A 72,089-nucleotide genomic window follows, 5' to 3' on the forward strand; every position below is an offset into this window, starting at 1 on the left:
ACTTCCCGAGGACATTGCCCATGAGGACAGATCTACTCAAACAGCCCCACTTCGAGGGATACCATGGAAACCTCCCCCGCTCTGAGTCTGACTGCATTCAGACTATCAAAAAGTTGGTCAGATCGAGGGGTTTTTCTAGACCGGTTGCAAAAGCAATCGCCAATGCGAGAAGAGCTTCCACGCTTGAGTCTATCAATCGAAGTGGGCTTCGTAGGAGCTGGTGCAGAATGAACACGCATTTCCTCTACCACGACCTCTGTGAGCCAAATAGCGGACTTTTTGCTCTACTTGAGAAACGACCTAAAGCTTGCAGTCTCAACAATCAAAGGCTACAGAAGTAGTTTATCTGTAGTCTTTAGAACATAGAGGAATTGATTTGGCAAATAATAAGGATATCCACGATCTTTTAAGGTCTTTCGAGACTATAAAGATTCCTCACCTAGTACCATCATGGAATTGGATGTAGTACTTAAATTCCTAATGTCAAATCGGTTTTGAACCCCTTCAGAACGCCTCTTTTAAGGGATCTTACTAAGAAAACTATTTTCCTAACGACTCTGGCGACGGCGAAGAGAGTTAGTGAAATTCAAAGCCTTTAGCAAGCATATTGGTTTTAGGGGACATAATGCTGTTTGCTCATTAAGTCCTACGTTTCTAGCGAAAAAATGAAAATCCGTCTAACCCTTGGCCCAAAAGTTTTGAGATTAAGGGTATGGCAGAAATCATTGGACACGAACCAGAGAGAGTCCTGTGCCCTGTCAGGGCTCTCAAGATTTATTTACAAGAACGAAGGAATGTCGAGGTCCTTCTAGCAACTTATGGTGTTCGGTCAGAAGACCAGATTTGCCGATGTCGAAGAATGCTCTGGCATTCTTCTTGAGAGACACCATTAGACAGGCGCATTCATCTTGCGAAGACAGTGATGTTAAGCTGTTGAAAGTGAATGCCCATGAAGTGAGAGTATACTACCTCGGTAGCTTTCCAAAAGAACATGGCACTCAATGACATTCTGAGTGCCACCTTTTGCGCAGCAACTCGGTGTTCGCTTCACACTACCTGCAGGATGTGAAGACGACATACGAGAACTGCTATGCGCTTGGACCATACGTCGCAGCAGACACTTTGTTGGGGGCTGGAAGTAGCACTCATCCTACCCTGTAGGAAATGGGTAGGTGAGTTTTTATGGATTGTTTTTATGGTTGTAAGGTCGTCCGCCTGAGCCGGACTTCCTTTCCTTTAGGCCTAAGTTGATGTGGGAATGAAAATTGTTAGCTGGTCAGGTGGTGATTTTTACTTCGTTTCTTGCCCTCATAGTATGGTCAAAATGGTCTAGTCACATTGTGGTCAGCTCGTCCGTTGACAGATCATCTAGAACTCACCAGCTATATAGGTCACTACCTTGCTGGAGACTCTAGTAAAGCAGTATACAGACTTGGTGACAGTAATCACGAAGTCAGCTATGCTACAGGTAAGGAACCAAGATGTTATTCATCTGCATGTAATATGTTTCCAAAATCCTTTTCTGTCTCTCCCCTACCTCCAAAGGTGGGATTCAGCTATATATATATCTGACAGGTAAGTTTCATGAACAAAATGATATTGTTAAGATACAATAAAGTTTTTTCATACTTACCTGGCAGATATATATAATCAAGTACCCACCCACCTCCACCCCGCAGGAGACAGTGGAATAGAAAATCTGAATAGAAAATGGGAATGGTTCCTGACACCACCCCGCCTCCCAGCGGCGGGAATGGGTACTAACCACCTGGTCGACCACTGCGTGAGCCGGGAGTTTTGAAATTCTGTCGGACTTCGCTCGAGAAATACAGCTATATATATCTGCCAGGTAAGTATGAACAAACTTTATTGTATCTTACAATATCTATTTCCAAGCTAATACCTGATGCGGAGCAACCCCACAATTCTACCAACCGTTCCAGGTCATGCTTAGGAATATGTATTCCTAATAAAAGACTTTGGTTTGTATAACTAGGAAAAAATGCTTCCAAGGGGGCTACTGCCCACTCCTAACAATTGTTTAATAGTTATATTTCAGTTACAATTCCATGGAAAAATATAAATTATAAGTTTGGTGTTTCAATACTTTAATCTACATGCTTCATGGTACAGTACAGCACTATACCAAATTAGGCTTCATTGTTTTGGGCTATTTTATGTGCTTGTGTGATGTTCAGCTTTGTTTTTATTTTTAAAGAATATATTAAATTCATATTTCTTTCAGGTGTCGCCAGAGGACACCAAAGAAAAAGAACTACCCGATGAGTGTAGCATATGCTTTCTGGAACACACAGATACTGGCGGTCAGAGGCCCATATATTCTACCTTGTGTTCACAGATTTTGTATTCAGTGTGTTTCAAATATGATAGTAAAGGGACTCAATTACTTTGTCCGACATGTCGGGGGCCAAACACAAATTTTCTCCAGAAACTTGAAGTGGACTGTAGCTGAACTAAATCGTCTAATGGAAAGAAAAGAACGTTCGTCAAGATTTTGGATCACGGCTGCATTTGCTCGTGAAAGATTGAAGGAGATCTTGAAGAAAGTGAAAGGAGCTTGAAAAATTGAATGAGCTCATGATGTAATAGCCGCAGAGATACAGAAACAAAATTTGATGCATTGAAAGAAAGAAAATCAAGTATTTGTGTGTTCTAGTGGTTGAAGAGAGAAATTGTTTTATTATTGGCGTACAGACAAAAATATGGATTTGCATAAGAGACAGATTGATGGATGTTCTGACAGGACTAAAGTGTGCTGAATGTGATGGAGAAGTGCATATTCTAACAATAGAAGCAGAGATGTATAAAAATGGTCTTAAAAGAAATGAAGCTCTCATTAAGGAGAGACAAGCAAGATTGATGGAAATATGTGAAAGAGCCAATTATGTAAGTAAACCTATATTATTGTCTTGTAAGAGAGATTACTAATGTTTTATTGTACTCATGTCATGGGATACTTTTATCATGTAGTAGCCATTTTACTCACTTGTATGGAAAATTTAAAAATACATATGCTTTTAATTTGCTAGGAGTAAATTTTGAAAAGACCCATCATTAATGAGCTCATGCAGAAGTACTACAAACACCATTGCTCTACAAATGCCTTGTATCCATACCAGAGACAATATTTCACTGTTAATTAGACCAGTAAAGGTTATGTATGAGGAGGCATTTGAGAATTGAACCCACAAAGGTTTATGTATGAGGAGTAATTAGGGATTCTTGTCAATTTTCTGTATTATAAATCCAGAAAAGACCTAAACTACCCATCTTTCTTTTTCAAAGATGGTACCAATATGGGTAAACCTTCAGTTGTGCCATATCTGAACTTCCTGCTGATTTGTTTGATCGTTTTCCTAATAAAAGGGGAAAGAAAGGTGAAGAAGACTTATCCGTAAAGGGAGTTTGAGCACAAAAGGGCACTGGTTAAAGAAAAATGGAGAAAATTTGTTGCACATCTAATTCTTAAAGGAAGTGGGTGACATTCAATAATATTAATGATGAAAATGTTATTTTATTATTGCCATTTCATCTTTAGAACAAAAGAATATTCATATTTGTCATGTAAGAGTCATCAGGGCAAAACTTTTTGGAAAGGTGAACAGATTGTTTGTACTATCCACCAGTTTGATTATGACAGGACTGTAAAAAAAACTATTGTTTCAAAGGGAATACAAACCTTTGCTTTCATTATTGGAGTATTCAAGAGCATTTGTGCCTCTGCTCTGTGAAAACAAAGTCTATCCAGTAGGCAGGGGCATTGCCCTGACCTCTGCTGTCCTAGCTCAGCTATTGTGTTTCCTACCATGCTGGCATAAGGGTATTTTTGTGTGTATGAAAAGCATTGTGCTAATATTCTTTGTATACATAGTCACCTTATATGTTAACTGAATTATGTATTTTGTTCATGAAACTTACCTGTCAGATATATATATAGCTGTATTTTCCGAAGTCCGACAGAATTTTAAAAACTTACGACACACGTAGTGGGAGTCAGGTGGTTAGTACCCATTCCCGCCGCTGGGAGGCGGGTATCAGGAACCATTCCCATTTTCTATTCATATTTTTTCTGTCGCCGGTGTTGTAAACATCTGCTACTTTAGCTACTTGAGTATCCCTTTTTGGTTTTTTTGGTTATCTGACTTTGGATCGGTGGCTAGGCACACGTTATTTCTGGATTTAATTGATTTTGGCTTTGATCTCTCTTTGAATTAAGATGTCTGGGACTAGTTCCGTTAGCGCCAGGTTTTGCTCCAGGAGTGAGTGTAGAGGTAGGCTACTGAAAGCTTCAGTAGACCCACATACATTGTGTAAAAGTTGCAGGGAGCATGATTGTGTGTATGAGGACCGCTGCAAGGAGTGTGCATGTCTTTCAGATTCTGAGTGGAAGGCGTATGAGACCTATCTTAGAAAGCTTGAACGTGATAGGTTAAGGAGGTCTTCCTCGAGGAGTGTTTCAGGTAAACAGGAAGTTAATGTTTCTCCTATTAACCCTCCTTCTGTAGTTGCTACTCCTAACCCTGTAGTGTTGCCTTCGGGCCCTGAAACAGTGTCTGTAGAGGGTAATGCCCTTTCTCTGATATTGGAATCGATTTGTAACTTAGAATTGAAAGTGCTTGCTTTAGAGAGCAAAAGTGAAGTGGAGAAGTGCATTGACAGTGCCCCTTGTGTAGTGAAGGGTGCGTCAGATCGGCCTCATTTCGCCTCTAGGCCGGGACCTCTGCTGGACTCCCAGGTTACAGGGAGAGAGCATGTCGAAAGCCGAAGGAGGGTTACGAGGAACCCCCACCGATCTGACATGCCTTCAGCAGTATCTGATGACACTAACCAGACTGCCAAGGAGCGTGCGCGTGCACGCCTCCTCAAGGAGTGCTTTTCTTCGTCGGAGGCTTCCTCCCCGCGTAAGGGGTGGAGCTCTCATTCAGTGTCACGCCTGTTGAAAAGGACCGTTTGTGATTGGGACGCTTCACGTCCTAGGTTTTGCCAGAACGTCGATCTTCGCCTGACAGCGTCTTCGCAGCTTTCCCGCCACAGAAGAGGAGTAGAGAGTTATCGGACGTTGACTCTTTCGAGCGCCCCAGTCGCTCCAGAGTGTGTGAAGAGGCGGTTCCTGTGAGAAGGAAGAAGGCGTCCCCTCGCCCATCGCCTTCTTGCAGGATCAGCCCCTCCCCTGAAAAGGAGTCTTCACCGACCCAGAAGATCCTTCGATCATTGCAGCAGCAACTTGCTGATGTTCTTGCTACGAGAGAGACGCATCCACGTCGTCGCAGGAGGGATGACAGGCTGCCAGTGAAGAGGTCGAGACAGTCTCCCTCTCCTTCTCCTCGCTCGTCTCCCTCTAGAGTTCGTACGGCTCCCCAAGCGAGCGCCAGAGACAACCAGGAGTGCACCTGTGGACACCAAGCGCGCTTCGGTGGAAGTCAAACGCGCGCCAGTGGACGCCAAGCGCGCGCCAGCGGACGCCAAGCGCGCGCCAGAGGACGCCAAGCGCGCGCCAGTGGACGCCAAACGCGCGCCAGTGGACGCCAGACTCGCACCAGCTGACGCTCAGGTGGACGTGGACGCAGTACCTCATCGCCGCCCACTCTTTTTAGAGGATTCTCTTCTAGTTTCTTCGCGTCTTAAGGAGACTCACAGAGTTCCCGTCTCTTCTTCTCCGGCTCAAGAGTCAGCGGTGCCTTCAACTTCTCAACGTTCCACTTACGTATCATCTTTACTTCCTCCTACTTCTCCTGTAACGGAAGAGGAAGTTAGTGACGCTTCGGTCGGGGCTGACGATGAACATCCGATGGCTCCTGTTTCTACAGACTACCAAGTCTTGACTCGTCTGCTTCAGTCTGAGTTCGGGGACACCTTTTATCCTGAAGCTCCGTGCTCTCCCCCCTCTCAACTTTCTTCCTCCAAGGCTAGCAAGGTCTCGGGCTTTGTAAAGATGAAGAAGTCACTTTCCACTAAGAGGGCGTTACGCAAGGTCCATGACTGGATGGAGAGAAGGAAGGCTTCAGGAAAGACCTCGTTCGCTCTTCCGCCTTCAAGACTTAGCGGGAAAGCGGGCATGTTGTACGAGACGGGAGAAGACTTCGGTATTAGACTTCCCGCTTCTGCACAGGGGGACTTCGGGAGCATCGTAGATGCCTCGAGGAGGGCCCTCCTGTCCTCGTCGAAAGTCACCTGGTCTCCGAACGAAATGGACTATCACCTTAAAGGCCTCTTCAGGATGTTAGAGGTCTTCAACTTTCTTGATTGGTGTCTCGGAGTGCTAGACGCCAGGTCTAGGAGTACCAATTCCATTAGCCTGGGGGGAGCTGTCCAGTGTATTGTCTTGCATGGACAAGGCCGTCAGGGATGGTTCAGAGGAGTTGACAGCTCATGTCTGCATGGGGCTCTTAAAGAAGAGATCCCTGTTCTGTAATTTCGCAGCAAAATCTGTCTCGCCATCGCAAAAGGCAGATTTGCTCTTCGCTCCTTTTTCGGACCATCTCTTCCCTCAGACTATGGTTAAGGACATCGCTGCCAGCCTTCAAGAGAAAGCCACTCAAGATCTACTAGCCCAATCTTCTAGGAGACCTGCGGGCCCTTCGTCTTCAGGGGTCTCGAGTTCTAAGAAGTCGAAGCCCTTTCGGGGTGGATCTTCCTCGAGATCAGCTACTCAAGGAAGAGGCACTTCCAGAGGTAAAGCCCCCGCTCTTTCGAAAAGCAAAAAGTGATTTGGAAGTCCTTCAGTCGCCGGTAGGAGCCAGGCTTAAACTTTTCGCGCAAGCCTGGGAAGAGAGAGGTGCCGACGCTTGGTCGTTGGACATCGTAAGGAAGGGTTACCGAATCCCGTTCCTAAAGTCACCCCCGCTGTCTTCGACACCCAGGGATTTGTTTCACTCTTATTCCTTTAAAGTCCATCCTGGGTTTTATGGGAAACATTAAAAAATCCTTTTAGTATGTTATAGTATGAGTAAATACAAGACCTTTTTACTCTTGTGCACTTTTACAAAATTTCCAAAGTAAGCGAAATAATTGCATGCAATGAAGTATCCCGTATGGGAGCCTCGGGCGACCTTAGGCAGACCACGCTCATCCCGTATGGGATCTATTGGGCCGTGCGGACAACTTTTTCAAGTTTATAAATAATGTTGATTCGCCCACACATCTGATTATTATTGATGAAATCACTTTTTTGTTTTTTTTTTTTTTTTGTTCCACAATGTATAATAGAAAACACATACATATATGCGTTTACAATTTAATTATTAATATATAAGTACATTAAATACAAAAATAGTATAAAAAATACAGAAAACACTATACTCTAATACAAAAATAGTATATAAATACACAAAACACTGTAAAAAAAAAAAAAAAAAATAATACAAAAATAGTATATAAAATAGACAAAACACTATAAACAACTCTCATAACAAACAACTTATTTCGAAATCTTATGGACAAAGCAAAACATTCCTTTCTTCAGGAAGGCAAAAGGGCCACCTTGCAATCCTCACACATCCAGCGGGATCTGTGGATGTGGCCTGCACCAGAACAGAACTTGCAAGTCTGCTCATGGTGACATGCTTTGGCATGTGTAGGGCAGTGGCATTCTGGCGTGTCTCAATACTTTGGCACAAGTGCCCGTTGGCCCCTTCTTGGCAAAGCAAAATCTCTGGTGCCAAGAGAATTCCTGGTTATTCTGAAGGTTGACGACTTGAAGCTTCTGAGCCAATTGGAGACATCCAGACGGAAGTCCTTGAGGGGCTTTGGGTTTTCCTGCAAAGCCAGGCGAATCCCTCCCTTGGTACAAAATCCGGCGTTGCAGATGATCAAGTCAAGGAGGTAAGCAAAGAGCCTCATCTAGTACCTCTTTGCTTTGAAGGGGGTTCTGTACAGGTGGGTCAACATGTCACTCTTGTCAATGCCCCCCATGCAGTTGTTGTACACTGGATGACAGATGGGCAAGGAATGGGAACTTTCTTCTTGGCTGCCCTGTAGTACCGCTCCACTGTTCCCACCTGGGCTCCACACACCAACATCAGAGGACAAGATTGTCACAACGCTGTTGTCCTTCCATCTTGCAACAAGGATGCCATCAGAAGAGACATAGTCCAGTGTCCCCCTTTGTGTCGCTTTCTTGTTCATCTCCTTCACAGACGTCAGGGGAGGATGACCAACTCGGTTTTCCCTGGCAGTGCCCACATACCGGCATCCATACTGTGATCTTCAGGTACTTGGAACCAACCTATACTTGTGAAGTAGTTGTCTGCAATACACTGCTGAGTTACTGGGGTGGGCCTTGATGGTATTCACTAATGGCGAACAACAAACTTTGAAGTTTACAAACATTGCTTTCTCCTCTTCAGATAGCATAGTATGGTGGCTCACAAAGGTTGTCTCCCCTTGGTACATGAGAATATCATGCACAAACCCATCCACACTGGAGCGGCAGAACAACTTGAAGCCCCACTTGTCAGGCTTCTTTGCGACATACTGGCGAAGGTTACCAGCCCTTGTGCCCTTATAGGCGACCATCACTTCATCAATGGAGTGGATAGGAGTCTCAGGAACTTTCAGGAACTCTCTGGTGACCTTGGTGAAGGGGACTCTCACCTTGAAGAACCGATCTTGGGATGCAGCTGCCTGGTCATTGTCGCTGAAGTGAAGGACATGAAGTCTGCAACTTGAGGAATCCTGGTCTTCACGGCCCAGAAGTCAACTATGCTAGGGAGAGGAACCAGGCCCATGTACACGATGAGGCCAAGGAAAACCATGAGATCCTCTTCTGACATGTGGAAGTTGCTGCCTACATCCTTCTGTCTTGAGTACAGGTTGGATTGATACACAATGTGTTCCCTCAATTCAGCTGTGAAGAACTGGGAGAAATATTCATAAGGTTCCCTCAAATAGTCAGGCTTCCGATGAATGAAGTTGGGCAGGGCACGGATATCAATGTCTTCTTCTTCTTCCATCATCAGAGACCTCTTAGGGTTAGGCTCACCTTCCTCTTCCATAGGCATCGCTTGAGGGACTACAACATTGACCTTGCGAGCTGAAAACAAGAATTAAAGTAACATTAGTAAAACGTAATGTGTGTGTGCATGCATTTGTATGTCAAGTGAGTATGCATGTGTGTGTGCATGTGTGTGCACGTGTATGTCAGTGAGTATGCAAGTAAACAAATAAGTTTTTATACATGCAACTTCCCTGTCAGATATATACTTAGCTATAGACTCCGTCGTCCCCGACAGAAATTCGAATTTCGCGGCACACGCTACAGGTAGGTCAGGATTTATGGCTTGTAACTACCGAAATTTTCGGTAGACACTCACTTGGTTTGCAAGAAAGGGAAATATTAATATTTATTCATTAATATGTGTAATAAGTGTTAGAATTTGATTGAGGAACTATAAAACTCTAACTTCCCACTTTAGGAAGTCAGAAAAGCATAGAACTACTTTCGCTTCCTTTAGAAGTTTTAATAGCTCTCGTACTAACAAGCAGTTAGAGTATTAACAGTACTAGTAGTGTTGCATCCTCATCACCTTCTTACTTCACAGAAACTACAATCCATAGTTGCAATTTGAAGATAAAGGGATGTAGCTCAAAATGCGAGCTACTAAAAGGTAAGAAGTGATTATAGTGTTCCCAGTGCAATGGAGGGGGCGTCTGACCGGTTCCGCATTGCTCCTAGGCCTAGACCTCTTTCAAACTCCCAGGACCAGGGGAGGAGGAATGTTGACAGCCGCAGGGAGGATGTGGAACATCCCCAACAGTCAGGCGTCCCTTCGGCAGATCCTGATGTAGCGTCCCAGGCTGCCTTGGAAAGGCATCCTCAAAAAGTGGAGGGTGCGTCTGATCGGCTCTGTCTCGCTCCCAGGCCTAGACCTCTTCCAAGCTCACAGGCCCAGAGGAGAAGGAATGTCGAAAGCCGTAAGGAGGTTTCAGAGAATCCCCACTGGTCAGGCGTCCCTTCGGCAGGCTCTGTAGAACGTCCCAGACTGCCAAGGAGAGCCATTGGAAAGGTATCCTAAAACAGTGTTTCTCCGTTATTATCTAAACCTCCTTCCCTCGGCGGATAAGGAGGAGGAATATTCAGCGACGAAGATTCTTATGAAGATACAAGAACAAATCTCGCCATTGGTATGAGTATTGAGAAAGGACGTTTTCCTTCAAATCAAGAGATCCCGATCAGTGGACATGCAGAGGATGAAATAGAACCGATAACGGGCGCCAGAGTTCCTGTCTGTCTGATCCGCATCTTCCAAGAAGCGTGAAAGGAGCCATTCTAAGCAAATAGAGCCTAGCAGGCATAATGATCTTTCCAGGGAGGCGCCTTCCAGACGCGCGGAACGTTCCAGGAGTGTGGCGCCAGCCAGGAGTGAGGAGTCAGCCAGGAGGCAGGAGCCAGGAGCCTGGTGCCAGGAGCCATCCAGGCGTGAGGCTCCAGCCAGGAGTGAGGAGCCAGCCAAGCGTAAGGCTCCAGCCAGGTGCCAGGAGCCAGGCACGAGGCGCCAAGATATCCCGAATTACCTTATGGAGAGAAGTCAGTCACGAGACTTCTCGTTTTAGTTTTTAGCAGAATTAGCCTTCTTCTGGCAAAGGCGCAAGATGTCGCACAGGCGGCCGTCGCCTTTGTCAGGATGATTCTGTTACTGAGAGAAGCCCTTCTCCAATATTCAGAAGACTGCTGTATCAGATAGTTCCTCTCAGCGTGGACTCTCTCCTTCATTCATACTCTTCCCTCATTATGACGAGGCAAGAGCTACAGGAGTTTTTTCTTAATAAGAATCTCATCTATTCGGCGTTCGGGAATGAATGCGGAAAGGGAACATCAATCTTCCTTCTGTAAACTCAAGATCTGAACAGGAATCCTGTCCCTTCCGCGATTTCTGTGGAAATCACGAAGACTTAACTAGTTCCTGGATTATCTTCCTTCCTTAGGAAAATATTTACCGTATTGTCAAGTACAGGCGGTCCCCGGGTTACGACGGGTCCGGCTTACGACGTTCCGAGGTTACGATGCTTTTTCTTAAATATTCATTGAAAAATCCGCCCTGGGTTATGCCGCTTGTTCCGAGGTTACGACGCTGATGCCTCCGACGCTCTGAGTTTACAACGCTTTTAAAAAACACATACTATGATAAGATAAGAATCCTTTATAGTTTAGCACAGTTTCTCTCTCTCTCTCTCTCTTTGTATTTTCCAACAAAAATAATCACTATAATTCTCTCTCTCTCCTCTCTCTCTCCTCTCTCTCTACTCTCTCGTCTCTCTCTCTCTCTCTCTATGCTACAAAGATGTATGTTTTTTAGTATGATAAATAAATGATTTACTATTTTCAAATATTAATATTAATTTATACAGCAATAATATCAATTCATTAAAGAAAATACCATAGTGAATTAGTAAGATTTTAGCTTATATTTAAAAAATTATGGAAGAATGAAGGAAATCCCAGTCTTCTTGAAGTAACTTCCAGTAACCCTTTTCAGACCCAGGTACTAAAACTGTCAGCTATATATCAAGTTCTGTGACAGCCACGAGGGGGAAGAGCTGGGGGAGAGCTGCAGTGTTGCAATCACGTGGTCCTGACATTTTCCCCTCTCTCTCTCTCTCTCTCTCTCTCTCTCTCTCTCTCTCTCTCTCTCTCTCTTCACTCTCTCTCTCCTCTCTCTCTCTCTCTCTCTCTCTCTCATATTTACTGAGACTCGAGATTTTTTATGTACTTGTACTATTGTTTTAATACTCAAATAATATAATAATAATAATAATAATAATAATAACTGTAATTACAAAATTCATATGTGATAGTATTTTAAGGAAATACAATACGTACTAATCTATCCATGTCACTTTTAATTAAGGTTAACTCTCTCTCTCTCTCTCTCTCTCTCTCTCTCTCTCTCTCTCTCTCTCTCTCTCTCTCTCTTTTACCGAGATGAAAGAATTTTTATGGTACTAGTATGTAAAATGTTTATTGATAATTTCAGTTATTTAATAATAATAATAATAATAATAATAATAATAATAATAATAATAAATAAAACTTTAATTACAAAATTCATAATGGTCGTATTTTAAAGAGATGAAAATGAACCTTATTTCCATTTCACTTGTACGGTATTCCTCTTCTTTCTTACTGAGATGAGAGAATTTTGATGGTAGATGCACGTGTTTATTATATTTTCAAATATATTAATAATAATAATAATAGAAGTAGTAATAATACGATAACTAATTTCAAAAGAAAATTCTTCCCTTTGTCTTTTTCTGTATCAATTTCCCCACCTCAACTCGAGTGACACTCAAGCTTAACAATGCCATACAATGGTCAACGAATTTAATGGTTTTATGTAATCTCTCTCTCTCTCTCTTACTGAGATGAGACATTTTCATGGACGTGTATGTAATAAGTTTATCATTACTATTTTCCAATAATAATATTTTTCCAATAATAATATTATAAGTACAAAATTCACGATCTGAGTATTTTAAATACAATAATCATTCCATTTCTCTCTTTTAAATACTGTAAGGACAACTCTCTCTCTCTCTCTCTCTCTCTCTCTCCTTCACTCTCTCTCTCTCGCTCTCTCTCTGCTCCATCTCCTCGTCTCCTCTCTCTCTCTCTTCTCTTCGTTCCACAAGATACTTGTCATACATTTGGTGTTTCTATTTCTTCCTTGTATCTCTCTCGCTCTCAGCAAAAGAATTGATAGACAGACAAACATAATTGCACAGGCTCTCTTTCTCTCTTCTCTGGAGAAATATATGTATTTATGGGAGGGGGAAAAGTTGCCTACAGACGTTCATTTCAATCTTTTGAAACCTAAGGAGTTATTTCTCATCTTTCTCTCTCTCTCCTCTTCGTCTCTCTCCTCTCTCTCTCGCCTACTCCTCTCATCTTCTCTCTCTCCCTCTTCCTTCTCTCTCTCTCTCTTGTATTTTAATGAAAATATACAGTAATTTGTGAATACACAGTGTTGCACATGAAAACAAAAAAAGTAAATTAGTGATAATTTTAGAGATACGGCCCTAAGAAAAATTGCAAATTGCAAATTAGTAGTGAAATTTTCCCTGTGGACATGTTTTCAAGAACGTCGTTCCGGCTTACGACGATTTTCGGGTTATGAACGCGTCTTAAGAACGGAACCCCCGTCGTAACCTGGGGACCGCCTGTAAGTGCATAACACACAATTGACAAAAAATGTATACTCTTTGTATCTTGATGGATTAGTTCTCATTGACGAAGATCTCAATACATCTTATTGTGTAAGCATATAAGCTCTCTTGGACAAGATTCTTAGGAGCTCTCATTCATTGATTAGAGACTTCCAGGTAATAGACGCGTAGAATATGTCCTTATGTCCAAGAGAATAGGAAGCTTGAGAGATTCTCTTCGATCCTCGGTTATCACTTGGGATCGCCTTCAGCTAATACTAATTCGTTCTATTGACGAAAAGAACGAAGATAGTAAATTTCCATTCTCTCTCTGCTCGGTGAGGAAAGAATGTAGTAGAGAATTTGGTGTGTAGGACTACTGTATGGTCAAGTCATATGCGCATAACGTAGTTTCCCCTATGGTTGGCAACTGAATTCTCTGTATCCTTCCAGGAATTTCCTAGGTAAGGACTACGCTTAAAGGGTTTGTTACGACAACACCGACTCTGCTCCTGTTTTTAACGAAGGTTGTTTCGCTTAAATATGCTTTTTTGAGAACTTCCTTAGGCTCGATAATAATTTTATAATATTCCTTCATTGAATGGAGTAACTGGCAACTCAGGAAGTACGGCGAGACAGCGATCGAAGGCTGCTGTCACTGTAGGCCAACACAGTACCATCTGGGTCTCGGTCATGAGCGGTTTGTTACCTCTCTCTCTCTCCTACGGGATTGACTGGCCAATCGTATCTCCCCTACAATCACGGACTTAGCCTTGAATGGAAAGGATTTGTAGGCAAACATGAATAACATTGTCTGCGTTTTTGCTAAGAAGTTTTCAATAGAAAGATTTCTCGCAACCTTTCATGCTGTTTACCGCAATGTAACAGAATTATAGAGGATTATAACGCGGCAGAGCACTATATTATATAATGCTCTCATGCTTACGAAAGCATAGCCGTATTAGAGAACGGAGCACGCGCAGTGAGATGGATGAGTCTGATGGGAACCGTTTTCTTCGGGGCAGAAGTTTGTTTCCCTGAATGGACTATATTACGCCTATAAGTTTTTTCCTACCAAGAACGGAAATAACATATCAGAGGATACCGGGTACCATGACAGAGGTACAGAAGTTCTGGCACATATTCTAAAGGAATTACAAGCAATTAAGGTGACTTGATAATTTCTCGATATAGCAAGTTGTTAACCGAAGGGTTCAGTAGCCTCTCTAACAGCAGGCTTGGTAACTTCACGATTCGTTCCTGATTTCGTTCCCCGTCTCTTGGAGGAAGTTTCAATCCCAAGAAGGGACGAAATTAATTTTTAAATCAATTAGGCCAATTCCACAGCTCTCTCATATCTCAGGAGCATTGAGAATCTCTTTTTTCGCCCCTGTTCGCGTTTACAAGAGAAAACCTGTTTGGAACACAGACATGGAACGCAACGATCCTTAAGAGGTTCGCTGCAGGATATTGCACGTCCGTGAGAACCCTCTTGATCGACGATAATAACTATTAATGTCTGTCTAATATTAGTTAGGAAGAGAGTTGTGGAAAACTGTGAGACATCTTCTTCATAGATCTCTTCGCAATGTTGAAGACAAAGAGGCTTCCTCTAGACTGCTTCCTTATTCTCGATCCATGAGCGGTAGCAAGATACGCCATCCTTTAGTTTGAAAGGGGAATAAACATTAGTCTTTTTTCCCCTATTATATATATATATATATATATATATATATATATATTGATATATATATATATATAGATATATATATATGATATATATATATATATATATATATATATATATATATATATGATATATATCATTATATATATATATATACGTATATATATATATATATATATATATATATATATATATATATATATATATATATATATATATGATATATATATATATATTTTATATATATACACATATACGTATATATATATATATATATATAAAATAATTATTTATGATATGTACAGTGGACCCCCTGTATTCGCGTTCTCGAGATTCGCGGACTCACATTCGCGGATTTCTCTCGGGAACGTTTCCCTGCATTATTCGCGGAAAATTCTCGCATTCGCGGTATTTTTCTATAATAAATATCCACAAATTCCTGGTTATTTTGGTGAATTTCATCTTAAAATGCACTTTTTGTGATAAAACTATTAAAAAAAAACCATGTAGGAAAATTTTTTAGTGGGTTTTTCTTGAGTTTTAACTAACAAAATAGGCTGTTTTTAGCATTTTTATAGGGGTTCCAAACATTCGCGGATCCTAACTATTCACGGGGGAGGGGGGGTCTGGTAAAAACGCACCTCCCCCGCGAATACGGGGGGACCACTGTGTATATATATATATTATATATATATATATATATATATAGATATATATAATATACTATATATATATATATATATATATATATATATAATATATAATTCTTAACAGATATATTAAGATATTACTGGCATCAGAGGAAGAGAGGATGATGCTTTTTTCGCCCCTTTTTAGCCTTCGAGAGGCTGGATTCACAGAAGTCACGTCTTATTACAGCACTTTTCTAAGGCTTTCCCAAGAGAGTCAGTCTACTCTATCAGCCTCACTTAGAAAGGGACCTTAAGAACCCCTCCACTCTAAGTCTGTCTGCGTGCAGACTGACGAGAAGTTGACGTGAATGAGAGGTTTTTCAAGGTGAATGACAAGTGTCATGGCCAAGACAAGAAGTGCTGTAGATCGTGCTGGGTTGAAGGAGGAAACTGTCCTCTTCCGATACCTCTGTGATCCACATGACGGTTTTCTTCCCTTTCTGAGAGAAGAATCACCTTTGTATATATCTGCTATGAAAGAATACAGTAGCAGGCTATACTCTGTCTCTGCAAAGGGACTTAGAGATAGCAGAGGACTAAGATCTTCGGGATCTTATACGATACCTCGATACGACCAAGAGTAGGATATCATGTACTTCGAGTTGGGATCTTTTCGTGGCCCGCAGTCCTTGTTCTGACAAGTTGGAACCTCTCTTCATCAAGCTTCTTTTAGAAATTTTATGAATGAATTCAGGGAGGCGATGAGGGCTCGAAACGCTTCCCAGAAGGTACTCAGAGGGACACGATAAGAGCTAAGAAAGCCTGGGTTCGCCCACTTTTGGCTCGAAGTCTCCTTCGACTTCCAGGCTCCTTCCCCTCCTTAGGGCAAGGAGAGGGAGGTTTCTGCAACAAGAAACCTCCTCAACAGGTAGGAATAGATCTTGTTTGCAACGGAAGTACTCACGAAGGATCCTCCTCGGAGGAAGACTCTTCTCTCTTGTCCTGTTTAGATATCCTATCGTCTACTGGATGTAACTGGCTACAAACGCCTCCCTTCGTCTGAGGCCAGAGGTTCAAGGTGGAAGAGTTCCTTCCACCCTTCTCCAGTCTCCTGATAAACTATTGTGGTTTGTTCAGGATCCTCAGGCAACGTAGCGACAGCCAGCCGCCAAATGCCAAACAGGCGAGAAACGCTTTTTATTGTCTGAGGCGGAGAAGGAGCGGGCCTCGCGCCAGAGGCGAACAGATCGGACAGATGAGAGTGTCCGGTGTGGACATCGCCCCAGCCAGGCGACGAAAGGCGCTAGGCGCCAATCAGGCACAAGGCGCCAGCCAGGCGCCTTCCATGTGCCAGCCTCCTTCCAGGCGCTAGGCTCCAATCAGGATTGAGGATCCATCCAGGCGCGAGGCTCCTTCCAGTAAAGAGAAACCTAAAGCTCTGTCATGTAAGAGGGTTAGTCCCCATTGATATGATACAGGTAAAGGCTCTGCCATGTAAGTGGGTCAGCCCCCAGTGGCACGATCCGAGAAGGCTCTGTCGCGTAAGTGGGCTAGCCCCCATTGACATGATCCAGAAGGGTTTTTCAGTCTTAGGTCCCTACCTCGCTGAAACTCTTGAGGCATGCAGACTCATAGACAGTAATCATGAAGTCTTCTGCCAAGCTCCAGGCGCAAGGCGCCAGCCAGGCGCTAGGCTCCAGCCAGGCGCAAGGAGCCAATCAGGCGCCAGCCAGGCTCTAGGCGCCATTCAGGCGCGAGGCGCTAGACAGGCGCTAGGCACCTGCCAGGCGTGAAGCACTAACCAGAAGAGATCTATATCAAAGAACGCCCTGGCCTTCTTAGAGACAATGTGATCTCCAAAGCACTTGATAAGTGTATTGATGATTCCTTCAAACAGCTGAGAATTAAAAGCGCATGAAGTGCGAGCTTTTCCGAATTCTTGTTCTTTCCTTAACAATATGTCATAAGGACATATTAGCTGTCACATACGGGAGATGCAACTCTGTGTTGACTTCCCATTACCCGAAGGATGTCAAGATAACCTACGAGAGATCCTTCTCTATTGGTTGATACGTGTCTGCGGATACGTTGCTGGGATAGGGAGCCGATACTGATCCTTAACTAGTGAGTTAAATTTTATTTAATGTCGTGTTTTTTCTTTGGGTTGTTTGAAAGGAGTTTGGGGATAACTCTTTTCAATTTATGCACTAACCCTCGTGTTAGGATCAGGTGATCGGGATCGGTGTTGTGCTCTTTAATTATGCCACTAGGCATAGGCGCATTGTCATATAAGTGGATAAGATCCCATTGACAAAGGCCATCAGGCTCTGTCGAGTAAGTGGATAAGACCCCATCGACAGACCCACAAGAACTCTTAGCCATAGGTCACATCCTCGCTGAGGCTCTTGAGGCGAAGCAAATTCCTAGGCTTTAGCCATGGAATCTTCCGCCTAATCAAGTAGGAACCAAGGTTCTATTTATTTATTACCTACAACGTATGTTGTTTACCTGTTTATTCAGTTATTAGCTGTCTCTTACCCTCCACCAAGGGTGCCAATCAGCTAAGTACTATCTGACAGGGAAGTTGCATGTATAAAAATGATATTGTTAAGATACAATAAAGTTTTATACATACTTACCTGGCAGATATATACGATTAAATGGCCCACCCAGCCTCCCCTCTGGAGACAGGTGGAAGAGAAAATCTGATAGAAAACGGTAATGGTTCCTATTCCTGCCACCCAGCGGTAGGGCGATAGATCACCTGACCTACCTGTAGCGTGTGCCGGGAAATTCGAATTTCTGTCGGGGACGACGGAGTGTATAGCTAAGTATATATCTGCCAGGTAAGTATGTATAAAACTTTATTGTATCTTAACAATATCATTTGTAAAATACCCAATGTTTACAAACCATTTAAAGGGCAACAAATTTAAATACCATTATAACAACAAGACTTTTAAATACAATGGTCTCATATTAACTTCTAGAGTTAGGAGGGTCAAAGGCATCGTCCTGAGTAAGGCCTTCGTCAGGAACGTAGGTAGGGTCGTCATCATCACTGTCAATGTCCAAAGGGCTCACGTCGACATCACTTCCTTCAGCGTCGTCAGGGGCTACCCATGGTACATGTTCCTGAGTCTCCAATGCAGCATTGCGTTGCCCATAAAACATACTGCTTTGAAACTGCAAAAATAAAAAAAACTTTTAAAATCATGTTAATGAAAGAAAAATGTAACTTTCCTAACAAAAACCTATCATTCAATCCCTTGTAAGGTAATAATTTATATGCACATCTATAAATCATCACTAATATATCTAGAAATATTGTTAAAATTATTCACAAATGTCTAAAACAAGCACAAAAAACTAAAAAAATTACTTGACGTCGTATTCTACTGGCTGTTGTGGACCGTTACGGTCCGATACATCCCTCATGGGATGAGCGTGGTCCGCCTAAGAACGACCGAAGTATCCCGCAAGGGATCTATACTTTTTTTTTTTTTTTTTTTTTTTCACTACGACACGTCGGTAACACTACAGCCCTTCAAACCAACATCAAAAGGTAAGTATATCACTAGGCTTCACTATCCCACAGTCACTGTGTACTTACCCTGATTACGAAGTTGGGGGGGGGGGGGTTACTGCGGCATGTCTTCACTGTTTTCCAACTTGCGCACGACTGCGGTGTCTTTCGAAGGCCCTCCAGCTTTTGTGCGAGGGCCTGGCGGCTTCTGATTGGTTGAGTCAAAGAGCAGAGGAGTGTAGCTATGAGTTGCCAAAGCGTCAATTTCATACAAGCTCAAACTTGTTCACCACGACTACCCGAAAGTAGCTGTTTTAAAGATCCCAAACGGGATCTCTGGTCATTAAAGGGTTATTGAGGGGAGAAGCAACAAGTGCTTTACGATCTGCTCGATCAGATGATCGTAAAACAAGCAGTGGAACAGGTCTTTGACCTGGATTCTCCGGGTTTTTACAACCGACTGTTCCTGGTGCCGAAACAGTCAGGAGGGTGGCGACTTGTTCTAGATGTCAGCAGCCTAAACCTCTTCGTCATCAAGCAGAGGTTCAAGATAGAGACGCCTCAGTCAGTGCTTGGAGCTTTAAGACCGGGAGATTGGATAGTGTCACTAGACCTCCAGGATGCGTATTTTCACGTCCCCATCTTCGGAACCCAGTCAAGGAAATACCTGCAGTTTGTCCTGAAGGGGAAGGTATTCCAATTCAGGGCACTCTGCTTCGGTCTAAGCACGGCTCCGATGGTGTTCACCATCCTTATGAAGAACGTTGCGAGGTGGCTCCATCTTGCGAAGATCAGGATCTCTCTCTACCTGGACGACTGGCTCATTGGAGCCTCATCGAAAGACCGGTGTCTGGAGGACCTTCACACGACCTTGTAGTTAACAAAGTCCCTGGGGCTTCTGGTGAACCTCGAAAAGTCACATCTGACTCCTTCTCAGTCCTTAGTCTATCTGGGGATTCAGATGGACTCAGTGGCTTTTCGGGCTTTTCCGTCCCAGGGGCGACAACTACAATGCCTAAACAAAGTGTCAACTTTTCTGGGGAAGGAAACATGCTCGGTGAGGGAATGGATGAGTCTTCTGGGGACCATTTCCTCACTGGAGAAGTTTGTTTCCCTAGGGAGGTTACACATAAGACCACTTCAGTTCTTCCTGTCGAACAACTGGAAGCGCGAGAACGACCTAGAAGTGATCTTGTTGTTGACAGAAGAGGTGAAAGAACACCTAAGATGGTGGTCAGATCCGCGGAAGCTTGCAGAAGGACTTTCGCTCAAGCTTCGGAACCCCGACCTAGTGTTGTTCTCAGACGCGTCTTCCACAGGGTGGGAAGCAACACTAGGGGGGAAGGAAGTGTCAGGCGGCACCTGGAGAGGGGAACAAAGTGTCCTGGCACATAAACCTCTCAAGGAACTTGCAGTAATTCACTTGCGCTCCAGTTCTTTCAAGAAGAAGTCTCCAACAAAGTGGTGCAGATCAACTCGGACAACACCACAGCCCTGGCATACCTCAGGAAACAGGGAGGAACCCACTCTTGGTCTTTGTTCATCCTTGTGAAGGAAATCCTGTTGTGGGCGAGGTCACACGACGTCACTATCCTGACAAGGTTCGTATCAGAAGTGGAAAATGTATGAGCAGACCTTCTCAGTCGGCAAGGTCAACTGCTGCCGACGGAATGGACCCTCCATCAGGACGTATGCCAGAGGCTGTGGAAGTTGTGGGGATGTCCCTCCTCGTGGACATATTCGCAAAACTTCCAGAACAAGGAGACTTCCACTGTACTGCTCACGCGGTTCTGGACCAGGAGCAGTGGCAGTAGACGCCCTTCTTTGGACTGGTCGGGACTAGACCTATACGCCTTTCCCGCCCCCATTCAGATCTAGGGGTGGAGGTAAGAGGAAATTCGCGGCATCAGAGGGAGCGGGGATGACCCTTATCGCCCCCATTCTGGCCGGCGACCGACTGGTTCACAGAGGTAATGTCCTTCTTGATAGACTTTCCAAAGACTTTGCCCCTAAGGAAAGATCTACTCAAACAGCCCCACTTCGAGAGGTACCACAAAAACCTCCCCGCTCTGAGTCTGACTGCGTTCAGACTATCCAGAAGTTGGCCAGAGCGAAGGGTTTTTCAAGATCTGTGGCAAAGGCGATCGCCACTGCAAGGAGACCTTCCTCTATTGCAGTGTACCAATCTAAGTGGGCTGTTTTCAGAAGTTGGTGCAGGAAGAAGGGCATTTCCTCCACCTCAACCTCTGTGAGCCAGAAAGCGGACTTCCTTCTTTACTTGAGGGAGGAAGTGAAATTAGTGATGCCTACGATAAAGGGCTACAGGAGCGTGCTTTCCGTAGTCTTCAGGCATAGAGGACTGGACTTGGCAAATAACAGAGACCTTCATGATCTCCTCAAATCTTTTGAGACTTCGAAGGTTCCTCAGCCTAAAGTACCATCGTGGAACTTAGACTTGGTTCTTAAGTTCCTTATGTCAAGCCAGTTTGAACCGCTCCACTCAGCTTCGCTTAGGAACCTGACGAGAAAGACCCTTTTCCTAACTGCTCTGGCGACGGCGAAGAGAGTTAGCGAGATCCAGGTTATAAGTAAACATATTGGGTTTAAGGATCACAGTGTTGTTTGTTCTTTGAGCCCTACGTTCTTGGCAAAGAACGAAAACCCTTCCAACCCTTGGCCGAAGACATTTGAAATCAAGGGTTTGACAGAGATCGTGGGACGTGAACCAGAGAGAGTCCTGTGCCCTGTCAGGGCTCTCAAATTCTATTTAGAAAGAACTAAGGACTGCAGAGGCCCTTCTGATAACTTGTGGTGCTCTGTGAAGAAACCAGATCTTCCCATGTCGAAGAACGCACTGGCGTTCTTCTTGAGGAACACTATTAAAGAAGCCCATGCCACATGCAGTGATAGTGACATGAAGCTTCTAAAAGTGAACGCCTACAAGGTGAGGGCTATCGCCACCTCGGTAGCCTTTCACAAAAATATGGCACTCAGTGACATTTTGAGTGCCACATTTTGGCGAAGCAATTCGGTGTTCGCTTCACACTACCTGCGGGAGGTGAAAGCAACATACGAACATTGCTACTCGCTAGGACCATACGTTGCTGCAAACACTGTTTTGGGGGCAGGAGGTAGCACTTATCCTATCCTTTAATGGTTAGGTGAGTGTTTAATATTGTGGGTTTTTTTGTTGTGGGGTCGACCGCCTGGGGCGAATCTCCCTTCCTTTAGTCTAGCCTAGTGGAATACCTTTGGTAGACTAGGCCAGGTGGTTGTTTATTACTTCGTTGCCGTCATTGTATGGTCAATGGTCTAGTCACATCGTGGTCACGCCCCCGTTGACAGATCATCTGGAGTGCACCAGCTATATAGGTCTCTACCTCGCTGGCAACTCTAGTAAAGCAGAAGCAGACTTGAGTGACAGTAATCACGAAGTCGGCTATGCTAACAGGTAAGGAACCAAGATATCAATTATCTGCATGTATACGTTTCCTAAAATCTTCTGTCTCGTCCCACCACCAAAGGTGGGATTCAGCTATATATATATCTGACAGGTAAGTTTCATGAACAAAATGATATTGTAATGATATAATAAAGTTTGTTCATACTTACCTGGCAGATATATATATATTCAAAGTACCCACCCATCTCCCCTCAGGAGACAGTGGAAATAAAAAATATGAATAGAAAATGGGAATGGTTCCTGATACCCGCCTCCCAGCGGCGGGAATGGGTACTAACCACCTGACTCCCACTACGTGTGTCGTAAGTTTTTAAAATTCTGTCGGACTTTGGAAAATACAGCTATATATGTACTGCCAGGTAAATATGAACAAACTTTATTGTATCATTACAATATCATTTTTGTTAAGCTTTTTTTTTCAGTTAGTAGTGGTGATACTGCACGTAGCCTGGTGTATAATTCCAGAGAGTTTTTAGTGGTGTTGGTGAGAGTGTACTGCAATTAACATGGTGTATAATTCTGGAGAGGTTTGAGTGGTATTGGTGTGAGTGTGCTGTGTTCATTGTTCTCATGTGTACCATGTCTTTACCCACTTTGTTCTTGTGAGGGCTACTATGGAAGGGAAGCCCCAATTCCATCGTTGTTCAGGACAGTAGAAGGCTTGTAATAGGTTCATGTCACCAGTGGCAGTAGATCTACATTCAGTGTGTGTTTCCTGTTGAGAAAAAGTGCTCAAGATTCTTCATGTGCAGAATGTGAAGGGTGGCTGAAATACTATACTTTATTCTTATGTCAAGTCATCTGGAAAACTTTTAACACTTCAAAGTTGCAGCATCCATCTCAGAAGTTAGGAGTCATTATTTATGAAAATTTTTACATCTTGTTTTCAAAAGCTCTTCCTCCCAGTCCTAGCCATTGACACTTAGCAAAGTACTATTCAGTTCTACTCTGCAGATAAAAAGTGCTTTTGTTTATTGTAGATTTAATGGCCCCTTGTAGTCCGTAGAGCCCCCGGACTCCAGACCCAGTCATTCAGTAGTTTGCAGCTCAAAGTTCAGCCAGCAGCAAGTCTTCTCCTTCTGAAATAGCTGCATAGGCATTCATAAAGACTTTTAGTGCCAAAATTGATATAACTTTTAAAAAATTTCATTTTCATTTTACAAGGTAACTTTACCCTTCTTCTTTTTTGAGCATGTTTGGAAAGGGAGCTGGCATACCAGAAGGAAGTTGTAAAGTGATTGGTTTCTACTAAAAAGTCATTGCTATTGTGGAAATCTTAATAGTTTAAAAAATATTATTTTTTTCCAGCTGGAAGGACAGGGCAAAGAACTTACTAAATTTGAGGGACAGAAGAAAGATGACAACTAAACAGTCAAGGTAAGAATTGTTAAGACAGTGTGGCAGGTATTGAGAAATAGAAGTGCCTCAGTTATTTTAGGTACATGTGCTGTTAGATTATCAAACACTTCTACAGTATAACAAAGTTGTTGTTACAAATTGCAATAAAGTACTTTTTATATATATAAGCAACTTACCAAGTAATTACATAGCTCTTAGTTTCACTCATTGGCATCTAGAATTTTGACATTTGCGGTAGCGCTACTTTTGTTTTGGCTAGGCACCTAACTCGGCCTACTTTCGCGGTAAGAGAGGAACCAGCTCAGCAATGAGCTTCAATTTGTTTCCGCCAGCTGATGGCTGTACAACAGTTGTTAGCCATAGTGATTTTTGGGATTCTTTTACCTCTCAGTTGGTTGTGTTTGCATACAATTGGTGAAGTATTCTCTTTCTGGCAGCCTTTTTGGCAGAATTAGATTTTGTCAGGTGGCCCAAGGAAAGTCAGTGGGGTCTGCTCACTGGTAGTCGGCCCCCTCAGTTGGACCTGTAGTTGCTTCCCAGGTTACAGCAGAGCGCCGCTGGAAAGGCATCTCAATGGAAGAGAGTCGTCTTTCATCTAGTTTGTCTAGTTCAACAAGACTGTGACTGTCCATTTTGACAATACCATGATGTGATCTTATGTCAAGAAGCATGGGGGACACATTTGTTCACCCTCTACCAAGCAGTGAAAGCCCTTCTCATATGGGCAGTCAAAACATAACGAAACTCATAACCAGATTTATCCAGGGAAAATTAAATTCTCCACAAAATTTTTTAAATCATTCCACTTTGCAAACATGTCCTTATTCTCTGAGGTAGGCACATTATGTATGCCCGTTCACTTTTTTATTTTTTCAAATGAGCCTTTGCTGGCCTTAAATTCACTAACAGCAGCACTTGTTATAGGCATTTTCTTACTGAGATCAGCATGCAACATCCTTGCCTTTAGACAAATGATGACTTCCAACACTTTTGCTACGAGTTCTTTCTTGAATTCTGTTGTGTTTCTCGCCTTCTTTATAGAAGGGCTGGTATGAACTTTCTTTGGCCCCATAATGACTATATTAAGCAGTTGCACTTGAGTAAAAAAAAAATAAATAAATAAAAAAGCGCAAAGCACCAAAAACAACAACGAGCAGAATGAGTCATGACAGAACGTGGGATGCTTTGTTTGGGCACTCTGTACTGGCCTAGTCATCAGGTGGGCCCTGGAAGGAGGAGAGTCAAAATTTAGTTGGAAAAAGTTGACAAAAACCAGATCATATGAAAACCAGGTCATACGAAATCCAAGGTTTGACTGTACATATTACCTTACAATAGCCCAGTTGTGTCTCCAGCTCTGTTTCAGAAGATGATTACCCTCCTGGCTGCCTTTACATACAGGCTTCAAATTGCCTGGAGTTACCATAAAAAGTCGTTCGTTGTGTTTCTGACTTCACTGCATGATAGGATGGTTTCACATTATTTTAGAGAGTCAGTTTTTTTTAAATGAAGTTCTATTTGCTTCGTTACAAACACATAGTTTCCAGATAGCTAAGGATAAAAAGTTCTACAATTTCTTAGATTTTGCCTTGAACTTTTTTCTGGTTTCAAATGAAATATATCTAAATTATAATGATGTACTATATGGAAAGAGGAAGCCTTCAGCTTCCATTTACTGTCTCCAGAATTGATTTCAGTGATTCTGAGCTATGTTATTAAACCGGGCATTTTTCGGTAAATTAACAAAAATCCCGAAAACCTAATTCCCGGACGCTCTAACCTATTTCCGTCCAGGTCCTATTTTGGGGTCTTGTAAGGGCAGCAGATGGCTCAAATTTACAGAGGTTGTGTGTGTGCTTTTATTCCATTTACTCATAGAAAAAGTTTAATTATCATTTTTGTTTTCATTATGAAATGGTATTCAGAAAAGGGGAAAAATTTATAATAAACAAAAATGCTCTTTTTATTTGTACAGATGGAATCTAATTTACTAATAACATAATAACTCAACATTATGCATCATCCTGAAGAATATAAAAATACAATTACCACAGAAAAAAATAAGTTTTTGCCATTAAATTCACTCTTACAGCCAGAATATTTTTGTGATGCTTATAAACAAAATACAGTGTTCCCCCCGTATTCGCGTTCTCCGGATTCGCGGACTCACACATTCGCGGATTTTTCTTTGGAATCTGTCTTGAAATTATTCGCGGACGGACTCGCCCATTCGCGGATTTTTCCGACTAAAATAATCACTAATTAGTGTATTTTGATGTTTATTTTCATGACTAAATACATTTTTATGATACAAAAATGATTTACTAATTTTCAAATATTAATTTTGATTAATACTGTATTAGTAAGTTTAATAAGTTTAAATATCACAAAATAAAAATAATTTATTCTCTCTCTCTCTCTCTCTCTACTACAAAGATGTAAGTTTTTTTGTATGATAAATAAATGATTTACTATTTTCAAAATATTAATATTAATTTATATAGCAATAATATCATTCATTAAAGAAATACCATAGTGAATTAGTAAGATTTTAGCTTATAAATTAAAAAAATTATGGAAGAATGAAGGAAATCCCAGTCAGATTCTTTCTCTAACTCCAGGTACTAAAACTCAGATATACGTACTCAAGTTAGTGACCGGAGGGGGAAGGAGCTGATTTGTTTTGCTGTCATCAAGTGCTCATGAAAATAATTTCCCTTAAATCCACCCTCTCTCTCTCTCTCTCTCTCTCTCTCTCTCTCTCTCTCTCTCTCTCTCTCTCTCTCTCTCTCTCTCTCTCTCTCTCTCTCTCTCTTACTGAGATGAGCGATTTTATGGTACATATATGCAATATGTTTGATTAATATTTTCAAATAATAATAATAATAATAATAACTGTAATTACAAAAATCATATGTGAAAGTATTTTACAAATACGTACTACGATAATCTCTCTCTCTCTCTCTCTCTCTCTCTCTCTCTCTCTCTCTCTCTCTCTCTCTCTCTCTCTCTCTCTCTCTCTCTCTCTCTCTTAAAGCGATGTATGTTTTTTGGATGATGATTTACTAATTTTTCAAATATCAATATTAATGTAAACAGCAATAATATAAATTCATTAAAGAAAATACTAAAGTGAATTAGCAAGATTTTAGTTTATAAAAGAATTATGTAAGAATAAAAGAAAATGCATTTAACCCCGTGTCTTGTTACGTAGCCAGCTTGGTTGGCTGGGTTCCAACTGTCAAATCCAGTGTTGCCATCTACGGATCATTGAAATTCTCTCTCTTTTTCTCTTTTGCTGATATGAGATAATTTCTATGGTACATGTGTATGTTTATTAATATTTTCGCATAATAATAATAATAATAATAATATAATAATAATAATAATATTATAACTAATCTCAAAATTCACATGTGATAGTATTTTAAAGAAGTACAATAATCTATCCATTTCACTCTTTTAAATAAGGACAACCCTCTCTCTCTCTCTCTCTCTCTCTCTCTCTCTCTCTCTCTCTCTCTCTCTCTCTCTCTCTCTCTCTCTCTCTCCACACGAGATACTAGCATGCGCTAGTGGTAACTCTCGCCCTCTGTTTGGGCTGGAAGTGTATGTATAAGTATATTCTTTTAAGGACATTACTACATTTTATGGTAAAATAATAATATACAGTACTAGTTTACAAATAATATTACGTTTAATGAGATTAAACAGTAACAATAACATTCTCTCTCTCTCTCTCTCTCTCTCTCCCGGGCTCTCTCTCTCTCTACTCTCTCTCTCTCTCTCTCTCTCTCTCTCTCTCTCTCTCTCTCTCACGTATGTTTATTTGTTTTGTAGTGTAAATAAATGATTTACCTTATAACTAATTTTCAAATATTAATAAGATTAATTAAAAATAGCGATTCCCAGTCTTTTTATCCACTTAGAGGAACGTGGGCGGGGAGTAAATGAGTTTTGATATACGAATTGGTGGAGGGGAGGAAACGGAGTCTAGGAGTTATTCTCTCTCTCTCTCTCTCTCTCTCTCTCTCTCTCTCTCTCTCTCTCTCTCTCTCTCTCTCTCTCTCTCTCTCTCTCTGTTATTTGCTGTAGGTATATATTTTTAATGGTAAAATGTTTAAGATGACTTTAAAATGATATTAATATATAACCTCAAAGATTAATGCAGTAATAATGCAGTAATAGGTTAGTAATTTTAGGTATATTTGAAGTAGGATGCTATTAAAGGTATACATTTGGCATCTGAACTTTCAAGATAGGCAGTTATAAGCATTTTTAGTGTTGGTTTTAACTATTCGCGGGGGTGTCTGGTACACATCCCCCGCGAATACGGGGGGAACACTGTAACAGTAATTTCAATGGAAATCTTATTTCTACAAATACTACAAAAAACAAAAATCCAATATTATATTTTTGTGATTCTTATAAACAAAATTATAGTGATTTCAATGGAAATCTTATTTCTACAAATACTACAAAAAACAAAAATGCAATATTATATTTTTGTGATTCTTATAAATAAAATTATAGTAATTTCAATGGAAATCTTATTTCTACAAATACTACAAAAAACAAAAACACAATATTTCTTTACTAAATACAACCTTGAAGCATAGATTGTATGTATGCTAAACCAAAGAAAAAAATGTTTACTAATTATGGCCTGGGATACACCAGCCTAAGCCAAGCCTAACTTCTCCTAACATACACTCAGCACTCCTTTCTTTAACTTCACTCCAGATAACCTTCCTTCCTTGGTCCAATTGAAACACATCTCTGATAATGTTGTCATTTCATTTTTTGACACAAATGCCACATCCTTGTTTGCTTCTTGTTTCACGAAAAAATTTTCTTTCACTTCTTTGAAGAAGTCTACATCAGCCCCATCATCTTCTAAATCAGTGACCTGGGAAGAGAAAAATGTTTATCATATTTTAAGCATAAAATCATTGGTAGGGATTAGGAGCACATAGTTCTTTGATAGGCTGAATTAATTGATTTAGAGAGTATTTTTGATAACATAATACTAAGATAATATCAAAAGAAGCCAAACATAGCATAGCCTAGTTTTCTAACCTAGCCTACCCAGCAACCCCTAGGCAAGGATAACTGTTTACTACTTTACTCACCTGACCCAAAAAGGACATACATATATGAAGTACTTGCTCGTCCTTTTTGTGAAAAGCCTTTTTGTATTTTCGTCATCACTATTTGACCAATATCCACATTTTTGTCTGTAACTTCCAAATTTTGTACATGAACTTCCCTGACAGATATATACTTAGCTATAGTCTCCGACATTCCTGACAGAATTTCAAATCTCGCGGCACACGCGACAGGTAGGTCAGGTGGTCTGCCTTACCCGCCGCTGGGTGGCGGATGTACGAACCACTCCCGTTGCTTGTAAGATTTTTCTCTGTCGCGGGAACGATAACAACTGTTGTCGGTTCCTCGATAGTTTTTCGATTCTCACTTGCCTGAGTTAATTTGGACTTCTTTTGGTGACGTATTCGCTTTGTTTGGCTTGGCATACGCTGATTGTGGACCGGTTTGATTTTGATTTTGATTTTCTTTAACGATGTCTGACCTAGATTCAGTAGTTAAAACTTCGGTTTTGTTTAGGGTTTGCGTGAATGAAGGATGTAAGGTGAGGTTGCCGAAAGCTTCGGTAGACCCTCACACGGTTTGCATGAAATGCAGGGGGAATGAATGTTCTTTTGCTAACCCTTGTAGTGAATGTAAGGGATTGAATGAAGAAGAATATAAGGCTCTCTCTTCTTATGTTAGGAAGTTGGAACGTGATAGAGTGCGTAAGGCTTCCTCTAGAAGTTCTAGTAGATCTAGAATGAGTGAGTTGGATGTGGATCCTAATACTAACGTAGAATTAGAACCTTCTTCCCAAGTTGCAGCCCCTGCTCCCCGCACCGAAGCCGAAGATTCGCCTTCGGAGGCGGCAGCTCTGAGAGCCACGATTCTTTCTATGGATCAGAAGATTCGTCAGTTGGAAGGTAAGGAGAGTGTTAGTGATCAGTGCAGTGTCCCCAGTGTTGTGGAGGGTGCGTCTGACCGGCTCCTTAGTGCCTCTATAGGCCTAGACCCCTCTTCCAGACTCCCAGTTCCGTGGAGTAGGAAAGTCGAAAGCCGCAAGAGGGCTAGGAGAACCCCCACCGGTCAGGCGTCCCCTCGGCAGATCCTGAAGTACGCTACCCAGGCTGTCTCGGATCGCTACAAGAAGGAGCTCCTACGCCAATACTTCTCCTCTTCGTCTTCTCCCTCTCCGAAGAGAGGTTGGAACTCCCCGGATGCGTCGCGCCCGTTGAAGAGGGCTTGGAAGGCTCCCTGCAGTCCTTTGGCTTCTAGTCCGGAGGTTTTCCCGGAAGAATCGTCGGTGGAGGCGAAGAAACAACAAGAAATCCTGTGATCGTTCTTCTTCTCGCGCTCCTCGCTCGGCGCCTGCTTCGAGGAAGAAACAACAAGATACTCGCGGGACTTCAAGCTCAGATCACGGCGCTAGCAGACTCTAGCAGTTAGATCACGTAGGAAGAAGGACGTTTCTCTTCCGATCAAGAGATCTAGGCGCTGCTTTTCAGAGGATCGTTCTCCTCTTTTTAGGCGTTCTCCTTCATATGGGAGGTTTCGTATGAAGGTAGGGGGCTCACGTGAGCGCCCTCGCTCTCCTGGCTCTCTTTCGTCTTCAAAAAAAAAGGCGCCAAACATTGGTAGGACGCTCTTATGGAGAAAGAAGTTTTTTCTCCAGATTGGATTCCCGCTTCCGGTAAGCGCACTGCACCTGCTCATCACGCTATTTCTTCGCCTCCAGCAGCCTCAAGATCCTAGAAGGCGCCCTTATACAAGTAGGCGTTCTTCTTCCAGATGTCACTCTCCTCGAGTGTCGGATCGTGACTTCTCTCCTGACAGGCGTCAAGAGTCTGGTAGGAGTCGTGTGCAATGATAGACGGCCTGCTGTTAGCCGCTCCCGCAAGGTAGGCGCCAAGAGCCTACTGCACATCGATCTCCTAGTAGTCGCTCGTCTCTTTTAAGGCGTCATACTCCTGATTATTCTCCTCGGGGCAGACAACATGAGTCTTTCAAGCGCCCTTCTCCGTGTAGGCGCTCTCCGCTTCTAGGCGCACTACTCCTGACCGTTTTGTCTCTTTAGCTTTGAAGCGCCCTTCGTTAGCTTTGAAGCGCCCTTCTCCTGAATGTTACCCTCTTGTTAGACGTCAAGAGTCTCGCAAGCAGCCTTCTCCTAGTAGACGCATTTCGCCTTCCAGTCGAACTTCCGTTGATCGTACTCAACTGGACAGGTATGGAGAGCCGCGCAGGCGCTCTGCTCCCGATAGGCGCTCTTCTCCTGGCAGCCGCTTGCCTCAGGATAGGCGCAAAAGAGTCTAGTAGGCGCTCGCCTCCTCGTAAGCGCCCTGTGGATGTTTCCGAGGATTCTCGGAGTAGGAGCCCTACCTCTCCTTCGGCTGAGATTCCGTCCTACCTCGAAGAGGGAGTCTCATCGTAGACAACCCAGATCTTCTCATCGTTCTCCAGTGGATGAAACTCTTCTAAGAGAGGGCGTTCTCCAACCTCTCGCTCAACTCCTACTAGGATCCCTTCGTCACCTAAGGATCTTCCCGCGCATCGCCTCGACAAGACGTCCTAGAAGGTTCGGATGAGGAACCGAACACTTCTGCTGCTGTGTCTTCTTACAAGAAGCTTTACAGAGCTACTTTTGCAAGTTTTTGGATTCCCTTACTCCTACGGCTCCTCCTCCTCCTCACTCACTTTTTTCAACGGCGAAGACAGCGAAGAGTTCTTCTTGTGTGAGGATGAAGCCAACTCTTTCAATGAAGAAGGCACTGAGGAGTTTTGGTTCCTGGATGGCTTCCAAAGAAGAAGCGGGGAAAACGATGTTCGCTTTTCCTCCTTCGAAGTTATCAGGACGCGCTGGTTTCTGGTACAAACAAAAGGAGGAGTCCCTTAGGATTGGGCTCTACCGTCTTCGGCTGATTCGGATTTTTCGGCGCTGGTAGATTCGACAAGGAGAACTGCCCTTAACTCTGCTAAGATGACTTGGGCAATGAATGAATTGGATCACATGCTAAAAGCATGTTTAGAGTGCTAGAAGTATTTAACTTCCTTGATTGGTCGTTGGGGTCCTAGCCAAGAAAATTGAAGTGCCAGAGTCATTTTCGCCAGAAGATCTCATGTGTGTTTTGTCTTGTATGGACAAGTCGGTAAGAGACGGAGCGAGTGAAATCTCCTCCCTGTATGGGGCCGAGATCGTGAAGAAGAGGTCTGTTTATTGTTCCTTCTTACGAAGTCTGCTCCCCATGCCCAGAGGTTCTTTTTGCTGTTTGCATCTCTGGCTGCTCAGTTGTTCCCTAAACATAGTGCAGGACATTTCGAGATCACTTTCGGCTAAAGCCACCCAGGACCTTTTGGCACAGTCGGCAAGAAAACCTCGCCCTTCCTTCCCTACCAAGGCTAAGAAGGAAAAAGGCAAGTGTTCGAGAACCCTTTCGAGGGCGTCTTCATCAAGAACCTCTACGTTTAGAGGTCGTAGACCTTCAAGAAGGGGTAAGATCTTTGCCAAGTCCTGTTAAAGCCCCAAATAACTTGCAAGTCCTTCAAACACGGGTGGGCGCCAGACTCTTAGAGTTTGCCAGAAGTCTGGGCCCAAAAAAGGGGCGGATCCTTGGACCCTTTCTATTTGAGGAGAGGTTACCTCATCCCTTTTTTTTGTTTTTTTGGCCTGGGACTGAGGTACCTTCTTCTTTTGCCTTGTTTCTTTGCTCTGCTTTCTCTCCTCTTGCTGTAACTTTTCTTCTCAGTCAGCTTCCAAGAGAGCTATCCCTTGTTCGGAAGAAATAGCAGAAGTATGATCTCTCAAAGGGGCCTTTTTCCTATTTGGTCCTTGTTCCTATGTAGGATTGTTTTGCCTAGGGGATTAATGTTAGGCTAGGCTAGGCCTAATACCAGCATATATATACTATATTTATATGATGATATATATATATATATATATATATATATATATATATATATATATATATATATATATATATATATATATATATATATATATACACTGTATATATAATGAAACAGTATACTAGCAAAACACTAACCTTTTTATTTCTTCAATAGCTTGGGCTAAGAACTGTTCTCGGTCTTTTTCTGGGGCTTTAGACCCAGTCTTTTTCTTTGGTGCCATTATATATTAATTTATTTAGTAATTCTGAAATACCGTATCAAAAGAAAATTGTATTGGCTATTATTATTTTTCTCCCCAAAAGGAAAAAGGTTTAATTGATGGACGGGAATATGTTCACCTTCAGTATTTGTGGACGGTTAACATTCCCGTCCAAGGATTTAGCAAGTTATAGGTTATCCGGACTGGCTGATTGGACGGGTTATGGTTATCTGTACATTCTAGTGTACGGGTAATAAATTACCTTGACATTTCAGTGTACGGTGAATTGATTATCCGGACATGCCAGTGGACGGGTAACCTATTCCCGTCCGTGGATGGCTTTAGGTTCCCAAATTGTCACTTTTGGGCATCAGTTGTGGCTACACCAATAAAGATATAGAGTTCTTATGCACACTGATGCATGTGCCAGAGTCCCCCGTACACGCGCAACTAAGTTTTAACGTGTTTGGAAGGGGTTGCCAAAACTGTACGGAAATGGGTCCATGGTAGATTTTGGAACCAAATATCCGTCTACCTCTCAATTTTTTTCCGATATTTCATTCCTCAATTTCTGTAGTTCTTTTTTTTTTCATCATCATCACACCTTTCAAATCCAACAATCTGAAAGAAAAAGATTACGTAGTAACCGAGGTATAGTGACGAGAAATAAACAAAAAAATAATGATCACCATAAGAAATGAGCGTTAAAAATATATATATATTTTTTTTAAGATTACAGGCAGTTCCTGGGTTACGACAGGTTCGGGTTACGACGTTCCGAGGTTAAGGCGCTTCTCGATTATATTAATCAGACATTATTTCCAGGGTTACAACGCCTACAACTCTCATCTGGCAGATGAAATATGACACCAAAAATGCAAAGTAATCAATATTTGAAGGTTTTTTTAATGAAAAATGCAATAAGAATGCAGTTTACATAGTTTTCAATGCACCCAAAGCATTAAAAGTGAGGTTTTCTTAGGATTTTTTACGATGTTCCGGCTTACGACAATTTTCGGGATACAACGCGTCTCAAGAACGGAATTCCCGTCGTAACCCGGGGACTGCTTGTACATTGCCCTAAAACTACTGGATATATGATAAAGTCCTTTTAGGGACTAATGGTAAAATGGCTGAAGTTCTTCCTATACATTTTTAAGCTGTGTACATTCATTTGAGTGTTCCCTATTTGTTTTTTAATGCTGAAATGAACGAGAAATTGGTGCTGGACGGGAAACTGGTGCCACTACCCTAACTTGACAGGAGCCTGAGTACCTTTTTAGGCGAGAATAGTTCTTACTACTCCAGGAGAGTAGAATAACGGGTCTTTGGAGTCTTCAGAATTCTGGAGTGAAAAATATGTTGTTATCCAAAAACTCATTAACCCTTAAACGCCGAAGGGGTATATTAAAAATCGTCTTCCGTGTGCCGAGGCGGTCTCGGAGTGAGCGAGGAAGCGGAAAAAAAAAAAAATTTTTTAAATCACAGCGTGCTTAGTTTTCAAGATCAAGAGTTCATTTTTGGCTCCTTTTTTTGTCATTGCCTGAAGTTTAGTATGCAACCATCAAAAATGAAAAAAAATTATCATATATAAATAATGTGATATATAATTGTATTCAAATCGCGCTATGCGCAAACGGTTAAAGGTAACGAGTCAATTTTTTTTTCGTTGTAATGTGCACTAAATTGCGATCATTTTGGTATATAACACATTGTAAAACGATAAAAGCAACACAGAGAAAATATTATCACAAAATAATGCATGAATTCGTAACGCGCGGACGTAAACAAATATTTTTATACATTCAACTTCCCTGCCAGATATATACTTACCTATAGACTCCGTCGTCCCCGACAGAAATTCAAATTTCGCGGAACGCTAGAGGTAGGTCAGGTGATCTACTGCCCTGCCCTGGGTGGCAGGACTAGGAACCATTCCCGTTTTCTAATCAGATTTCCTCTGTCGCCCGGACCATCAACATTGTTTTTGGTTCCTCTTGACTGGATTTTCTTTTTTCATCGACAATTGATCTTCTTGACCGACTTTTGGTGACGTATCTGGATTGTTGGATTGGCATACGCTTTTGTGGACTGTTTTTGTGGACTTGCTTTGTAATTTTCTTAGAATATCTGACGCCGGAATGGTGATGAGATATTGTGTGAATGTAGGCTGTAAGGTGAGGTTGCCGAAAGCTTCGGTAGATCCTCACACCGTATGTAAAGGTTGCAGAGAGTATGAATGTTCTTTTACTAATACTTGTAAGGAATGTGAGAATTTGAGTGAGAGAGAGTGGAAGAATCTAACTACTTATTTGAAGAAGTTAGAGAGAGAGAGAGTGAGGAAAGCTTCCTCTAGAAGTATGAGTGGTTCTAGATCTAATGAGCTAGTTCCTAGTTTGGGAACTTCCCCTCTTGTAAGAATTGCCACTTCTCCTTCCTTTTCAGTCTCTTCTCTTCACCTATTGCAGATCCTGCAGATTCGGCAAAAGAACTTGCGGATCTAAAAGCAGCTTTTAAAATCATGGAAAACAAAATGGCTGCTATGCAAGGTAAGGCTAGTGATTGTACAGTGGACAGTGATATGAGTGTTCCCAGTGTAGTGGAGGGGGCATCTGGTCGGCTCCACAACACTTCCAGGTCTAGACCTCTTCCAAGCTCCCATGCCCAGAGGAGAAGGAATGTCAAAAACCGTAAAGAGGTTGTGGAGATTCCCCACCGATCAGGTGTCCCTTCGGCAGGCTCTGTGACACCCCAGACTGCCAGGGATCGCTATTGCAAAAGCGTCCTGCGTGAGTGTTTCTCGTCGTCGGGATCTTCGTCTCCTAGACGCGGTTGGAGGGATTCTGATCGCTCGCGACCATTGAAGAGGAGTTTGGAAGGCGCCAACTCTTGACTCGAGCCGGAACGCTTCCCTGAGGAGTCTCCTTCGGATGTTAAGAGGGCAAAGAGAGCCCTATTGTCACCCGTAGTTGACGTGGAGCCCATACACACCTCCCCTCCTCCTTCTCCTCCTCCTCCCGAAGAGGAGAAAAGAGGAGGCTCTAAGAGAATCCTCTCTATGCAAGAGCAGATATCGTCGTTAGTGGGAGTGCTTTCAAAGGAACCTCCTCGAAGGAAAGATACTTTCCCTTCCCATCAGAGGTCCCTCCAGACGTATGGAGGTCCCTGCCGCCAGGAGCGAAGCTCCTACCAGGAGTGAGGCTCCTAACAAGAGCGAGGAGCCAACCAAACGCAAGGCTCCTGCTAGGAGTGAAGAGTCGTTCAGGCGCGTGGCATCTTCCAGGAGTGAGGAGTCAATCAGACGGGAGTCAATTAAACGCGTGACTTCTAACAGGAGTGAGGAGTCAACCAAGCGCACGACTCCAACCAGGTGTGAGGAGCCTAACAGGCGTGTGGCGCCAGCCAGGAGTGAGGAGTCACCCAGGAGGCAGGAGCCAGGAGCCCGGAGTCAGGAGTCAGGAGTCAGGAGGCAGGAGGCAGGAGTCAGGAGTCAGGAGTCGGAAATCAACCATGAGGCAAGATTCGACTAGACTCGTGTCCGAATTTGGTGGCTCTTCCCCAGACAGAAGCACCTCTCCTTCGGATCGAAGGAGGTCTTGGAAAGACTCATCCTCCAAACGGGAACGTTCTCCCTCTTCCGATCGAGTTTTAGAAGAGGTGTCAGAAGACGAGCTCCCTACAAATGAGGGACTGTCTAACTACAAGACTTTAGCCTCCTTATTACTTCAAGAGTATGGAGACTCTCTTAGCCCAGCCGCTCCTCCTTCGCCTCGTTCGCTCTTCTCGAGTACTACGACAGTAAAGTCCTCTGCTTTCCTTAAGATGAAACCAGCAATTTCTATGAAGAAGGCCCTCCAGTCTCTAGATTCATGGATGGGCACGAAGAAAGAGTTGGGCAAAACAGTGTTCTGCATGCCTCCTTCCAAACTCCTTGGAAGGAGAGGTATTTGGTACGGGACAGGAGAAGCTATGGGTCTTTCTCTCCCTGCATCTGCAGACGCAGACTTCTCGAATCTGGTTGTGTCCTCCAGACGACACTCTTTAGGGTCGGCCAGATCGACATGGAGCATTTCGGAGTTGAACCACCTTCTTAAAGACTATTTCATCGTCTTAGAAGTGTTCAATTTCCTAGACTGGTCTCTCGGGAGTACTTGCTAAGAAGTCTCAGGACTCGGAATTTCTTAATTACCCAGAAGTTCTTCATAGCGTCCTGGCATTTATGGACAAGGCAGTACAAGACGGTTCGGGAGAGGTTTCTTCCCTATTTGGAGCAGGTTTGCTAAAGAAGAGATCGGTGTATGGATCCCTTTTGTCTAAGGCTGTTTCTCCTAGTCAGAGAACCCCGTTATTGTTCGCCCCTTTGTCCGATCATCTGTTTCTTTCTCAGTTGGTGAAAGATATAATCTCCGATCACTTAACTGAGAAGCGGCACGACCACACACAAGACCTCCTTGGTGCAGACAACGAAGAGTCGCCCTGTAGTTTCAACTATTAAGAAGGACTCTCGTCCTCCTCAGCAGCCCTTTCGTGGAGGTGCAACGGCTCGTCCCCCCTCCAGAAAGAAGAGCTCTGATAAGAGAGGAAGGTCTTCTTTCAGGCCCTTCAAGAAAGGAAAATGACTTGCAAATCCTCCAAACACCAGTAGGCGCCAGACTCCTGAACTTCGCAGGAGCCTGGGCGCGGAGAGGAGCCGACTCTTGGTCGGTTTCGTTTCTAAAGAAGGGATACATCATCCCCTTCGAAGACAGTCCTCCCCTAACCTCTACTCTCGGGAACTGTCAGCAAGATACAAAGACCCTATAATGAAAGATACGCTCCTTCAAATGGTGGATCAAAATGTGGTAAAAGGAAAAGGGGCCATCGAACTAGTACAGGATCCACTTCTCCCCAGGATTTTACAATCGCCTTTCCTAGTGCCAAAGGCTTCGGGGGTGGGGGGGGTGGAGACCGGTACTGGACATAAGCGCGCTGAACCGATTTGTACAAAAGAAGAAGTTCCGAATGGAAACGTCCTCCTCGGTGATGTCAGCCCTACGTCCAGGAGATTGGATGGTCTCGCTGGACTTACAAAATGCGTATTTCCACGTCCCCATTCACCACTCGTCGAAGAAATATCTTCGGTTCATGATAGGGGGCAAGATTTTTCACTTCAGGGCTCTGTGTTTCGGCCTGTCTACAGCTCCTCAGGTCTTCACCAACCTGATGGCGAATGTAGCGAAATGGCTTCATCTAGAGGGAATCAACATCTCCCTCTACTTAGACGACTGGCTCATCAGGGCCAAGTCGGAGAGCCAGTGTTTGGAGGACCTGATGATAACACGAAATCTGATACAGTCTCTGGGATTACTCGTAAACCTCCGAGAAGTCGCAACTGATCCCAGCCAGACATGTTTATCTGGGATTCAGATGGATTCTCGGGTTTTCGGGTGTTTTCCTTCGCAAGAGAGAGTCACTCGAGGCTTGTCAAAGATCTCGAACTTCTTAGAGAGAGAACACAGTTCAGCGAGGGAATATTTGAGCCTGTTAGGGAACTCTGTCCTCGCTAGAGAAGTTTTCTTCACTCTAGAGAGGCTTCACCTTCGCCCTCTTCAGTTTTTCCTGAAAAAGGTATGGAGTTGGAAGACGGGGCAACTCTCAGACTCTTTTCTGATTCCCCAGGAGGTGAAGAATCACTTAAAGTGGTGGATCATTACTCTAAAGAAGAACGAAGGCGTGTCCCTTGCCCTGCGGAACCCCAACCAAGTGTTATTTTCCGACGCTTCGGAGAGTCGGGATGGGAGCAACGCTAGGAGCAAGGGAGGTGTCGGGCACCTGGACAAAGGAACAGGTGTCTTGGCATATCAATTGCAAGGAGCTAGTGGCCATACACCTGGCCTTAAGATTCTTCGAGGAGGTAGTCAGAGGCGGGGTGGTTCAGATAAACTCGGACAACACCACGGCTCTGGCTTACATCCGCAAACAAGGAGGGACTCATTCGTTCTCCCTCTATCAGCTAACAAGAGATCTGTTAACCTGGACAGAGGAAAGAGGTATAACTCTCCTCACAAGATTTGTACAAAGGATACGAAATGTGAGAGCAGACAGGCTAAGCAGGAGGAATCAGGTCCTTCCCACAGAGTGGACTCTACACGCAGAAGTGTGTCGAAGTCTGTGGTCCCTGTGGGGGAGGCCTCACATAGACCTATTGCTACGTTCCTCTCCAAAAGGGTAGAGATATTTTGCTCGTTAGTAGAAGATCCAAGAGCCTTTGCAATCGACGCGTTTCTCCTAAATTGGTCGGGCCTAGACGCCTACGCCTTTCCCCCCATTCAAGATCCTGGGGGAAGTACTCAGGAAATTCGTGGCCGTCATAGGGGACGAGGTTGACCCTCATAGCCCCATTTTGGCCAGCCCAAGAATGGTTCACGGAGGTTACTGGAGTGGATAGTGGACTTCCCCAGGTCTCTGCCAAGCAGAACAGATCTACTCAGACAACCCCACTTCGAGAGGTTTCATCACAACCTCCCCGGTCTTGCTCTGACTGCCCTTCGGATATCGAAAGACTCGTCAGAGCGAGGGGATTTTCTCGCAAAGCTGCAAGCGCTATCGCTAGAGCCCGCAGATCTTCAACGAGACGAGTATACCAATCGAAGTGGGAAGTCTTTAGGAGATGGTGTAGGGACGAAGCTGTCCTCCCCTCCAGTACCTCTGTAACCAACATTGCCGATTTCCTCCTTTTTCTTAGAGAGGAATCTGCAACTTTCTGTGTCTACCATCAAGGGATACAGGCGTATGCTGTCAGCAGTATTCCGGAATCGAGGGCTGGAGATTGCAGAGAATAAGGATCTCCACGATTTGATTCGGTCTTTCGAGACTTCGAAATCAAGGACTCCGAGAACACCTAGCTGGAATCTGGACGTGGTCCTGAAATTCCTTGCCTCGGACAAATTCGAACCTCTACATCTTGCCTCCTTCCGGGACATTACTAGGAAATGTTTATTCCTATTGTCCCTCGCGACGGCCAAGAGGACGAGCGAATTGCACGCTCTGGACTCTAAAGTGGGGTTTAAAGGAGATGCGGCTATCTGTTCGTTCCAGACATTATTTCTGGCGAAAAATGAGAACCCATCAAAACCTTGGCCCAGGAGCTTTGAGGTAAAAGGCCTATCTAACCTGGTAGGTAGAGAGATAGAAAGGTCTCTCTGCCCGGTTAGGGCTCTTAAATTTTATTTGGAGAAAAAGAAGCAGATGGGAGGTTGTCAACAGGGTCTTTGGTGTGCTGTGAAGAACCCCAAAAGACTCATGTCTAAAAACGCCTTAGCCTTCTTTGTGAGAAGCGTAATTACTGAGGCGCACAAGAATTGCCCGGATGAATCCTTCGGACTTCTAAGAGTTAAAACTCATGAAGTAAGGGCGGTAACAACGTCGCTAGCGTTTCAAAAGAATATGTCTCTAAGGAATATCATAGAAACTACATATTGGAGATACAATTCAGTTTTTGCGTCTCATTACCTGAAGGATGTAAGGGTGACCTATGAGAAATGCTTCTCTCTCGGTCCGTTTGTGTCAGCAGATACAGTACTGGGACTTGGAGCAAAGACTGATCCTTAAAATTTCTTTTATCTTAAATGTACATAAAACCCTCTTGTCAGATATGTGCTTGGTTTCCTACTAGCAAGTGTGCTGATGTCGCACGGGCGGCTGGTGTCTTTGCTGGTAGGGGACCAGGGGTATATATGGCTAGTAGGGGGGTACAAATTTTTTTTATTTTTATAAAGTGTATGTGATTTTATGTTTCGAGTTATTGGTTGTTTGTAGGGAGTTTGGGGATAACTCCTTGTAAATCTTTAGAACTAAGCTTAACAAAATGGATGTTAGGATCAGGTGATCGGGATCGGTGTTGTGCTCCTTGAACAAGGTGTATTGTCTTGTTAGTGGAATAGCACCCAATGACAAAGGCCTTTAGGCTCTGCCGAGTAAGTGGATAAGACCCCATTGGCAGACCCACAAGAACTCTTAGCCATAGATCAATATCTTGCTGAGGCTCTTGAGGCGAAGCAGACTCCTGGGCAGTAGCCACGAAGTCTTCCGCCTAATCAGGTAGGAACCAAGGTTTATTAATACCTACAACATATGTTGTTTACCTGTCTATTTCAGTAGTTAGCTGTCTCTTACCCACCACCATTGGGTGCTAATCAGCTAAGTATATATCTGGCAGGGAAGTTGAATGTATAAAAATGATATTGTCATGATACAATAAAGTTTTATACATACTTACCGGACAGATATATACGATTAATGGTCCATCCAGCCTCCCCGCGGGAGACAGGTGGAAGAGAGGAAATCTGGTTAGAAAATGGGAATGGTTCCTAGTCCTGCCACCCAGGGCAGGGCGTAGATCACCTGACCTACCTGTACGTGTGCCGCGAAATTTGAATTTCTGCGGGGACGACGGAGTCTATAGCTAAGTATATATCTGTCAGGTAAGTATGTATAAAACTTTATTGTATCATGACAATATCATTTTTTTCAAAAATTCACCATAAATCTAAATATTGTCCTAGAGACCTCCAATTTCTTTCAAAATGAAGACAAATGATTGAATATTACTATACTGTAAGAGTATTAGCTTACAATTGCAGTTTTTGACCATATCTGACGAGTTAAAGTTGACCAAATGTCAAATTTTTTTATATATTTTTTTTATATGCTATTATTTCGGAAATTAGAAAAGCTACAACCTTCAAATATTTTTTGTTTTATTCTACATAAAATTGCACACATTTTCATATATAAAACTCTATGAAATGCCTAATATGAAATGGAGCAAATATTCCGAGAATGCGACGTACGCATTTCGGAGATTTGTGGCGGAGAATCCGTGCGCGTAGGGAAGGAAAGTTTTTTTTTTTTTAAATTCACCATAAATCTAAATATTGTGTTAGAGACTTCGAGTTTGTTTCAAAATGAAGATAAATGACTGAATATTACTAGACTGTAAGAGTTTTAGCTTACAATTGCGTTTTTCGACCATTTCGGTAGTCAAAGTTGACCGGACGTGGATTTTTTCTATTTATCGTGATTTATATGCAAATATTTCGAAAATGAGAAAAGCTACAACCTTCAATTATTTTTTGTTGTATTCTACATAAAATTGCGCACATTTTCATATATAAAACTTTATGTAACGGCTAATTTAAAATGGGGCAAACATTACCACAATCGCACGTATGATTTTTTCGGAAGAGTTACCGCGCTGACGTAAAGAAAATGTTATTTTTTTCATAAATTCACCATAAATCGAAATATTGTGCTAGAGACTTCCAATTTGTTGCAAAATGAAGGTAAATGATTGAATATTACTAAAATATAAGAGTTTTAGCTTACAATTGTGTTTTTCTACCATTTCAGTAGTCAAAGTTGACTGAAGGTTGAAAATTTGTCACTTATCATTTTTTATATGAAAATATTTCAAAACTGATAAAAGCTACAACCATGGGTTGTTTTTAGTTGTATTGTGCATGAAATTGTGCACATTTCCATATATAAAACTTTATGTAACGGCTAATTTTAAAATGGTGCAAACATTACCACAATCGCATGTATGATTTTTTTCTGAAGAGTTACCGCGCGGGCGTAAGGAAAAAGTTTTTTCATAAATTCACCATAAATCAAAATATTGTGCTAGAGATTTCCAATTTGTTGCAAAATGAAGGTAAATGATTGAATATTACTAAAATATAAGAGTTTTAGTTTACAATTGCGTTTTTCGACCATTTCGTTAGAGTCAAAGTTGACCGAAGGTTGAAATTTTGGCACTTATCGTTATTTATATGAAAATATCTCAAAACTGATAAAAGCTACAATCATGAGTTTTTTTTTTTTTTTTTTTTTGTATTTACATAAAAATGCGCACATTTTCATATATAATACTCTATGTAACGGCTAATTTAAAATGGTACAAAAATTATGTCAAAGTGACGAAATAATTTCCGAGATGTGTCACCAATACTTTTTAGTGCGGCAAGAAAGAAATTCGCGCTTGCGCGCCTGCGTAACGATTGTAAACAAAACAACACCTTTATCCGTGAACTCCCAGCATCCCCCAAGGCGCGTGATTCAAGAGTTTTTGGCTGGTAGCCCTATAAGTATTTTTCAGCAAATTTTTAAAAAAACTTTTGTATGTCGACGTAAAATACGTCCAGTCGACACCCGAGAGACAAATATCATTAAGTGGACTGATGGAATGGTATCATGTGGTGGGGTTCTTCAGTTTTGGACCGGTCAACAGAATTTTTTGTCATTTGGAAATTAGGTGCTGTAATGAAGAAGGTGAATTTGAAACATCCTTCCCTTTCAGGAACTGTTATTGTTTATCTTCAAAAAGGTCATTAGATTACATACACAGAGATATTTTAGTCAAATTCAGATGATGATAATGGACAAAAGAAAGGTCGTGGATCAGATAGAAGCCCGATACGCATATGTCACTCTGGAAGTTTACAATTTTTTTGTCCATCATCATCTTCCAAAATTAACTAAAATATCCCTGTGTATGTAAACTAATGGCCCTTTTTGTAGATGAGCAAATTTTAACAATTCCTGAAAGGGAATAGTAATGCATTTCAAATTCACCTTCCTCATCACAGCACCAAATTCCCACATGGCAAAAAATTCTGTTGACCAATCTGAAACTGAAGAACCCACAACATTATTAACAAGATACCGCTCAATCTATCCCCTTAATGACCTTTGTTAGCTTAATCTCCAAAGACCCCCGTTATTCTACTCTGCCAGTGTAGTAAGAACTATGTATTTCCACCTAAATAACTACTCAGGCTACTGTTAAGTGTGATGTGCTTGTAATGAAGACAATAGAATATTTTTTAAAACAGAACTTACTTTGTAATACAGCTTGAAACCATCCCTTCTTGCAGTGAGGTCAGACAACACCGGGAATTACTTTTAACAGTCACTACAGGCAATTTGGATCCAGAATGTAAAGGTAGCCAGGTGGGGAGTCTTCTGGAGTATGTTATAAAACTGAGCTGGACACAATTAGGCTTTTGTAAGGTAATAATTTGGAATACAAAAATTACTTTCATTTTGGAAAAATTATACATTTTACAATAAGGGGAATAAAAGACCTCTAGTTTTGAGTGTGATAACAAGACACCTCAAAAGAACTTGGATGCTGATGCTCTGCTAAGCCTTTCCTCTATTCAGCTTGATTGTGGCAGTTTTGTTGTTCATCTTAAGTCAAAGCATCCTTGGGAAACTTTTCCTATGTGCAAGATTTTTCTCTTGTCAACCACTTTTTTCCAGTTCCATGAGAACCTAAAATGTTTGCTCTTTTCACTTAGTAGTTATCCAGCAGCACCTCATTTATAGAAGATTTTGTTTAGAAACAGCCAAATTTATCTCCAAGCCATGCAAAGTTTCAACAGTCATTTTCTGTCAAGCAAAGTGTAACCAGTTCTTTCAACTGGTGTAGTAAAATGGATTGATGATTTGGACCTTTTAAGGCAAAAATTAAAAGTTGATGGAAATTAGCTATACACATCGTTGTATAGAGGGGATGGCCCTATCAGACTTCTTTTTCGTTTTATTTCCCCTCTTGCTGCTACTGCTCATACCACCTGATAGCAAGTTTTTGGCAAAAAAAGGCAAGCAGCTGCCAGTAATGTTAGTAGGTCAATATGCTGCAGCAATAGTGTGGCAGTAGTTCAATATGCTGCAGCAATAGTATGGCTACTTCTGAGATGGGAAAAACTACTTTGTCAGTCCTACTTTTGTGGACTCCAAGTGGAATCAGTTTACTATATGGTGAGGTGAAAGGGCAGGAAATATAAAAAATTGATGGGGTTCAGGTGGATGTCCAGATGCATGTGTTGGATAGTGTATGCCTTGCCTCCATTCAGCTTCATTACATCAAATTTAGACAAATTTCAGGCTTGTAAACTTCTTTGTCAACATTGGAAATGTTGAATCATTCTTTAACCAGCAGCGCCTCAGTGATAGGTTGAGTTTTACCAAAGCTGATAAAGCCATATCCAAGCCATGCAAATTTTTATCTTTCAATTTTATCTCAGCAGAGGAATCAGTTTTGAAGTGAAAGAAGTATTAAATAGTAAGCACCAGTAGTTTCCATGTGTCAGAACCTTTGAGATCAGCTATTACCTCTTCCTGGATTAATTATTTCAACAAAATTTTTCATTTGAGGTTTATTGTCTGTCTTGTATGCATCCCAGGTCAGCATGAGTGCCCCCCCTACTTTTCACCCAGATTATCTGGCCTAGATTTTCTCATACTTTGAGACTCTGTTTAACAACATTTTGGAATGTGCTGACAAGTGTTTGCCGCGATTTGAGATTTCCTAAAACACACACCAGCACTATTTGGGCACTCCATCCCCTCTATCCCCTCTGATTGACAGTTTTAATGCTCCCTATAATTTATGCTAATTGTCCTGAAGGAGCTAGCTCCTCGTTGGATGAGTGGTTTTTGCGCTCGGCTACCAATCTGGTGGTCCGAAGTTCAATTCTCGGCTTGGCCAACGCGGAATTAGAGAAATTTATTTCTGGTGATAGAAATTCATTTCTCGATATAATGTGGTTTGTCTCGATATAATGTGGTTCAGATCCCACAATAAGCTGTAGGTCCCATTGGTAGGTGACCAATTGGTTCCTAGCCTCATAAAAATATGTAATCCTTCACATAATATTCACATACTAGTATCCCTTTATAATATACAAACATAACAAATATGCATCTTTTCCGTGGATCTTTTAAAAAGTTATGCTTTACTTCACTGCATCCAATAATATTGTATTTATTTTCATATTACTATTGTTGTATTATAAAATAAAAAATAGCTGTATTGAAGTCAAATCAGAGCGATTTTCTTCCTTCTAGTTAGCATAGATGAATCTCAAGATATACTCTATTGATAGGGGGACAAGGTTATTTTACGTTATACAAAGTGTTTTCATGTCAAAATATCACTTGAATTCATATTGTTGTGAACGAAATTTAGTTATTTTTTTCGTAAGTAGATGGCACTGTACAAAAAACAACAGATTGCTTTCGATATTTTCATTTGATTTCATCAGAATACTACGAGCTTTGCATATTTATCTTTTATCGGAGTGAACACAGTAAAATGTATTCTTTCATGCCAAATAGTTTTGATTAAAACACATTTCTCTCAAATTTTGTTTACGGTCGAGTTTGATGGTGCTATACTGAAGTTTCCATGTTGCCGATGCACTATAGTCGTTAGCAGATGAACATTTTTTCCTCAGTTACGATAATTCGTCTTAAGATAACCCGATTTTATGAGAGACCAAATTACAATAGCCTAACTTTATCCCATCTTCTAGTTACAGAAGTTCAAAAACAGCAAATGGGAATGATGAAAGTATGGTTTTAACGTTATACTCGTTGCGTAAACATGTACAGCCATGAACAACTGAACGAGAAACAATTTTTTTTTTTCAAAGTAGTACAGCCAAATTAGATAACATCCGTTAGGGTTGTATTTCAATCATCATACTATTGTACACTATTAACGTAATTATTATAAATGATGCTATGTAGAATAGAACCGAGATATCTTAATGTAATAACTTTATTCGCTATAGATCAAAGATCAATCGGGAAAGATACTGTTAAATTTAAACCTAGTTATAACCGAAGCTGAGAAAACTGTTCAAGCTGCTAATGACTATTATCGTGCATCGGCAACAAGGATAAAACTCAAGTAAACGCATGCCATCAAACACAACCGTAGATAAAATTGAGATAAAATCATCTTAATCAAAACTACTGTGCTTGAAAGAACACATTTTACTGTTGGTTTCACGCCGATATAAGATAAATAATGTAAGTTCATATTACAATGATATAAAGGAAAATTGCAAACGGAATCACATAATTTTTTTACGTAATAAACATGCCGCCAAGGTAATCTGTTAACGAAAAAAATTAGTTCACAATCACGAGGAGACCTATTCAATTCATATTTCCACCTAAAAACACGTCATATAAGGAAAAATAACCTTGTCTCATATAAGTCAAGTATCTAGATATTCGTTTATGCTAACTAGAAGCAAGAAAATTCACTCAGAATTGCGTTGAATATGGTGAAACAAACTTATTCGCCATCAGCTGATTTCAAACCTAAACATTGGCCGCTCCGCGGAATACTGGCTTAGATTTACCATAGTATTTAATAATACAATAGTATGAGAATACATACAATATTGTTGGATACAGTGAAGTAATGTACAACTTTTTAAAGGATTTATGGAAAAGATGCATAACTAATAAAATAACACCATGCATTTTTCGGAACAGTGGCGGACAAGAAGGGACATGAAAAAACATCCTCTGACAACGTAGAAGGTAGTTACAAAAGCTGCCTTTATTTGTATCATATTTATGTACAAAAATGAAAATACCCTATATGTAACATATTTTCATAAACATTTTAAACATAAAAGCATGAACATTTATAAAATCGACACATCGATCGCTAAATTTTCACTCTTTTTAACTATATTTTCGGAAAAACGGCAGGTGACGGCTTACAAGAACGAACACGAAAAAACATCTATTTGATAACGTGAAGGGCAGTTTCAAAAGCTGCCTTTGTATCATATTTCTGGGCAGAAATAAAAATGCCCTATACGTAATACATTTTCATACACATTTTAAACATAAAAGCATGAGCTTTTATAAAATCGACACATCGATCGCTAAATTTGCACTTTTTTTAACTATATTTTCGGATGAGCGGCAGGCGGTGGCTCACAAGAAAGAACATGAAAAAACATCCACTTTGATAACATGAAGGACAGTTTCAAAAGCTGCCTTTGTATTATATTTCTGTGCAGAAATAAAAATACATACCCTATATGTAATACATTTTCATACACATTTTAAACATAAAAGCATGAACATTTATAAATCGACACATCCATAGCTAAATTTGCACTTATGTAACTCTATATTTTCGGCATAGAATAGTGTCAGAGGCATATATTTTACCCTAATACCTACGTAATAACTCTCCATAAAATTTGTTAATATCATTTGCATAACCTTTATGGTCTGAATGGCATTTCTACAAATGTATGAACTCGTTAGACAAGTGTTAGCGGCACTGTTAACCGAAAATTATGCCGTAAGAATACCTTGAAATGCCTTATTTTTCTAAAGAATATTTTTGACGACAGCCGTAAAACCGATTCGACGCTAAGCGATTGCGCCGTTAACTGCGGGCCGATCTTTTCTCCATAGAGAATAAGGATATAGTAATGAAAAAATATATCTGTCCTATTCTTTTAGCATCATTTGTAACAATTATGGTAATTTTTTACTATCATATGATGGTTGAAATGCAAGCAAGCCGCTGTAGTTATCGGATTTGGTTCATAGCAAATCAGCTGTTTCTGGCTGTATGTGTTTACACAACAAGTGTAACATTACTGACTATTTAGCTTTCTCTTTTACTCTTTTTAACTTAACTAGAAGATGGGATAGATAAAGAGATGGAGGAAAAGGGTTTAGCCTAACTAGAAAATGGGATGATAAATAGGAGGAAAAGAGGTTAGCCTATTGTAATTTGGTCTCAAAAATTGAACTCGCATGTTACATGAGATAAATGATCAAATCATTGTTTTAGGGTGAAAATTTGGGGGTCTCACCTGAAGGAGCTGTTTACACATGTATGTATGATTTCTTAATTTTTTCATATTTAAAAAGCACTTAAGATACCTCTTTGGATAAAAAGAGTTATTTCATGCTTGCAGTGATATTCAGTGGAGTAAGGTAAAATTAATATAAAAAAACAACTTTGCATCACTTCTTTGCAACAGCAGCGGCTATTATGGACTGAAGTTTATCATATGTGTTGTTACTAAGTGTTGCCAATTGACCTCAGAATGCTGTCAGATTACAGCCTGAGAGAGAAATTGAGTTTGACCAGATACTTACTTACTTGCATAATAATAAACTAATAACCTGCAAATCAAGCATGTACAATTGGCCAGGTAACATTTTGTAAAGCAAGACTGATGTAATATACAAAGACAGTTGCAAAGAATATATGCTGTAATTATAGTACGTAGAATTGTTACTATACACAAAAGCTTTATCGCTACCTAAAAACTCCTTAGTACAAAGATTGCTACATATGAAGGGCCGGTAACACTGGCTACTGCTGTCCAGATATGTACTTGTGAAATCTGCAATATCTGATATAAGATGTTGTAAGTGCACATATACTTGCTCTGGAAGGAAACAGAGGCTCAGATAGTTGTAGTTCAGTCCATAATTAAAAGATAAGGTGGAATTAACTCATTACTTGCAAACGCCATGGAGATAACCCCATAAAACAAAAAATCATATTTTGTCAGCATTAGGATAATGTCTAAGGCTGGATGGATAAACTCTGCTCCCAGCCTAAATTGGGAGTATTTAAAGAATTAGTTGGAAATTTTATTTATTATTGACCTTTTTTGTGACCTTAACTATGAAATTAAGCAGTTGTATCAATATTTGAGGCAGTGATTGAAGGACCATGAGGTATCAACCTGTCAAATTTAATGAAGATATGATTAAAGACTGGGATCCAAATAATAAGAGTACTACTGTATTACAATAACTGTATGGTTAAAGATATTTGCTGGTCTAATCATTCTTATTTCCTATTTAAACTAGTCAAAGTAAGGATCAGGAAGGAAAATCATAAGAATTTTCAACTAATGCTTGGTATAAAAAATGAAATAATTTTCCATGTTGAGAGAGAAATTTCAGGATACAGGCAGTCACCGGGTTACGACGGTGTCGGCTTACGACGTTCCGAGGTTACGACGCTTGTCAATAGACGTTATTTCCAGGGTTACAACGCATGTTCCAGGGTTACGACGCCTACAACGCTCATCTGGCAGATTGAAATATGACACCAAAAATGCAAAAATAATCAATATTTGAAGTTTTTTTGTTTTTTTTTGATGAAAAATGCCATAAGAATGCAGTTTACATAGTTTTCAATGCACCCAAAGCATTAAAAGTAAGGTTTTCTTAGGATTTTTGACAATGTTCCGGCTTCCGACGATTTTCGGCTTACAACGCGTCTCAAGAACAGAACCCCCGTCGTAACCCGGGGACCGCCTGTATCATAGAAATATATAGCTTGAAGATGAGAAGGATTAAGTACAGTATACGTAATATAGTAAACATTTAATAGGCAATATGTGCAGTGCTCATTATAATACTAGTGGGTATGATGGATTTTTAAAAAATGCTGCAGAGCTTATTATTTCACAATAGCATAATTGCATTAATAATTATATATATATATAAATGGTGAATAGAAATAAGCTATTCACCATTTATATATATAATTATTAATGCAATTTAAAAATTAATCATGTCAGTTAATAATATTAGTTATTTGATTAGCAAAAATCAGATGATATTATAGGTAAGGAGTACTTTATATATCTTCAAGTTTCACTAATGGTACTTTGTCATTTTTTTTGTTGCAGAAATCGAGGGCAGACCTTGCCACCATAACTGTGTACCATTGAGCTTTTGTATTCAGCTTTAGCTCATGAATAGTGCTTTGGGAAGTAGTTGTAGTTTTGTAATTGTAATATTTTTCACTTTAGTAGTACAGACTTCTGGTAACTTATAAAGGGAAAGTATGCTCCAACTATTTTTGCACACTTAGATATTACTCTGCAGTGGCCTGTACTTTGCATATGCTGCTCATGAGTGACCTTGTATCCCAAATATGGAATAATAGTGTGATATTTGTAGCTCCACATACATCAATTAATTTTGTAAATTGAGTTAATTTTAGTCAAGCATCACTGATTAAATCAGTTCTAATAAAATAGTTTAAGAAAATTGCTGTCATGTGAGTCTGTGATGTCACCGAGAACCTATGAATAACGTAGTGTAGTGGGATATTTGTGTGACATAGGTTTTTATAATTATAATTTAAATTCACTTGGTTTTATAGCAATCTACAACAGTACAACTTAGGTTTTTATTGTAGTGTCTTACCGAACAATTATAGAGCCGTGATTTCCACGAGCGGCAGGATACTAAATTCAAAATTTAGCGCGTCGGCGTCGCCAACACTGGTGGTGATGACGTCATCTCCCTCCACTCGCGGGAGAACCAGGTACAACTGCCCAGGTGAATTCAATTCTTTTCCTGCCGGCGTCCGGTGAACATCGGTGGTCGGTGCGGTTGGATGACTTTGCTTCGCTTTTTTTTTTCTTGTGGAATTGATCTTCGGAATTGGTGAAGTACTCTTTTTTGGCGTTGTGCTTATTTTGCTTTTTATTTAGGCGTTGCCATGTCGGATTCTAGTCCGTCGGGAGTTAGGTTTTGCATCTCAGGATGTAAAACTAGATTATCCAAGTTAGAATATGATTCTCACACTAAATGTGTTAAGTGTAGGGGACAGGTTTTGTTCAGCAGATCGAAACATGTAACGAGTGTAGTGATTGGACTGATTCTCAATGGAAGTTTTTTAGTTCATACTCGGAGAAATTAGCTAAAGACAGAATTAGAAAAGCAGCGCTTAGGAAAGTAGACTTAGCTCCGCTTCGTCTTGCGATGCTTCTGTTCCTTCTGTTTCTCCTCAAATTGTTATGTCTCCTTTAACTACACCTCCTATTCCTCCTACTAATCCCGCTTCTCCGGCTTCCCGTGTAGTTTCTTCCGACACCATTGCCAGTCTGGAATCGAGGTTAGATCAGAAATTTTCGGTACTAGCGAATACGGTTTTGCAACTTGGTAATTCAGTTAAGACGTTTTTGGAGAAAGCGGCTTCAGGTAAGAGTGTAGTTGAGGGTGCGTCTGTCCTGTCCTGACACGTTCTCCTAGACAAAGGTCACTGTCCAGCTCCCCCGCACCGGGGAGAAGACATACCGGAAGTCCAAGGGAGTCGATCGGGATTTGCCACAGACAGGCGCCTCTCTTGTTGAGCCTGTTGCGCCTCAACAGGGCTCGGTTAAGCGTTGGAAAGGTGTTGCGGTCAGACGCCTTTCGAATGATTCAAGCGATTCGTCTCCGGTCGCGCGGCGCTCTTGGCGAGATTCGCGCCCGTTTCGCGTCCATTAAAGAGGCGTTCAGTCGCCGATTCTTCGCCTCCTCCAGTCAAGCGGTATAAGGAGCCTGAGAGTAGGGTTGCGCCGCGGCCGTTAGCGGCTCGTTCGTCGCCTCAATCTGTGCCTTTTTTCGGCTCCATCTACTAGTAGAGATTGTGGTTTTAGCGCTGTAGCTAGCAGTTCTAAGGGTGTTTCTTTAGGCGCTTTTCGTCTGTTACGCCTGATGCGCCTGTTTCGCCTCGAATTTCGGCGGCTCCGAGCGAGGCGCCAAGTAGTTTTTTTTCCGCCTCCTGCTGAACATTTAGGCTCTTCCAAGCCTACGTTAACTGTTTTTGATTCGTCTCTGGCGCCTTTGCGCAAGCAGTTAGAGATGTTTTAACCAACTGGATGAATAGTCCAAGGTGGTTCGAAACCTTCAGATCCGGTTGTAGTTCCGTCTACTTCTTCGGCCGGTATCGGAGAATGAAGAAGAAGTGAGGAGGAGGAGGATTCACATCACCTCTCGTGTTATTCACGTCTCCTTAGATTTCTTCTGGTATCTTATCCAGATTATTTTGAGAAAGCGCCCCGCGCATCCCCAACTTCGACTTTTTTGATGAGGAGGAAAACTTCAGACCCTCTCCTCCCAAAACTTGTTCTATCTAAAGCGGTTAGACATTCGTTGAAAGAGACGGAGAAATGGATGTCTATGAAAAGAGACTTAGGAAGGCTCTTTTTGCTTACCCTCCCTCTAAGTTGCTTCGTAAGAGGTATAGGTTTTATATAACTGGGGAAGCTCCTTCTCTGGGAGTTTTCTGCCTCCTCCAGGGAGACTTCTCCAGTTTAATCGACTCCTCTAGAAGATCTGCTTTCGCCGCAGCGAAAGTTTTCTTTACAGCGCCTGAGTTGGACCACGTTGTAAGAATCAATTTAAACTTTTGGAAGTCTTTAGCTTCCTTGATTGGACTATTGGCGCTTTAGCGGCCAAGATCGAAGACTGTCCTTCTCTTTCTCAGGAGTTAGCGGAGGATTGGATTGGTGTTCTGTCCTGTGCGGACAAATCCATTAGGGATGGATGGTGATGAGTTAGCTTCGCTCATCGCCTTTGGTACCCTTAAGAAAAGGCAACTTTGGTGCTCCTTTGCTTCTAAAAGGGTTACGTCCCAACAGAAGTCTGCTCTCTTGTTTGCTCCTTTTGTGAAAGATAACCTCTTTCCAGACGATGTAGTGTTGTCAATTTCGTCTGCGCTAGATAAGAAATCTACTTCGGATTTACTGGCACAGTCTACTAAGAGACCTAAAGCTCCTGTGGAGACTGTTCCTTCGGTTTTCTCCTCTGGCCCAAGCGCCTTTTCGAGGGAGAAAACCCAAGCGCTTCTTTCGGCCGAAGTCGAATTTGCGACCTCAGTCTAAGGCCTCGGCCAAGGTTAACAAACCTTCCAAATGAAAGCTCGGTTCTTCATGCACCAGTGGGAGCCAGGCTGGCGCTGTTTTGGGAGGAATGGGAAAACAGAGGAGCAGAAGCCTGGGTAGTGCAAGTACTCAGTTCGGCTATCGTATTCCTCTCGTTTCACCTCCCTTGCTCTCACCTGTGCCAATTCCATTCCAGGCATACTCTGTCCGGGCTCAGACAAATTTCTGGCGCTAGCCGCAGAAGTGGAAGCGCTTGTTCTCAAAGAAGCGATAGAACAGATAGAAGGGGATTTTCCTCCAGGCTTTTACAATCGCCTTTTTGTAGTTCCCAAGTCATCAGGGGGCTGCAGGCCGGTTTGGATGTGAGCGCCCTGAACTTGCATGTCCAGAAAACAAAATTTCATATGGAGACCACTCGGTCGGTTCTGGAGTCCACAGACAGGGGATTGGATGGTCTCTCTGGACATGCAAGACGCTTATTTTCACATTCCGATACATCGCGAATCTCGGAAGTACCTGAGGTTCATGTTCGAAGGCAAGGTGTTTCAGTTTCGGGCGCTTTGCTTCGGACTAGCGACCGCTCCTCAAGTTTTCACCAGGGTTCTATCCCCGATAGGAAGCTGGCTGCACATATTAGGAGTAAGAATCTCCCTCTATCTGGACGATTGGCTTCTCCGGTCGGAATCAGAGAGTCGGTGCATGAAGGACCTTGGAACAACTCTGGATCTTGCCAGAAAGTTAGGAATTCTGGTCAACAAACAGAAGTCCCAGTTGGTTCCATCTCAGAGCATCCTTTATTTGGGGATGATTCTGAATGCTCAAGTTTTTGGCGGGCTTTTCTGTCCCCGAAGAGGTTCAAGGCTGTCTGGAGACAGTTCAGAGTTCTTGGACAAAAAGGTAAGAATTCTGCCAATCAGTGGATGAGGCTCCTGGGCAAATTGACGTCAGTGGAGAAATTTGTGACGTTGGGAAGACTGCACATGAGACCTCTGCAGTTTTTCTTGAGAGCCTCTTGGTGCAGGAAGACACAACCAGACTCGATTACCTTTCCTGTCACAGATCAAATAAAAGAGGACCTAAGGTGGTGGCTCTCTCGAGCAAGGTTGGAAGAAGGGTTAGATTTACGACCCATCCTCCCGAACCTACAGTTCTTTTCCAACGCATCGGACACAGGTTGGGGAGCCCTACTGGGAAATCAACGGACTTCAGGAGCTTGGTCGGAGAAGGAGAAGAAGTTCCACATAAATGTAAAAGGAACTGTTAGCAATTTTCTTGGGGCTCAGACAGTTTCGGAGCTTAGTAGAAGGTCGAGGTAGTGCAGTGCATTCCGACAACTCCACGGCTCTCTCGTACGTGCGGAAACAGGGGGGGACTCAGTCTTTCTCTCTGTACGAAGTAGCCAAGGATCTCCTCCTGTGGTCAAACAAAGCGAAGGTTCAGCTAGTCCCGAGATTTGTTCCGGGAAAGATGAACGTCCTGGCGGACGAGTTAAGTCGTCAACAGCAAGTGTTGCCTCTGGAGTGGACTTTGGACAACAAGATTTATCAGAAACTTTGGCGCCTTTGGGGACGACCGTCAATAGACCTGTTCGCAGCGACATCAAAGGAAACAACCGTCTTCCTCTCTTTTGTTCGCCAGTCCCAGATCCTCTAGCTTGGTCGGTGGAACGCAATGCTGTTGGATTGGTCGGGTCTGAAGCTTATGCATTCCCTCCGTTCGGTCTAATAAGAGAGGTACTGAACAAGTTCATGTCGCACAGCAATGTAACGCTAACGTTAATCGCTCCCTTTTGGCCCAGGAAAGAGTGGTTCCCGGACCTTCTCCAGTTGTTAGTAGACTTCCCCAGACTTCTTCCTCCAGAGAAGTGGCTTCTCAAACAACCTCACTTCAAGAGGTTCCACCAAAACTTGTCCGCTCTAGCTCTGACAGGGTTCAGACTGTCCGGAATCTTGTCAGAGCGAAAGGATTTTCAAGAAGAGCTGCAGAAGCTATCGCTCGTTGTAGGAGAGAGTCTTCTAACAACTCTATCAAGGGAAGTGGAGAATCTTCAGAGAGTGGTGTAGAAGTGCTAAAGTCTCTACTTCTGCGACCTCTTTAACAGAAATAGCAGATTTTATTCTTCTATTTCTTAGGAACTCTAAGAAACTGGCTCCGTTCGACGATCAGAGGTAATATAGAGCCATGCTCTCTCGGTTTTTCGACATCGAGGTTTGGATATTTCCTCCAATTCAGATCTGTCGGACCTCATTAGTCTTTCGAAACCACTAAGCTCCCGCAAGATACAGTGGCTTGGAACTAGATGTGGTGCTTAAGTTCCTCATGGGGCCACCGTTTGAGCCTTTGAAGTCGGCTTCACTCAGGAACTTGACTAAGAAGGCACTCTTTCTTATTGCACTAGCTTCTGCTAAGCGTGTCAGCGAATTGCACGCTATAGACAAAAGAGTCGGTTTCTCTCAAGGCAATGCTGTATTTTCGGTATCTTTGACCTTTCTAGCCAAAAATGAGAATCCTTCTAATCCTTGGCCGAGGAGTTTTGTGGTAAGGAACTTATCTGATTTGGTTGGACATGAGGAGGAAGAAAGGCTCTTATGTCCAGTCAGGGCTATTAAGCAGTATCTGTTTGCCACTAAGGGTATTAGAGGACAATCTTCTAAGCTCTGGACCTCGGTTCAAATCCCTCTCGTCCTCTTTCTAAGAATGCTATATCGTTCTTTATTAGAGAGCTTATCAGGGAAGCTCACTCGCAGTCCGAGAACGACAATCTTTCCGTTCTGAGAGTTTAAAGCTCACGAGGTTAGAGCAGTGGCAACTTCTTTAGCATTCAGAGAAAGAATTTATCTTTAGCTTCGATTCTTCAGAGCACGTTCTGGAGATCGAATTCGGTTTTTGCGAGTCATTATCTCAAAGAGATAGAAACGGTTTTCGAGAATTGTAAAACGTTAGGTCCGGTGGCGGTTTCTGGCATGGTGGTTTTGGGGGAAACGGCACAGGGGTCGTCACCTCTATGCTAACTTTTCACCTTGAATAGGTTGTCGAGTTCAAGGGAAGCTGGGGGTACTGAGTACCTGGATACTCACCAGTCTGTTAGGTCAGATTTTACAATGGTTGGGTATATATGTTTTTAAATCTGGTGTTGGTGACAATGTTTTGTATGATTGAATTTCTGGTCTTAGCCCAGGGCAAGGGCAATCTTTGTTGTTACTATCTTCCGTCAGTCAGCCTTGACTCGCTTGAACTACGGAAGGATTCCACTCCTGTAGAGGCTAACTTGGTCAAATCCAATTCCTCTACAATAGTAAGAAGAGCACCGACCAGAGGCAGTAACAGTCTGCTGTAGCTCTCTTACAAGGTAAGGTACAACAGACACCTTGAGTGTTTACTGGTATTGCAATAAATGTAACCATTTAAAAATACTAGTGGTCCACTGAATCCCACCTTCCCATAAATGTGTAATCAGCTCTATAATTGTTCGGTAAGACACTACAATAAAAATGAAATTTTCATTATTAATGAAGTTTTATTGTATACTTACCGAACAATTATGATTATACCCACCCTCCTCCCCTTAGGTGGACGGACGGGCAGAAAGAATTGGATTCACCTGGGCAGTTGTACCTGGTTCTCCCGCGAGTGGAGGGAGATGACGTCATCACCACCAGTGTTGGCGACGCCGACGCGCTAAATTTGAATTTAGTATCCTGCCGCTCGTGAAATCACGGCTCTATAATTGTTCGGTAAGTATACAATAAAACTTCATTTTAATAATGAAAATTTCATTTTTTAAGGTTTTGATTTTATTTAAGGTTTTAATGTCATTCATTTTTTTATCTGTGATTACCATCATATCTTAAATGAGCTTTCTTACTGAATAACTTTTTATACTGAAATGTTAATTAAGTGATTTTATTCAGATTGTCAAGACTTGACTTCATTATACTTTCACTACAGTGCTGAATAACATACAGGGTTCCAGCGCTGGGTGTTAAGCCTAAAATCCACATTCCATTTCATTTGAATGTGGCTTACAAAAAGGAGCTCCTGCCAGAGTTTATATTATACAAGTGCATGTCAGTGTATATGATGACTGGATTTCCAATACGTACTGTCCATTGCCTGCATTTCAGCAAGTTTGTATACCTAACCACTGTACAGAACACTATATTTATTAATGTTGTAAATATCTTTTCAAAGCTTTAAATTTGTTTTTAATTATTATTACTGTGCACTGAAACTTGGTTTAATGATCACCTAAGCTATAAAATATCTTGAATAAGCTCACAGTGATATATCAGAATCTCTTGGTGAGAGAAGGATGTTGTAGGTTAGGGAGACAGGTATGTTCTGCAGTCACACAAATATGAGTACTTTTATATTCACGATTCCCCATAAATAGTAGTCTCGCTAGAAATTTTTTTTTGAACAGTTTGAAATTACAATGCCACAAGTAAGAAATTAACAGCAAGAAGTTAGAAAATTTAAAGAATATCATGGAGTTATTTTTTTTTTTTATTCAAGAGTTACCAAGCAATTATTCAGCTGTAGAATTCCTACGCCCGGCAGACTTAACTTACAAATTTCCTGTTGGTGCCGCCATCATTAGTGCAGGTAACTAGTTACCGCCCACCTTCGGTAAACGGGTATGACATCAACACACCTCTTCAATTGGATTTCTACCGGCTCCCGAGTAACATTGGTAGTTCTGCGGGGTTTCTTCGTCATCTTTGGAGGGTTGTTTGCCTGTTCATGGATTATTGGTGACATACAAAGTTTTCGGTGTATTTTCAAGGAGCTTGCTTAGTTTAGTTACTCTTTTGAGATTAGTTGCTACCTGTTTTCCCGATTATATCAGATTCTAGTTCATCGGGGGTGAGGTTTTGCGCAGAGGGCTGCAAAACTAGATTAGTTAAGGAAGTATATGACCCTCACTCCAAGTGTACTAAGTGTAAGGGCAAGAGTGTTCTAAAGAACTGAGGCGTTCTGTTTGTCAGGAGTGGGACGATGGGCAATGAAAACTTCATTTCTCATAATAAGAAAGTTTTACAAGATTGGAAGAGAAAAGCAGCAATTAGGGCAGATAGTAAGGTTTCTGTAACTTTGCCTTCTACCCGTGTCAGCGGAGATCGCTACTCCCACTTCTTCTCCCTTAAGAGGTCATCTTTCTCCTATCCTCAGTCCTCCGACCCCCTCTCTTCCAACTTCTGTACCAACTTCCCATGTTGCAGTTTCTGACACCATTGCCAACCTTGAATCAAGGTTCGAGAGGAGATTTGAAATTTTAGCTAATACTGTTATGGAGTTAGGTACCTCCATGAAGTCGTTCATGGAGAAAAGTGTGTCAGTGCAAGTGCAAGTGAAGTGTTTCCTTAGGGGGTGGCTGTCCTTCCCTCCAGTTCTCCTAGACAAGATCACTGTCCCGCTCCACCGCCTTGGGGAGAAGACATACCAGAGGTCCAAGGGAGCCTTGGGGGGAGGGGGTTTGCCCACGGGCAGTCGCCCCCTCTGTCGAACCTGAAGTTTCAAGTTTGGTTTTGACTGAGCACCGTTGGAAAGGTGTCTTGTTTGGTGGGGAGTTGTCGGACTCAAGTGTCTGGCAACGGTAAAATCGTTCCTGCACAACTCCTCGTGCTCAGTAGTGCAGTGGATGAGCCTACTGGGGATGTTGTCCTCGATAGAGAAATTCGTAAAGGTAGGGAGGTTACACTCAAGGACACTCTAGTTTGTTCATGAAACTTACCTGTCAGATATATATATAGCTGTATTCTCCGAAGTCCGACAGAATTTCAAAACTCCCAGCTCACGCAGTGGTCGGGCAGGTGGTTAGTACCCATTCCCGCCGCTGGGAAGCGGATATCAGGAACCATTCCCATTTTCTATTCAGATTTTTCTCTGTCACCGGTCGGTAAACAACTGTTTACAGACCTCCACCTAGGATTATTTTGAACATTCTTGTGCTAACTTGAGTATTCTGATTGACTTTTTGGTTTTGATTTGGCTTGTGGACTTGCATACGCGATAGTGGATTTGATTTGGATTTTGGCTTTGACTTTTCTTTAATTACGATGTCTGGATCTAGCTCTGCTAGCTTCAGGGTGTGTGAGATGCAGGAATGCAAGGTGAGGTTACCGAAAGCTTCGGTAGACCCTCATTCGGTGTGCTCGAAATGTCGAGGTCATGTATGTATGTTGAATGATAGATGCATCGAGTGTGAGCAATTGACTGAGGTTGAGTGGAAGGCATATGATTCTTACGTGAGAAAGCTTGAGCGTGATAGAATCAGGAGGTCTTCCTCTAGAAGTGCTTCTGTGAATAGAAGTCAGGGTAGGATTGTATCTCCATTCAATCCTACCTGTAGATGTAATCATTCAAACCTAATCCTGTTGTATTGCCACCGGACAATCAGGAAGTGTCTACGGAAAGAAATGTATTATCTACGATTATGGAGTCGATTCGCGCCCTGGAATAAAAAGTGATTGCTCTACAATCAAATGTGTCTAAGTGCAATGATAGTGTTAGTGCATCTAGTGTTGTGGAGGGGGCGTCAGATCGGTCCCATAATGCCTCCAGGCTTAGGCCCCTGCCGGACTCCCAGGCCTTAGGGAGAGGGCAAGCCGAAAGCCGAAGGAGGGTTACGGGATCTAATACCCGGTCTGACGTCCCTTCGGCAGAATCTGAGGATGAATCTCAGACTGCCAGGGTTCGTGCACGGGCACGGATCCTTAAAGAGTGCTTCTCATCCTCCGAGGCTTCCTCTCCTCACCGGGGTTGGGACTCTCGGAGGACCTCTCATGGGGAGAGCGGCAGGGGCGCAAGGTGCCGCACAGGCGGCCGTCGTCCTTGTCGCCCTCTTAAGAGAGGTTTCAGAGAAGAGGACGCTTCATGTCCTTCTGATCAGTATTCGGATTCTTCACCTGAATATTTTGAAGCTTTTCCACCGCAGAAAAGGAACAAGACTTCATCAGGGGAGGACTCTTTCGAGCGTCCAAGTCGCTCTAAATTTGTTCCTGAGTTGAAGGAAAGGGCATCCCCTCGCCCATCTTCCTCTCACAGGATTAGTCCTTCTCCTGATCGAGAATTTTCTCCATCAAGGGAAATGCTTTTAGAAATGCAAAGCAGTTGGCTTCCTATTTTGCGAAGAAAGAGGCAGAACCTAGTCATCGGAGGAAGGATCGGTGGCTGCCTGTTAAGAGGACTAGGCAGTTCCCGGCCTCCTTCTCCTCGTTTTTCGGCCTTTGAGTCTCCTCCTAGTAGCCGACTCATTCGAGAACGTGAATGCGTTCCTCATGAAAGGGCGTCTAGGAGAGACGAATTTGACGGAGACGTGAGTTGCCGCACAGGCGGCCGGCGTCTTTGTCAAAAGGCCGAGAACGCTCAGAAATCCATGACAGAAGTTCACGGTTCTGTTGTTCGTTCTGTTTTGCATGACGATAATCAAGACGCTTTTAAAGGAGCGTCAGATAGTGTTCAACGTTCTGTGCATCGAAGTTCTCTTCAGGACGTTCGGGAAGACGCTTCTTATGACGCTCAGCGTTTTACACAGCGGAGCGCTCGCCAGGACGCTCGAGCTGACGCTTCTCAGGACGCGCGGCGTCTTACACATCGGGACGCTCGCCAGGACGCGCGGGAGGACGCCTTGGAAGAACGTTTGAGTCCGAAGCGTCAAGATATTTCGCAAGCTCAAGATATTAAAGTGTCGAAGATAACAAGGAAACAACGATTGGTTACTTCGAAACTCTTCTTCAACAAGAGGCACCCTCTTGCGAACAGGACCTCAAGGATTATTATCATCGCGATCTTTGAAGGACACTGCTACTCGAGAGAGAGATTCTTCTGGTGATTCGTGCCCTACGGATGATGAGGAGCCGACAGCGTCAGCGGCTTCAGATTATAAGACGTTAACGAACCTTCTTAAGAACTTGTTCCCAGATAATTTTCAAGCGCCCGTTCCTTGCTCTCCCCCTTCACAATTAGCCTCATCGAAGGCCAGGAAGGCGCCTGGCTTCGTTAAAATGGCCACTTCGCTCTCTGCGAAGAGAGCGTTTAAGAGAATTCAGGATTGGATGGACTCAAGGAAGGCTAAAGGAAAGACTTCTTTTGCTCTTCCCCCATCTAGACTGAGCGGGAGAGCGGGGATCTAGTATGAAACGGGAGAAGAAGCGGGATTGAAAGCGCCGTCTTCTTCTCAAGGCGATTTCGCAAATTTAGTGGACGCTCCGAGGAGGTCTTATTTATCATCAGCGAAGGTATCTTGGACGATGTCAGAAACAGATCATCATCTCAAGGGAATATTTAAGACGCTGGAAGTGTTTAACTTCTTGGATTGGTGCTTGGGGCCTTGATTTACAATCTAGAAGTCAAGACTCTATTTCTTTGGAAGAACTTTCAAGTGTGCTGGCTTGCATGGATAGAGCAGTAAGGGATGGCTCTGATGAATTAGCATCTCATTTTGCTACCGGACTGCTGAAAAAGAGAGCTCTCTATTGCAGTTTTGCGGCGAAAGCGGTTTCTCCTGCGCAGAAGGCAGAATTGTTGTTCGCCCCCTTCTCTACACATCTATTCCCGCAGTCCATGATTAAGGATCTGTCGGTTAATTTGCAGGAGAAAGCAGCGCAGGACCTCTTGACTCAGTCTTCCACACGACCTACTCCCCAGGCTTCTACTTCAACGCGCAAAGAAGCAAGAAGAAATTAAGCCCTTTCGTGGAGCACCTTCCTCTAGAGGTTTTTTCGAGAGGAAGGGGGTCCTTTAGAGGCAAGGCCTCTTCAATTAAGAAAGGAAAAAATTGACATTTTCTGCCCTTCAGGCACCTGTCGGTGCGAGACTCACCTTTGTTTGCTCAGGCATGGAAGATGATGGTCAGACACCTGGTCCCTAGATGTGATCGAGAGAGGATACAAGATCCCTTTCCTCTCTGCTCCTCCTTTGAGCACGAAGCCGATAGACCTGTCGCCCGCATACCAGCCAGAGAAGCAACAGATTTTGCTCGACCTTCTAGACCAAATGTTAGAAAAGAAAGCCGTAGAATAAGTCCTAATGTTGGATTCCCCAGGCTTCTACAACAGGTTATTCCTGGTTCCGAAGCAGTCTGGGGGATGGAGACCTGTCCTAGACGTCAGCAGACTGAACCTTTTTGTGAGGAAGAAAAAGTTCAGGATGGAAACATCTCAGTCTGTGTTAGGGGCTTTGAGACCAGGAGATTGGATGGTGTCGTTGGACCTCCAAGACGCTTATTTCCACGTCCCGATTCATCCTCAATCAAGGAAGTTCCTGAGGTTCGTCTTAAAAGGGCAGGTCTTCCAGTTCAGGGCTCTTTGCTTTGGTCTGAGTACGGCACCGATGGTTTTCACTTTCCTCATGCGGAATGTAGCAAAATGGCTTCACCTATCGAAGATAAGAGTCTCGCTCTACCTGGACGACTGGCTAATCAGGTCGTCTTCGGAGTCAAGGTGCCTGGAGGACCTTCAAACGACATTGCAGCTGACGAAGGCCCTAGGCCTAATAGTCAATTACGAGAAGTCCCATCTGATCCCCACGCAGTCCATCGTGTATCTGGGGATTCAGATGGATTCAGCGGCTTTTCAAGCTTTTCCATCAAAGGAACGTCAGCAGAAATGCTTAGAAAAAGTGTCAGCTTTCTTAGGGAAAGAAACATGCTCGGCAAAGGAATGGATGAGTCTGCTGGGAACAATTTCTTTGCTGGAGAAGTTTGTTTCCCTAGGGAGGTTGCACCTCAGGCCACTCCAGTTTTTTCTGGCAGAAAACTGGAAGGACAAACAGAACCTAGACTCGACTTTGGTGATCTCACAAGCGGTCAAGGATCAACTGAAGTGGTGGCAAGATCCAATCAAACTTTCGGAAGGACTGTCCCTCAACCTTTTGAGCCCCGACCTAGTGTTGTTCTCAGACGCCTCCATGGTGGGCTGGGGAGCACACTAGGCAAGGAGGAAGTGTCAGGCCTCTGAGGGGGGAAAGGGGAAACTAGGTCCTGGCACATAAACTTAAAAGAGTTGGAGGCCATTCGGTTGGCTCTTCAATTCTTCGAAGAACGATTGGTGGGCCAAGTTGTCCAGATCCACTCGGACAACACTACGGCTCTCGCTTACATCAAAAAGCAGGGGGGGACACACTCTCGATCACTGTTCATGGTAGCGAGAGACATCCTTCTATGGGCGAAAGCTCGAAGCATAGTGATCCTAACAAGGTTCATTTCAGGAATACAAAATGTTCGAGCGGATCTTTGAAGCCGTCAACATCAGATGCTTCCCACAGAATGGACCCTCCATCTAGAGGTTTGCCAAGAACTATGGAAGTTGTGGGGATGACCGCTAGTCGACCTCTCCGCAACCTCGAAAACGAAGAGGCTTATGATTTATTGCTCTCCAGTTCTCGACCCGGAAGCAATAGCGATAGATGCCATCTTATGGGACTGGACGGGGATGGACGTTTACGCCTTTCCCCCGTTCAAACTCTTAGGAGAGGTAATAAGTAAGTTTGCGGCGTCGCCAGGAGCGAGAATGACTCTGATTGCCCCCTTTTGGCCCTCAAGCGATTGGTTCACGGAGGTCATGTCTCTTCTGGTAGACTTCCCAAGAACCCTGCCAGAGAGAGTAGATCTTCTCAAACAGCCCCACTTCGAGAGGTACCACGGAAACCTCTCCGCTCTGAGTCTGACTGCGTTCAGTCTATCAAGAAGTTGGCCAGAGCGAGAGGTTTTTCAAGACCAGTGGCAGAGGCTATTGCCAATGCGAGGAGAGCTTCCTCTCGAGCGGTTTATCAATCGAAGTGGGCTGTCTTCAGGAGGTGGTGTAGGAAGAAAGGTATTTTCTCCTCCACGACCTCTGTGAACCAAATCGCTGAGTTTCTCCTGCATTTGAGAAATAGTGGACAGACTTGCAGTTGGCAACAAGGAAAAGGATATAAGAGTATGCTGTCAGCTGTCTTCTGTCACAGAGGGTTAGACCTGACAAATGATAAAGACCTTCACGATCTTTTGAGATCGTTTGAAACAACTAAAGTACCGCAACCGAAGGTCCCATCATGGAACCTTGACGTAGTTCTAAGGTTCTTGATGTCGGCTACGTTTGAACCTCTGCATGCTGCCTCATTGAAAGACACTACAAGAAAGGCGATTTTCCTAACTGCTCTTGCCACGGCAAAAAGGGTTAGTGAAATTCAAGCAATGAGTAAATATGTGGGTTTCAGAGGACACAGTGCAGTGTGCTCCCTGAATCCTAATTTCTTAGACTAAGAATGAAAACCCATCTAACCCTGGCCGAAAACATTTGAAATCAAGAGGTTAGCAGAGTTCATCGAAACAAGAAGCCAGAGAGAGTCCTGTGCCCTGTCAGGGCTCTCAAATTTTATTTGCAAAAGACTAAAGACTGTCGGGGTCCTTCTGAAAATCTATGGTGCTCTGTTATGAGACCCGACTTTCCTATGTCGAAGAATGCACTGGCATTCTTTTTACGAAGCACCATAAGGGAGGCCCATGCGTCCTGCCCGGATGGTGATCTGAAACTTTTGAAAATAAAAGCCCATGAGGTGAGAGCTGTCGCAACCTCAATGGCATTTCAAAAGAATATGGCACTCAGCAATATCATTAGTGCTACTTTTTGGCGTAGCAACTCTGTGTTCGCTTCACATTACCTGCGGGATGTGAAGACGGCATATGAGAACTGCGAGTTGCTAGGACCATACATATCCGCAGAAATGTTATTGGGGGCAGGAAGCAGCACGAATCCTATCCTATAGGAAAGGGATAGGTGTGCTTTTGATTTTATGGTGTTGGTTTATGGTTGAAGGGTTGGTCGCTTGAGGCGCTTTCCCTTTCTTTAGCCTAGAAGTTATGGGACTAACTTCGATAGGTTAGTATGGTCAATATGGTCTAGTCACATTGTGGTCACGCTCCCGTTGACAGATCATCTAGAACTCACCAGCTATATAGGTCACTACCTTGCTGGAGACTCTAGTAAAGCAGAAGCAGACTTGGGTGACAGTGATCACGAAGTCAGCTATGCTAACAGGTAAGGAACCAAGATGTCAATCATCTGCATGTAATTTGTTTCCTAAAATCCCTCTATTCTGTCCCTTCCCACCTCCAATGGTGGGATTCAGCTATATATATATCTGACAGGTAAGTTTCATGAACAAAATGTTATTGTCATGATACAATAAAGTTTGTTCTACTTACCTGGCAGATATATATATTAAGTACCCACCCACCTCCCTCAGGGGACAGTGGTATGAAAAATCTGAATAGAAAATGGGAATGGTTCCTGATATCCGCCTCCCAGCGGCAGGAATGGGTACTAACCACCTGCCCGCCACTGCGTGTGCCGGGAGTTTTGAAATTCTGTCGGACTTCGGAGAATACAGCTATATACAGTAAGTCCTCGGTTACGCTGGTCTCGGACTTACGATGTTTCGTGGTTACGAACGCGCCCCCACCCCCCATATATAAAAAAATAATATTTTGCGTCGTTCCGTCTTACGCGGTTTAGCGTCGTAAGCAACGTAAACAAACGCGAACTAGTTCCAGGCGCACGGCGGAAGAATACGCTTTGTGGGGGAGAGGACGGCGTCGCTTCGCTACGGCTCAGTTCCTCAGCCCATTACGCCCATTTTGGGTTGTTTACACTGCCTCCTCTCTCCCTCGTGTTGTACGTTTTTGTAACTTTTTGCTCTTTGTTATGGCTCCCAAGCGCAAGGCGGACTCTTCTGATGGTAGTGCATCGAAGAAAAGAAAGGCCATCACCCATGGAAATTAAAGTGGACATTATAAAGCGATCTGAGAAGGAGAAACGCCAACAAACATTGGCCGCTCGCTTGGCCTTAGCCGTTCGACCGTTGCTACCATTATCAAAGATAAGAGAGCATCGTTGAACATGTGAAAGGATCTGCTCCTATGAAAGCGACAGTGATAACTAAGCAGCGTAGTGGTCTAATAATTGAAATGGAAAGGTTATTGGTGCTTTGGTTGGAAGACCAAAATCAACGGCGTATCCCAGTCAGCCTTAGGTGATTCAGTGTGGCAAGCCAGTCAAACTAATAAAGGTAAGGAATTGTTCTCTCGTTGTTATTGATAGGTATTTACATTAAATCATGTGTATTTTTCAATGTTCCGACTTACGCTGAAATCGTGTTACGATGCATCGTAGAACTGGATCAACGATTCGTAACTTAACTCGAGGACCCCCATGTATATTATCTGCGCCAAGGTAAGTTATGAACAAACTTTATTGTATCATGACAATAACATTTTTACCTAAAAGTGAACTGGTGCAGAAAGTCGCAACCAGATTCCACAGTTTTCCCCATTACGGAGATCAAGAGTGATCTAGCTTGGTGGGACTCAAGAGAAAGACTTCAGGAGGGCATGTCGCTCCTCCTGGTGAACCCCAGCCTACAGTTCTTTTCAGATGCGTCGGATGCAGGTTGGGGTGCTATTCTCAGGGATCGCAAGGTGTCGGAGGTATGGACAGTCCCAGAAAGCCCTTCACATCAATGTCAAGGAGCTCCTAGCTGTCTTCCTGGGCCTTCAGAAGTTTGTGCATCTGGTAGAAGGTCGAGTAGTAGCCATTCATGCGGACATCTCCACAACCCTGTCTTACATTCGGAAATGGGGGGACTTGCTCTTTCACTGTTCTTGAAGGTGCGAGAACTTCTACACTGGGTAGAAGAACATCACATGTAGCTCGTTCCTCGTTTTGTTCAGGGGAAGATGAACGTTCTGGCGGACGGGCTCAGCAGAAGGAGACAAGTTCTTTCATCGGAATGGAATTTGGATGCGGAAGTTTACTGGGATCTTTGGAAGGTTTGGGGAAGACCGGCCATTGACTTGTTTGCGATGTCCAAAAACAACTGTGCAACTGTTCTGCTCCCCCGTTCCAGATCCTCTAGCATGGACAGTAGACGCGATGTTGCTAGATTGGTCAGGCCTAGATGCTTACACGTTTCCCCCCTTCAGGATGATCAGGGAGGTCATCAACAAGGTGAAGGGCCATCTAGATGTTCGCTTGACGTTAATAGCCCCGTTTTGGCTGAGGAAAGAGTGGTTCCCAGATCTTCTGGACATGTTGGTGGATTATCCGAGGCTACTTCCTCAAAAGAAGTCGCTGGTCAGACAACCGCATTTCTACTGATTCCATCGAGGGTTGTCCGCGCTTCAGCTGAGAGGATTCAGACTGTCAGGAGTCTCGTCAGAGCGAAAGGCTTTTCAAGGAGACTGGCAAAAGTGATTGCTAGATGTAGACGCGCTTCTTATAACAACCTTTACCAATCTCAATGGAGCGTTTTCAAAAGATGGTGCAAGCAAGCTAAAGTATCTTCTTCAGAGACCTCTGTAAGCCAGATTGCTGACTTCCTTCTCTTCCTGAGGTCGACAAAGAAGTTATCATCTTCCACAATTAGAGGATATAGGGTAATGCTCAGTTCGGTGTTCAAACATAGAGGACTGGAGCTTTCAACGAATACCGATCTGACAGACCTTCTAAGGTCTTTTGAGACATCGAAGATTCCGAGGGACACGGTGACTTAAAACCTAGATGTAGTCTTGAAATTCCTTTCTGGACCTCCCTTTGAACCTATTCGCTCGTCTTCCCTGAAGAACTTGACAAAGAAGACACTTTCTTTTCGCTCTGGCTTCAGCGAAACACATTGGCGAGATTCATGCTGTAGACAAGAGAGTAGGTTTCACACAAGGGAATGAGGTTTCTCCCTGGGCCCTGAATTTTTTGGCTAAGGCTAAGGCCCCACCGGATCCGTCGCGGCGCGTCGCGTGCGTCCAACACGGCTATCTGTTTACAAGCGTCTCCGTCTTCTGCGCGTGTGGCCCAACCAGACAAACGAGTGACGGTTATAAGACGGACAATTCAAACTTCAGCAGTAGTTGCCGTTATGAAGGGAGCGCGCCAGGTTTTCCTCTGACTCGGTGCTGTCAACCAAATTAGAGGGGTTGAACAGTAGGAAAATCTGGATGTATAACATAAATTTAGAAGAGGAAAGAGTGGAGAATATGCAAAACTCTTTCATAAGTTACGATAGCGTCCAGACAAGTTTTTTTTTCTTTTTTTTTTATTGTCGGATAACGCCAAAAACCTTTGACTTAATTCACGAGGGCATTATATCTCGAATATCAAAATTTGATACCAATTACAGAAGATCCGTATCAACGTAAGAAACTTGTAATAACTCTAGGGAAGGATTACTGATTTCGAAATTTGTAAAGTTGCACTTTATTTTATTTAATACAAAAATTAAGATACGTAGAATTGTGTGTGAACTGAACACTTTGATACAGGAACTTCTGAAACAAAGATATTTATATAAATGTATCCATTAGAATATAATAAAAAAATACTTTAATCCTTTATCATAACCACAAATCATCACATTTGATTATAACTCAAAGTTGGGCAGGTGGTTCAAATGCAGGTTGTTGTAGGTCTACCACAATTTCTTCCTTCATGCGGACCCAAGCTCGGAGAAGCACGTCCACGTGCGGCTAAAAACAAAATGTTTTGTTCCTTGTGCGTCTAGTCCGGTAACGCACCTGACGCCACGCACGCTCATGCGCCGTGTGGGGCCACTCGTGTTTGAACTATGACAGTTGATCGAAACGCACAAAACGCGTAGTCGTGTTGGACGCACGTGACGCGCCGCGACGGATTCGGTGGGGCCTTAGCCTAAGAACGAAGGTCCATCAGATCCTGGCTTCGCTCGTTCATCATCAAGAACATTTCAGATATTCTCGGACCAGAGGAACAGGAGAGACTTTTATGCCCAGTGAGGGCATTAAGTTGCTATCTAATAAGGACTGAGAAGTTAAGGGGCCCCTCACAACGTTTATGGTGCTCAGTGAAGAACCCTTCACATCCGATGTATAAGAACGCCATGTCCTTCTTTCTCAGATCCTTAATCACCGAGGCTCACTCCTTGGTAGACGAGGAGTCACTCGCCCTGTTGAAGGTTAAAGCGCACAAAGTTAGAGCGGTCGCTACCTCACTTGTGTTCCGCAATAACCTATCTTTGTCGGCGATTCTGCAATCGACTTTTTGGAGATCGAAGTCAGTGTTCGCGACGCATTACTCAAAAGAATTAGAGATGGTGTTCGAATATTGCAGTGCTCTTGGTCCTTTATCCATTGCTGGCGGATGAAGGGAACTGTTCCCTCTAATTTTTGCCTTGTATCAAGGTTGTTGAGTTTTGGGAAGTCTGGAGGTACGTAGTACCTGGAGTACCTTCCAGTTGTATGGACAGTGAAGGTATCGTTGATGTTTTTTTATAGTTTGTTGGTGTAGGTAACTTTTTACGTGTAGTTTATTTATCTGGTTCTCGGCCAGGGCAAGGGCATTTGGTATTTTATTCGTTCCTTGTTAAGTCGGCGGTTAGCCCACGACTGCAAGGAACTTCCCACTTGTAGAGGAGGACACATGGTCCAGCTACCCCCTCCCCTTTTTCTCCTACTACGTAAGCAGAGCGCTAACCAGAGCAGTTTTTCTAACTTTTTCTTCCTGCAGCAGCTCGCTTACTAGGTATGGTATGTCAGGCATAAAAGTTCTATGCTTATTATGTAACCCTCTTGATGAATCAGTTCCTCAGAATTTGTTTTCTCCACTACCCTCCACCTTTCAATTTCGAATCAACTTAATAATTGCTTGGTAAGACTGAATAAAAATGATATTTTTATAATAAAATTGTTTTATTCATACTTACCAAGCAATTATTTGATTCGACCCCTCCCTCCTCCCCACAGGTGGGGCTGGCGGCCGAAATCCTTTTGAAGTTTGACGTGATACCCATTTACTAAAGGTGGGCGGTAACTAGTTACCAGCACTAGTGATGGCGGCGCCACCGGGAAATTTAAAAGTTAGTCTTCCGGGCGTAGGAATCCTACAGCTGAATATAATTGCTTGGTAAGTGTGAATAAAAAATAATATTATTATAAAAATATCATGTTTTGCTGTTATTTAAGGAGTGGTAGATGTTATTGTAATAACTTTATTTTTGTAATATAACATTGCTGTTAATAAATTATTTCAAATAAAAAAGAGATAAAAATAATGGAAGTATCTTATTGACATTGTGGTGATTTAATGTATTGTATCCCCATTAAGTATTGCACATGTTATGCAGTATATTCTTACTGTACTTTAAATGATCCTTCGGATAAATTGATTGGATCTCTCTTCAAAATCAGAGTTCTATTCCTGCTATAGAAGCAGTTCAGCGCATTCTGGATAACTGACAGTAGAAAAAAAACTGATTACTACTACCTTTGAATTATGTGCCATGGCAGATTGTTTTTTTCATTGAAAAAATATTTTTTTTATTTTATTGATTAGGACCTAATGACATACTGTTGAATAACGGCCAGCTTATTGACTTACTTTCCATAATTACCAAACCATCATCCTTCTGGCAGCAAATGTTTTGCCAGTGTGGACTTACTGACTGGGCATTCTTTGCATTCACATAATTGCACTTCTGTGAGTTACTTAACCAGAGAAGTCATTATTAAGCTCATAGGTCTGGATAAACTAATCTTTATATAATATAATATAATAAGACATTAAGAACTTACTTTGTTTATTTCGCTGTTTCCTTTATCCCCAACCCTTAGCGGTATGGATACCACACCAAACACACATGGCACAATGAACTGAAATGTCAGCGAAGCTTTTTATTCTAGAGGATTATGTGCTGTGTGGCTTTTGGCACCACTAAGTAATGATGCTGTCTGTTTGCTACCTTCACCCAATGCTTTATTTGTGGATTTATTGTGCTTGGAAAGTGCAGTGGTCAGTGGTTTGTGAGTAAAGTGTAGTACAAGGTGTTTTTGTCATTCTAGTGTCCCTTTTTTGCATTTGTGCATTTCACATAGTGATTATGACATGCGAAACCCTTGCTGCTGCCCCAAGTGAGAGCAGAGCGCATAGTCGTGCATCCAGCCCCTTCAGTTGCTTCCGGTAACCAACTGCTGCTTCGATTCAGTAATTTCAGCAGACATGCACACACTCACTCACTGATCCAATAACTTATTTTAAACTGGTTTTAAAAAGAGGAATCTTTTTTTATATATTTTAATATGGTGTCATTCATTGCAAATTAAAATGTAATGGATCAGCAAGAAGACTTTGTAGAGCAGCCAGAAGTGACCAGAGACCAGGAATTGCCAGAAGCCAGTAGTGTGGGAGCTTATGGCCGCATTGAGAACACCTTGGGAAAGGAGTTTGCCAGGACGACACCACCCTCCTCCCCCTACCCACCACTCCTTCGCCTGGACTACCAGCCACTCCCCTCCACCCAATTAACTGGAACAGATTTCCTTCAAGTTATTAAGATTTAGAGAAATCTCGCTGGTATGAAGAAGAGAAAAGATGACGCAAAGATGTAGAAAGAAAAGGTAAAGAAGACAGAAGAGCACAAGGAGTCACGCAGAAGGGAGGAAAAAATTTGCAGAGATGAGGAAAATGCAAGATTTACAGTTTATCCAGGCACTCTTGTCTGCCCAACTCTTCAACTCAGAATATGATATGACTTTTCATGACCCACATAGAGTAGAGTATT

At 42.6% G+C, this 72,089-nt stretch overlaps 1 long non-coding RNA gene across 1 annotated transcript; it reads left to right on the forward strand.

The window, feature by feature from the left end:
* Window positions 1–2,735: 2,735 nt before the first annotated feature.
* On the forward strand, window positions 2,736–51,094 carry LOC135225067 (uncharacterized). Its single transcript, XR_010316912.1, has 3 exons — window positions 2,736–2,907; window positions 23,781–23,849; window positions 50,556–51,094. It is a non-coding gene; the product is annotated as an uncharacterized LOC135225067 (long non-coding RNA).
* Window positions 51,095–72,089: the final 20,995 nt, after the last annotated feature.

The sequence above is a fragment of the Macrobrachium nipponense genome, chromosome 12 (genome assembly GCF_015104395.2).
Source record: "Macrobrachium nipponense isolate FS-2020 chromosome 12, ASM1510439v2, whole genome shotgun sequence".
Taxonomy (NCBI): domain Eukaryota; kingdom Metazoa; phylum Arthropoda; class Malacostraca; order Decapoda; family Palaemonidae; genus Macrobrachium; species Macrobrachium nipponense.